Source organism: Lactuca serriola, chromosome 3, assembly GCF_051521515.1.
Source record: "Lactuca serriola cultivar US96UC23 chromosome 3, Lser_US96UC23_V15, whole genome shotgun sequence".
In the NCBI taxonomy this organism is placed as follows: Eukaryota; Viridiplantae; Streptophyta; class Magnoliopsida; order Asterales; family Asteraceae; genus Lactuca; species Lactuca serriola.
This window is the reverse complement of record NC_136410.1, coordinates 96478740-96550828: the sequence shown is the minus strand read 5'-3', so window position 1 is coordinate 96550828 and position 72089 is coordinate 96478740. Positions and strand designations below refer to the sequence as shown.

Here is a 72089-nt window from a genome sequence, read left to right as displayed (position 1 = left end):
GGTTGGCCTTCACGCCGTAAGGGTAGACTAGGTGCCCGGACTTTTTTGTTTTGATGTTCTAACGACATGATAAAAGCTTTGTCACGATGTGAGTGTTGATTTGAGGATGATTGAGTTGAATCGGAACTGAGTTAGTGACCTGGATGGACTTGCTTTCTCACGACATGACCAAGGTCTGGTCACGACGTGAGGATCAATCAATGGAATAGTTGATTGTTTCCTTTGACTGTTGACTTTGACCGTTGACTTTTGACCATGGTTAACGTTTGGTTAATTTAGAGGTTTTAGGGTGTAGACTGAGTGGGTACTTATTTATTGTTGTTTAGGTGTTTTGTAGTATCAGTCTTCACCGTGTGAGAGTTGTTGTGTTTTAGCTGCTACCTGCAAGGTGAGTCTTCTCACTGCATTTACCTGTGTGGAATTTTTTTTCTGTGATGAGCTGATTATTAACTGATAATTGTTGTTATATGTAAATTAAACTAAATTACTGATAACTTCGGAATTGATGAAAATCCCCACAATTGTTGATAACCCCTGAAACGTGTTGTTAATCCATAGGGCGCACTGCTAGCCAATTGGGATTGCTGATAATCCTGAGGGTTGCTAATAACCCATAGTAGTTTATTATGTTGTACTGTATGGATATTTTAGGAAGTACTCACTAATCTTTGTGCTTAAAATTGTAGATTAAATGTGTTTCAGTTACTTCTGGTGATCGCGGGAAGGAGCAGACTTGACTGTACACTCCTACTTGTTGATTGTTTTTATGATTCCGCATTTTTGATAATCTTATTTGGTATGATTGTATTTGATATACTTGTGATTTTATTGACTTGGTTTTTATAACACTTGAGGTTTTCTATACTAAAAAAAATTGTTAAAAATTGGGATGTTACAGTTTAGTCCCAAGTTATCAATATGTAGATCCAAAACCACTTCCAATTTCCTTAGTTCTCCATATACACAACAATCCATGTAATGGGATAAATGTGTTTGTTTTGCATCCATGCCAACATCACATAACAACTCTGCCTTATACATCCCTTTTTGAAAACAACCATTTAGTCATATTATCTTTCTACAAACCTCATTCCACTCCTCTTTCGATTCATCAAAACAAACATAGAACTCACAAAAATAGTCTTTTCCATCTAGAATTGTAGTAACTTCAAGTTTCATAGCGGAACCTGGATGTGATCTCCTTATTTTTGATGTACATGACCAAGTCTTTTAATAGTTTTCAAAAGGAGTTCACTATATTAGTTATAATGTATATTTCTTGGCTCTCTTACATTGAATTAGACTTACATGAATTCCAAATTTATTGATTACTTGTAGACTTAATTTTCCTACACTCATCTATTGTCTATATATGATTTCTTTTGTGTAGTGACTTCCTATCCAAGCATAAGTAACCAATGATCCCAACTTATATTTCCTAGCATAATTGTGATATCCTTTCAAAGTCTTGGACTGGAAGGTTTCATCAAACCCATCCAAGTTTCCCACAACCTGAATGTGCATTCACCCTTGTAACACCTAACCAACAACCTTTTTATCATCTTTTCAAACAAAAGTTGATACTTATTAGCAACAACATAGTTGCACAACATGGTTTTTAATTGAGCTAGATCATGGAATCTGATACCAAATATAGGCTTCTGCTTTTTTCAATGTATTGCCTTGTTAAAAATGGAGTGTACTTGAGTATTGGGTTCATATCCAGCCTCAACCTCATCATTGTTGTTGTTATCTTCTTTATCCCCTTCAAAACATACTTTACTAAGAAACTCATAATCTTTCGTTTTGTTCATATTCATTGTTTCCTCATTCAACTCCATATAGCTAGCAATGTCTTTCTCTTTCACCACCAACAACACATGAATCATGGGCGTCATCATCATCTTCTTTTTCTTCTTCCCCAAACCAATCATCTATTCTTTCATCAATATGGCCCATATAAAAGGATATTTCACCATCGGTACCATATGCATAAAAAATCCTGGTCCGAAGTAGTTTACCTAGTTCAAAGTAATATAGCTTCTTACACTCTTCTTGCATGAAACATTTTAGCCATATAATACACTCATAATATGTCATACCAGCAAAATCATGATCATTGAATGTGTATTTCACACCATGATTATAGGAGACAACATTTTAAAGAAATGCACATTGACACTTAAGCACCATTATAGGATAAAGTCCATCACGTTCGGGATGAAACTTGTCATTCCAAACTGCTGCTTCTTCAACTCGATCGGGGAAGATTTTTAAAACCCTAGAATTTAGCTTTCAATTTGTGGTTAATGAAAAGGCGTACGAAGAAAGTGTTCTTCTCCCTAGGTGTTATATATATATATATATATATATATATATATATATATATATATATATATATATATATTTGCTTATGTGCCGTTAAATAATTATATATGTGTAATTTATAATGTCACCTCATGTAATTAACCAACTATTTCCGCATTAGATCATATAATGGCATATTTGAAAGAGAAATTGAAACCTTAATGATCTAAGAAGCAAACAAAATACAGTTTAAATTGGTCGATCCAAGACTACAACGAAACATGATTGTGTTATGGTATCAAGTTCCCTTATTTAGGTACCATGCTCAAAACACAGGCAGTATGTTGATCCGGACCCATTACCGGTGGCAAACACCGCGATGTACCAATTTTTTCACTGTCGGTATAATATCGACGGTAGACTTCCACCGACGGTGATATTTTATGTTTAGAGGAATATAAGCATTGTTTTGTATATAACTGAAAAAGAAACTATTTGTTTCAATTATAGATATAACGAAAGATATTAGTCGGTCCAATTAAAACATTTTTCCTATATGTAAGTGATTGTAAATGTTGTATAGTTTTTAATTGAAAACTTGCAAAAAATGTGGAATTTATGTAATGGATGATAGTTGAAAGTTCCATGATAAAGTGTACGATCAACAAGCAGTAATGCACACAATAATTGTTTTAAGTAATTCAGTTATACCACACCTAAGCCTATGATATTTTACTATCTAATGAATCAATCCAAATTAAATATGTTTAAAGTTACATTATTCTATAATACCTGTCAATTTAGCATAAATTAATTATATATTAAAAGCCAAATGTTGAGCATAAATTAATTATATATTAAAAGCCAAATGTTGAGCAGGTGTTTCCACAGACAATTCACACCTTTATTATTTTTAAAATTATATTTTTTTACCCTTTTATTTTTTAATACATTGTAAAGTGCTATTTTTTTCTCTGCTTTTTTAAATATCACTTTGATCCTTTCTATTTTGCATTTTGTGAAATATCACTTTCATCCTTCTAGTTTTTAAACTTTTCTATTTATCTCCCGTAGTATATGACACTTTCCACCCCTCAACTTTGTAAAATGTCACTTTGACCTCATCAATTTTTATTACGAATTACTCAATTAAGACACACGTGTATCACAAGTGGTTAATATTAGTCAAATTGTAAGACCTAATATTTAGGAGTTAGTTCTCGTATATAATGAGTCATTGTATCTTTATATTATTATCATGTAATATTTACAAGTGCCTTCTCTACCTTTTATGGTATCCAAAGCAACCTAGGGTTTTTTTTATCCTCTTTCCCATGGCCACCAATCGTCTTTTGCTTGGCATTACTACTAATTCTTCCCGTGTTAACTTTCAAATCCCACGATAAGCATCAAGATCGATCTTGAAAGTTTTTTTCTTTCCCAAACTCCACCTGCTAAAACCATCTCTATCTCTGTCACCCCCGATGAAGGCCCTGCTACGATTGAACCTAATTCGGACTTCCCAGGTTGGAAAAAGAAGGATCTTTTCGTGCTTCAGTGGATCAAATCCACTCTCACAGATCGCTCTCTCGTTATTGTTGATCGGGCCTCCTCCTCTCAAAGGGCTTGGGTCATCATTGAAAAGACTTATTAGACCCAAGTTAGGGCTCAGAGAATGTCCATGCGAATTGATGGGTTTTACACAAAAGAACAATCCTATGTGCACATGCAAAACTCTTAAGTTTTGGATCTAGGTTTCTCTATTGTACATGCAAATCATCCAAAGCTATAAACCCTAGATCTAGCATACAAGATTCGAAATTAACAACTAAAATCAGATTTAGATGATTGCCTTTCTTAATTAGCTAGAATCTTCAATCTTCTGGAGCTTAGTATCACAATTGTAACACCTCTAATGGCTTACAAACACCAAGAGCAAAAGATGATCTTGAAGAGAGAGGAGGAAGGCACAATTTCGGCTCTATGAACTCTAGGGAACAAGTGGTAGCCGATTTATGTAGCCCTAGGGGTCTTTATATACTTGTGCTACCATGGTTTCAGTCAAAACCCAAATTAGATAGCTTAGGCCTTAAGCAATCCAATGAACCTTCAAGAATTAAGGCCTTGGACGAAAATGAGATGGGCTTCCCTTTTATTTTCTTCCACCCTATAATCCATGGGGTTTCACAGCCCATAATTCAATTATCCAATAATTGCAATCCAGTCCCCTAAATTCAATTAATATCTTTTGATCACCAAATTAATTCTAGACCAACATATTAATTAACTAATATGATTTCTCCTTTAATATATTATTATTATAATATATTAATAAATCATATTATCCTCTCTCTCCACTAATCACCCAGTCAAGTTGCTCTAGTGAAGGGAAACTAAAATGACCATGCTACTATCGGGTCAAGTACATGCCAAATATAGTTATGTGCTTAGACACCTAATCTAACACGAATGTCCATGCCTGAAGGTTGATCTTCAGACCGTTTCCAATGGTTCACTCGGATGCAACGATTGAACGTCACGAAGTATGGTTAGTTACTCAAGGTTTCAGTCAAGAAGAAGGTATCGATTATTTTGAGACGTTTAGTGCGGTCATTAAGCCGACTACTAAGTGTTTGGTACTTTCACTTGCAACCTCAAATAGATGGTATGTCTGACAGTTGGATATCAATAATGCTTATCTCAACGGTGATTTATAGGAGGTTGTGTACATGAAACAACCACGCGACTTTGAAGATACTAACACTGCGACTCATGTGTGTCGATTAAATAAAGCATTATACGGCCTCAAATAAGCTCAATGGGGTTGGTTCACTAAGCTAAAGGCATATATCATCACACAAGGGTTCCAAGCATGTTAATCCGACACGTCTTTATTTGTTCACAAATCCACAACTGCTACCATTTATATTCTGGTTTACGTTGATGATCTGAATCTCATGTACAAATGTGACACTCATTCACCAATCTATTAACCAACTACATCATGTGTTTTCTCTTAAAGACCGGGCGACTTGCACTATTTTCTTGGCATACAAATAAAGCGACAGGTTGGTAATTTTTTTATTTTTTTCAACACGGTTACATTCGGTACATTCTTGACCGCACCAATATGACTGTTGTCACTCCTATCCATACTATGGTTGACTCTTACTCTCGTTTGTCTCTTGATGGTGAGTCATTCTCTATTCTTTGATCCATGACTTTATCGACAAGTTGTGGGATATCTTCAATATGTTGCCATTACTTGCCCAAGTATTTCCTAAGTTGTTAATTGGATGTGTCGATACATGCACTTTCCCGCAACTCTTCACTGGCAAGCTATAAAACGGATCCTAGGAGATCTAAATGGGACTATTGGTCATTATTTTCACTTTACTCAAACTACAAAGACTTCATTAATTAATTTTTTAGATGCGGGATCGGTGTCTGAAAAAGACGACAACCGCTCACAATGTGGATTTTCTATTTACCATGGTTAAAATTTGATTAGTTGAACTTCTAGAAAATAGAGAGTCTTAGCCCATTAGTACTAAGGCTAAATATCGTTCACTAGCTTGTATGACTGTTCAACTGATATGGATCAATCATCTTCTTTCAGAATTGCATACCCCAATTACTTTTTCTCTGTTACTCCTGTGTGATAATGTTGGTGCTATTTCATGACCAAGAATCCGGTTATCAGCACCCGCTCTAAACACATTACGCTCGATTTTGTACTTCATTTGAGAATAGGTGAATCACAAAAGTTGCGTATTACACATGTCTCTTCAATTGATCAACTCACGAATGTATTCACAAAACCATTACACAAACATCGGTTTGCTTATATTCGTCATAAGCTTCAAGTTCGATTCGACCATGAGCTTGCTAAGGGTGATAACGAATACGTGTTATATAAGAACTCGTTATATTTGTCTATTATTATCATTTAATATATACCAATTCTTTGTCTATCCTTTTAAATTTGAACATTTTTTAAAATGTCACTTTTACCCCTTCTATTTTCTAAACTTATGTGTTTACCTCTCGTAGTGTATATATATATATATATATATATATATATATATATATATATATATATATATATATATTCTATTTTCTAAACTTATGTATTTACCTCTCGTAGTATATATATATATATATATATATATATATATATATATATATATATATATATATAATTTGATTTTCCTACCATTACCAATCTTCAACTTTATAAAATACCACTTTAACCCCCTAGGCTTTGAACTTTGTAAAATATCACTTTCACCCGCCTTTTTAAACTTTAATGATTACACCATCCATCGAAAATTACTATCCCTCAACTTTGTAAAATATCACTTTCACCATTCGACTTTTTAAAATTTCGTGTTTACCCCCTTTAATATACATAACTTGATTTTCCCTTAATAACTTCCATTCGATAAATAAAAAATTAAAAATTAAAAATTAAAAAAAAAAATCTAATTTATTACATGCTTATTTTTATGTATGTGTTGGTATAAATTTGAACCTGTCAACGTCTCAGCGTAAATTTAGAACTTTCGTTTGTTAATTAAAAAATACTTGTTTTTTTTTCAACGTAAATTTAGAACTTCCATTATTAATTTTTTTTTCTAAAAAAATAACTTGCTTTTTGACAATTTTTTGATGGTTTGTGCTTATTTTTATGTATGTTTTTTATGTATGAGTTAGGTTCAAGTTTATTTATGTTTCGATGTAAATTTTATGTATGTTTTTGTGCTTATTTTTATGTACGTTTTCTATAAATGAGTCAGGTCACATATAATACGTTTTCATTCGACAGTATAAATTGGAGTTAGTCGTTATCTTGTATATTTATCTACCAACAAATACAACGATACCTAAAGTTTATCAATACAATAATCAAAATTCAACTTATAAACCAAATTGACCCCGATACAACGTGTGGCGGGAAGTTGCTAGTTATATATTATAAGGTAATGTGGTTCGATGTTTCCCCTGATACGTGACATCCCTTTACTTTATGAAATAGCATTTTACACCCCCTCTACCTTTTAAATACGTTCTAAAATGATATTTATCTTCCTCTACTTTTTAAAATGTCATTTTGACCCTCTCCACTTTGAACTTTATTAAATATCACTTTCACCCCTCCATTTTTTTTATAAAAAAATATAATATAATATAATAAATTACCCCCATTTGTATATATAATCTGATTTTCCTTAATAACTTATGTTTGTTAACTTGAAAAACTAATTTTTATGTCCTTATTTTTATATATGCGTCGGTATAAATTCGATACGGTCAACGTTTCGATGAAAATTTAGAACTTCATTCATTAATTTTTAAAGAAACCTACTTGCTTTTTTATATACGCGTTGATATAAATTTGAGTTTGTCTACGTTTCAATGTAATTTTTTTTTAATTTTTAATGCTTATTTTTATGTACGCTTCCTACATATGAGTTGTGTCGCATATAATTGATTATTTTAAATTATGTTCTTTAACATAATAAAATCATACTTATATTTATGTATGGGTCGTTATGATTCCAGTTTCTTTATGTTTTCATGCTTACTTTTGTATGCGTTTTCTACGTGTAATTCTATTCACATATAATACGTTTTCATTAGACGATATATATATATATATATATATATATATATATATATATATATATATATATATATATGTTGGAGTTAATCGGTTGATACTCGGTACTTGGTACTGACATGATATGGCCATACTTGGAAGTGGGCCCCACCTCACACACACACACACACACACACATATATATATATATATATATATATATATATATATATATATATAAAGAGAGAGAGAGGTCGGTGTGTGTTGGTAGGTGGTGGTGATGGTGGTGGGAGGCAAAAGGGTGGTGGTTATGGTAGCCGGTAGTGGGTGGCGGGAGTGGGTGTGTGTCACATCCATTTCCTAAAATGGATCGGTAGATGGTATAAAGGAGTCAAAGACATGGTTTTTGAAGAAAACCATATGCCACGACGTGACATGCAGGGTGTCGCGACGTGTCATACCAAAAGAAGAATATGTATTTCGGATGGTCACCACGCCGTGACATGAAGGGTGTCACAACGTACTGATTTGTTGTAGCCCAAACCCATATTTTTTTTAGGATTTTCTCCATATTTATGCACCTTAACTTCAAGTTAGGGAATCCTTTTGAGCCTCCAACATCTCCATTTCGAAAACCCTAGCCCCTTTGAGTGTTCTTGGTGTTTTTGGCCATTTAAAGGCTCATTTCTCATATTTTGGTGTGGATATTGAAGACCATGTTTCTTGAAAACTATTTTAGTGAAGAGCTAAAGTGTAGATCTAGAAAAGGGACTTTATTTCTGGACCATTGTGGGTAAAAAGCTTCCACCTTGACCTTTAGTTTGCTAGATCTTGTAGTTTGATCATATGTGTCCTTTTTGGTCCTTGTGAGCTTATGTTTTGGAGTTGAGTGAACTCCGACACCTCTTGAGCTTATTTTATCACTTCATTATCTTGTTAGACTGGGAAAGTTTGCAACTTGATCTTGTTCTTGAAGTTATACATGTTTTGGAAAGGTTTTATGCTATTAAGGGCTTAGGGTTATAGATCTAGCTTTGGGATGGAGTCCTAATGGATAAAATTGGAAACTTTATCCATTAAGTCTATAAATAGAACTAGATCTGAACTTATGGGCCTTGATCTAAAGGAATTAAGCAATTAATGGAGATTTTGGCATTCTGACAGAAGCCACAACATGGCCTAGGGTTTGCCATGACATGTTGGTGCTCACAATCGTGATTGTTTTGTCACTGCTCTCTCATGACGTGGCACATGGATTTTAATGACATTGCATTGACTTTAGCTAAGTGACCGTTGACTTTTTGGACCTTTGATCGTTGAATTTAAAACAGTTTGACCTTGCGTCGAAATCGGAGGATAGAGTTTTTGATTGAGGATTTGTTTGTCTTGGTGCTATTTAGTTCAAGGGTTTGAGCAACGCAAGGAGCTAGAGTGTTGTGGTGCTTCTCTAGTTCTTCAGTTCAGGTGAGTTTTCTCGGTATGCCACATATCATATTGTATATCCTTTGTATGTTAGGATAGTGGTACTGTTAGAGTACAAGTATGTTAGTGGACTAGGATCACTTCATGTTATGTATGTATAGAATAGGAGACTTAGTGTCATTGTGTGTTAAACCAGTAGGGTTTTACTTGTTGATCGTATGATACTACTAGGAGTTATGTTTGGTTAGAGTAACTTGGGAAGGCCAATTATTAGGAATATGTATGTTTAGCCAGAAAAGGACTTGATTGAAAAGTAGTCAATGACACGGTAACTAGGGAAGGCTAGTTCTCAAGGGAATGTAATATGCTAGTTTATGTTATGTGTTTTTGATATACAATTATGTGGTAATGATAGTTCTAGTTTTGGCCTGAGAACTCTTGGACCAATGCCAAATTGTGATATTCTTGTCTGATTGTTCATTCTTATGTGGATCATTTTTTTTCGACTGTTTATCTGATCCCTGACTATATTTTATATGGTATGAGAGACCTTGGCTGGTACCATTGCAATGAAGTCAGGTTTGGGACGGTTATGTATGTTATGTGTATGTGGATAGGCGACGATATTAAAGACCATGGTTGGTACCATGGAAATGGAGTCAGGGTTAGGCCCATACACTCCCTAGGGTTGGACCCATTATGTATGATGTATGTATGTGGATAGGGATCTGATTGTTCGGTGCTAGAATCGAGGCTTTGCTTGGATGCACTATATGTATGGTGGAAAATGTGGTATACTTGGGAACTCACTAACTTTTATTCTTACAATCGTGGATTAAATATTTTGCAGGTCATTCGTGAGAAGAGCTTGGTGGGACTGTACACACGCATCGAAGATGTTCGTTTTCATAACTCTATAAACTTAACTTTGATATTGTATGGTTTTAATCAAATAAATCTTACTTAATGGTTTTTTAAACAAAGTTTATAATTGGTTATTATATTTTAAAATTGAAAAATCTCTTTGTAAATTTTGGGACGTTACAAGTTGGTATCAGAGCCTTGGTTTGTGGGATTCGGCCACGCCTTACAGTGTGTCTGAACTCAAACTGAGGGCTGGGAGATTTTCTAAATTAGTTTTTGAAAGTAAATGATTTTATTCAAGAAAATGATTTTCTAAAAATATTTCATAACAGTTGGAGGATTTGATGTGTACAGTCAGCCAGAAATCACGAAGTATGTAATTTTCAATATACCCAAATAATCAAGTGTTTGTGCTATGAATTGTCATGCATGCTACAATGTAGGTTGTAGACCAGCTTAGTAATTACATGATAGGATTGCCTGACATATGTGATTCCTTATAGCCTAGAGATTTATTTGTTAGGTGTTGCTTAAAGTCTTGATTGGTAATGTTATTTTCTTGGTGTATGTTTTAGATTTGGATACGATTAGGATTGTATAGCCTTAGAATGATTGATTTAGCCTTATTCCTAATCCTTTTTTAGTTATGGGCTTAGGATATAATCACATATTTTACAGTCTATTTGATCATGTATTGTGTATAACTTCCATACACGACGCAACCAACAGTGTTAGTAGAGATTTCTAGCAATTCGGGTTCGCAAGAAGGAATGGATACTAGTGAGAGAATATAGGAAGTATGGTTTTATGTATGTGGTTGGACCAATGCATGCATGTGAAGAGTTTAGAGGAGTGATGCGAAGCGACTTGGGAGTCTTGGGATAGTCCTCAGAACGGGTATGGATAGGTTTTGTAACGACCCAAATTTCACGTCCAAAATTTTCTTTTTAAATCAATACTTTAGAAAATGATTGTAATTAAAACACTTCATGGTCAAACCATTTCATAACATACATCGTGTCTGAAAACCGAAACATGAAAACGATCCACTATCAAAGTACAAAATCCCAGAATGACTCATGGTGCGGAAAACAAGGTGCGTGTATGATGTACCGCTACCGTGCCAGCTCCTTCCCCCTTGAAGAAGAGGTACCTGAAAACAAAAGTGTAAACCGTGAGCACGAAGCTTAGTGAGTTCCCCCATAATACCTCATACCATACAAACATACAATGAACAGCTAGGAGATACGAGCCTCGCCCACACTCATGAAGATACGGGCCTCGCCCACACTCCGCTAGCTGGGAGATACGGGCCTCGCCCACACTCCGCTATCTGGGAGATACGGGCCTCGCCCACACTCTGATATCTGAGAGATATGGGCCTCGCCCACACTCCACTATCAGAGAGATACGGGGCTTGCCCACAATCAACTGCTTAACCATAACATACAAGTATCACACAGACAACGAGTATAACCAATTCTATCATACTGGCATATATCATAATCAAACTCAACTATGAGATACGGGCTCTGCCCACACTCCGACACTAACATACCATCTATACGGTCCGACCTTGTTGCCTTAGACCCGTTGCTACTAGAAGGAAACTCACCTCGAAAAGTAGGTACCGAAAGTCTGATTGCTAGACGTCTGACTGCTGCACCGGTAATCCTCTGGCTATATATCCATAAACATAGATTAGCCACTCATAAATACCCTTAGGTCAAATGACTGACCCACCCCTGGTCCAAGGTCATCTCCTTGGTCAAATTCAACTTCTAGTTGACTGGACTCGCCGAGTCATGGCACAGACTCGCCGAGTCCTCTTCCTACTAACCCGGTCCTACTCGACAAGTCCCTCTTCCCACTCACTGAGTCACTCTTAACTCACTGCTTGGGACGATTGGACCGACTCGCGATCCGACTCGCCGAGTCCAAGAACAACTCGTCGAGTCCCCACGAGCAGATCTCTTACTCGCTTCCAAATCCTTACCAGAGCATCCTTTATGAGGATTTGGGCTTCTGGGACTATTGCTACACGTTAAATTGCTAATTCTGCGTGCATATACGAAGGGTTGGACCTTCAACACTTAAACCCCTCTTACTCTACAATAGTTCATATGACTCGCCGAGTTTTAAGAACAACTCGTCGAGTTCCAGGCAATCTTTATAGGACTTGCCGAGTTGTTCATACAACTCGCCGAGTCTAAGACCATCTTCATAGAACTCGCCGAGTTCCACTTTGGGACTCGCCAAGTCCCTTCGACCCATTTCCCATACAGGCCAAATCTGAGACATGCAACGCTTCTAAACCATAGATCTATGCTCCTAGGGCATGTTTATCACGTAAAGTTGCAAGCTTTACGTGCATGCATGGCCCTATAAGCTCCAAAAGGAAAATCCAAGCTCTTTATGAGGTCATACACTCAATAGGGACCTCAATCACTTCAACCACAGAGACTTTATACTTCTAAGATGCCCATAAGGTCCAGATCTGAAGTCCTTTCAGAACATAGAGCATAAACACATGGAGTTTGAGGTTTTAGGGCTTAAAAACCACCAATTTGGGACAAAAAGGGGATCTAATGAACTAGTGATCAAGGTAAGAACTTTTCTACCTGAATGAAAGCTTCTCACAATGTAGATTCCGGATCTACCTCCCCTCCTTGTACTCTTCAACCTCCTCCTTCTTCTTTTAAGCTCCAAACCTCCTTCACAAAGCCAACATCACTCACAAGAACAATATGGGGGCTAGGGTTTCACTCTACAGCTCTCTGGAAGTGTTAGGGACAAAGGAGGCCAAGTTAGAGCGTTTAAATAGGGTGCAAACACCCGGGTTAGGGTTTTTGCCCAAACAGGGTCTACTCGCCGAGTCTGGGAACCGACTCGCCGAGTCCAAAGCTCAAACCCCGCGTCTTATCCCGTTCCTACTCGGCGAGTTAGTCCTTCAACTCGCCGATTCCAAGGCAAAAAAATGCATAATTTAAGAAATATTAACTACAATGAATACGTACCAGGAACCAGGTGCTAAAGGTTTGGAAGGTAGTATTAGGCCCATACTACTGAAAGCACATGATCTATACTTGGGTCAGGGAGTGTTTTAGGATTATCGAGGAACTTGTAGGTGGGTATGCATATTGTGAGTTTGCACCGTGCATTGATTTTGATGTGTTTCCGTTATCTTTCATATTCAAGATGGAAACCTTTCGTCTTGGTGATGCGAGCCTGAGTGAGAGGGATGTCTATGACATCATCATTGCAGATACTTCGAGATTCATGAGAGAAGATTTGTTTGGGTTTATCAGCTCACTCAGGGATAAGTTGACTTCAGTGATGGATGAACAACTTAGGGTTCTTCGGGTTGATTTGGAGGCTAGTCGTCTCAAGGATCAAGAGGTTTCTATTAGGGAGTTTGATTCTTGTGGAGCCCCTTATTTCTTTGGGAGTAGAGAGTCGATCATCAGTATGTGTTGAGTTGCCGATGTGGAGAGTGCCTTTCACGCCACCTTCTGTCTAGCATAGGCTAAGGTCAGATTTGTGACATGTATATTGAGTGAGAGAACTAAATGTCGGTGGTACGAGGTTGTCCATGGAGTCGAACCAGATGCAGTTTAGCCCATGTCATGGGAGGATTTTGTCACAAGATTTAAGAGAGAATTTGTGTAAGCAATTGCAGTTCAATAGTTGACACGGGAATATCTGGCGCTTGAGCAGAATAAAGAGACGGTGGCTGAGATCGTCGCCAAGTTTAGAGAGAAAGTGATGTTTTGTCCTTAGTGTGTGGCTACGGAGGAGATGAGGATGACTCGCTACCATGACATTTTTGTTGGATTTTGAGCATAACAACATCCTATGGTGTGCATGCAACCCTACTTGCTTTGGATCTAGCTTTTTCTATTATGAAAATACAACTATGAATACCAACGCAATAACCCTATAACTAGCATACCAATATCAAAATTAACATATCAATAGGGTTAGAATCTTTACCTCTCTTGTTATGTAGCAATAATAAGAACAATCCTTCTTGATCTTAACTTCTGAAAGCCTAGTGCCCCAAGTGTTTCACCTCTAATGGAGTCACAAAAACTCAATGCAAATAGAATGACTTGGGAGAGAAGAAGAATTCGGCTAGGGAAACTCAAAGAAGCATAGATCCGAATTCTCATGTATAAGGGTCTATTTATAGTTGAGGCTATTAGGGTTTTAAGGTGGAAACCCTAATTTCCTTGCTTAGGCCTTAAGCAATCCATGGAGCCCTTCTAGAAAGCCCCTTGGACTAAATCTTTATGGGCTTTCCATAGATTTCGTCCAATCCCTTTCTATTATGAATCCACAACCCAACTAGCAACTATCAGATAATTGCAATATCAGTCCCCTTTATTTAATCAGTCTCTTTTGACCACTAAATTAATTCAAATTAATTTCTGATCAATACTAATTAAATAATATGATTTCCAAATAATATATTATTCTTGAAATATATTAATAAAACCATTTTGAGTACGGATTTATTATTCATATAATAAATTCTACTCTTTCTCCTCTTGTCATCCTATCAAGTTGCATGAGTAAAGGCAACCCAAAAGGACCATGCTCATAATCGGGTCAAGTATATACCAATAATAGTTATGGGCTTAGACATCTAATCCAACAGTCTCCCACTTAGATAAGTCTAATAATTACTATTGCAAGTATGACTTCAGAACCTGATTAGCAATCGTAGCTTTCAAAAGTCACTGTCAACTTTGATCTTATAAGTAACGCGTCCTTTAGATAAGGGATCATATATTCCTTCATTCTCAAGATATCGTATAAACTGAGACATGTATTATAATCATTCTCTCTGTTCATGTGTTGTTTCTCAATTTCCGATTTATGACAACTGACAAATTGAACAGATCAAATCAGTCCAGGCTTGGCCAAGCGCTTTAGGTTGTCATCACTAGATCATTGAGGGGCCAATAGATATCGCTTTTATCCCACTTTGGCTAAAAGGAACGGATAAAATTCGACTCATATTCTTACTCTATTTACTCATCAAATCACACACAACAATACGTTTTATAACACCAAGTAACTGGTGCGTTTACATATTATCAATGTGCAATTGATTTGCAAACTGCAACTCATATCTCTTGGTTTCAAGAATATAAGATATTATCGTCTCACAATCACTCATGATAAAATCCATGAAGTGATTCATGTGAGCGTGGGTTTAATCCAATACTCAAATCTTATTTCAGGAGCACTCATGAATACTGCAACAAACTTGTGCTATGTCTAAACGCTTTAGACAATCTAAAGTCATATTCATGACAGTCTTACATCATTACCTACTTCCAAAGTATGATTGACTATGGATGTTTGAATAATCTTATTATTCGGGAAGTCAAAACAAGCAAAGTGAAACACAAGAATAATCAAATCCAATATGGCCTCAACACTTTGAGCATAAATAAAACACCTTTCATTTAATCACCATATTGATTACACATTATTCATTGTATAATGTTTCGAGTAATCAACTTAATACTTGAATTGAAACAATATTTATCCCATGCTCCAAGCGTGCATACTATGTTTACCTATGGTCCTTACTTTGTGAAATAGATCAATTGAACACACTTCCAATGACACTCATTTCACAATTCCTAATCCTTATTATAAGTGTAAGAATACCAAATTCTTGCCACTATTCGAGTATGTTAGATTCTAACATTTTACGCAATGACCCTTTTGTAATGTCATAGTAGCAAAGTTACAAAGACTTTGATAATGAAATTACAAAGTGCTCTATTGGAGATTGTTACAAGACAATTCCATGAAAGTGAAGTCTCAAATTCAAAGTACATTCCTTTGAACATCCTTCTTGCATAAAAGTTTCTGATCTACATAGATTCTTAATATCCAACTCCCATTATGAAAACATTTCTATATTTGTCATATGACAACTCCTTCTCAAACCTTAGCAATCCTTAGCAAACCTTAGCAAACCTTAGATCGTCCTTGTCAGTTGTTTAATTATTTTAATCATATCCGATTTTGGTCCTTTTTCCCTCTTAATGCCCTAGGCATTTGGAAAACTAGAACGGTCGAATATTACAACATATTCAATCGATCCTATACCCAAAGCATATGGGATATAATACATAATTTCCTACATAAAGACATGATACTTTACTAGTATCTTGCTATAATATTGCCATATATATAATTCCCTTATGTTGAACCTTTTCAACATAACATTTATATATGTCCTTTGACTAAATTTAATTAGAATTTCTTGATCTAAGCTTTTAGATTTGAAAAGAAGTATAATATTCTCTCCCTTAATTATAGCAAAACAACTTTTCAACCTCTACAACTTTGCGAATTGAAACTTTTGTTTTCTATAATCAATATTGCTAACTTGCAACACTTAACATAATAATCATGCTCCCACTAACATGATAATTATATCCTTACCAACATGACACTCATGCTCCCACTAGCTTTGACATGTATTCAGAAATCCGTTGGACTTTCTAGAAATCAATACTTATTGACTTTCTTACCAAAGTTCAGATTTCTAATACGAGATGCTTCGATAAGCTTTATCTAATCTCATACACCTTTTATTAGAAAGCTCATATGTGTGTCTAAACAATTTCAGAACTTACAAAAATAAGTCTTAAATGCTCAAACTATTTGCCACTTCTCACAATTCCAACTATGAAGAAAGATGTCGTAATCATCATCAAATTTGAGAATGAAATAATCACAATTTCTATCTCCTTAAAATCTTCTTAGCGAAAGCATTTCCTCACAATCATTTTCATGAAGCGGAGAGAAACCTTGCCACTTAGATTTTATGGTGTATGTGTTCCTATCCATGTAAATTCGTCATTTCCAACCACTATCATAAGATAAGGTCTATGATAAATTTAAACTCATATGGACCAAACTTGTTCAATCTTAATTTCTTGCCATCTGGCAGCACAAGGGTCTACCATGTGTTCCAAGTAGTTGAGCAGCTCAGCCATATAGATCAATCAACTTTCATTGATTAAGGTGCTTTGCCTTTATGCATTCAATTGAGAACTCATAGACTCACATGCATAGTCAACTTAAATTGAATGGCACAGAAACAAGAATATGTCAACACGATAGGTTATAAACCTCAAGTCGTGTGCTAGTGATAGACAATAAGTTTATTCTTGATTAGTTCCTGAAGCTATTCAAGACCATTAAGACTCCCACTGACCTCTTGACATATAAGATTCTCTTGTCAAGAAACATTCCTTGACAAACAAATATTCAAGAGTTAGTATGGATTCTTATCAAGACAAACACTTCACATAATTGGTCCTAGTTGGTCTCTGTCTTATCCAAGACATCACAACTTACCAATTTCAAATGTGCAGGAATAAGAAGACATTTTCTACTCGACATTTGATGAGTGTGTTATAAACCTGCTTAATATGTGTCCCTGAAGTCACAATCTTGGAGTTTGACTCTATGACTCGATTTTGGAATGAAGTATGATTCACCTTTTGATTTAACCATTCCAAAAATTTACGAGTCCTCTTCTTAGCCATACTAGTGCACTAAGGTGTCCTTAGAGGATCAATCGTGATATGGTTTCATAATCATTAAGACGGTCATAAAACATGATACTCAAGTACTCTCCTTTTTTTTTCAGATTGGAGAAACTTTTATCTTTCTGCCTAATTGATTCTTCTTATTTGTTCTGCTAAACATTGAAACTTTTCCAATGATTCAGATTTACACTCAATCTTGTAAGCATAATCACATCTACTAATCTTTTAGTAAATCATGACGAACATTTTTATCGCTCTTTGTGGTGAACTTGAACAACGGACAACTTTGTGCACCAGATTCCCTAGTCCTTCACTTGACTCACATCTATATGTGAACAAGGAATTAGTCTAAATTTGCCAAAGATGAAGGTTCTCATTCATCACATAATACAAGTCACATGATTCCAAGTTTCTGACCAATTGAACCTTGGGTGATGATAATATTTCCTTATTTGGTAAATTTTTTACACTACCACAAACGAAAAAATAAAATCCATTATCAATATTGCTAAAAATATATAAACATCAATTTTCACAAATGCCATTGCAATGAAACATAAATAAGACAAGAATCAAAATTTATTTTATTTATAAAACGTGGAAAAACTTGTCCTTACAACGCAATTACAAATGAAAACTATGTTACTAAATATATTCCTAAGCAATCTATCATAACTCCTAAGTAGCAGCTCAAAAATCTGATCATCACACCATGCGACCGAAATCCATTTCTTCGCGATCAAACTCAACATACTCTTTTCCTTTAAGCTTCCTTTCTCTTCTTCGATCCTACAAACCATCAAAATGTAATCTTATCACATCATGTATTAAGAATCTACAAATAGGAACTTAATGGAGTTAGATAGTGGATTTTACCTGAACCAGAGTCATACATCTTGACTATCCCATCTCTTAGATCTCTTAGGTAGTTAGGGCAGCTTCATAAATAATGTCTCTTCTCTTGGCAATAGAAACATATGGACTTTTTAGGGATGACACAAGGGACAATCTCAGACTTTTCCTTTCTCTTATGATCAAACTTTTTTATCATGGCTGATTTCCTTCCCTTATGAGAAGAAATCCTTTCTGGACTTCCATTGTCATTGCCTATGTCCATGGAGGTTTGGGAAGTAGATCTACCAATCAACTTTGCTTTACTAGTGTGCCAAATCATTGCAGATTCAACAGAAATAAGCAAATAGGTAAGATCCATGAGGGTCACATCGAGGTCTGTCATATAGTAATCTTTTATGAACTCACTATATGACTCAGGAAGTGATTGAAGAACCAAGTCAACAACTAACTTCCTTTCAACATCAACACCTAACATTCCCAACCTATCAATGTGTGACTTCATCTCCAAGACGTGTGCACACACAAACCTTTCATCTTTGTGTTTGCTTGCCAATAGGGCTTGAGTGACCTTGAACTTTTCAAGTGTTCGAACATGTGGGTCAGGGAGAATTATTGTAGGAAGTGGAGGAAGTGAAGCATGATTTCCATTTCCAGGATCCAATCGTGGAACATCATCTTCATGAGGAAAGCTTTTTCCAAAGGATTCAGGAAGACCATAGTTGTTAGAACTAGACATCTACAAGGAAGAAATTCAAGTAATTTGATTTAAGTCCTTAATATAACACCCAAAATGAAATATTAAGGTTAGGACCCAACATGATATTCTACAATTCGGAAGAGGGATGTCGTAACCCAATTGCAGAATATTTGAAGGTAGGTAAATGACGATTTACCAAGTTCCACCACGAAAAACGAAATGAAAAATTAGGTTTTAAATGAATTGAAATTCCTAGATCTATTGAGATACATTGAACTTTTCAATGGAATGTTTAATCTCGATTATGCCCTTCAAGTTTGTGACTGGGATGCCGAGGATCACAAACAAGGTGTGAATAACCATGGAAATTAGCTTGGTACTCTCAAAGACGTTTATCTCCTAATCAATGTGTCGGTTAACCACACACGCTCCATTGATCTATGATAATATACGAGCTACCCATTTCCATCCTTCCTTAGTCCCATATTAGTGTGCCGGTTAACCACACACGCTCCTTGAATCATCAAACCCTGATAACTCACTGCTCCTTTGATTCTCATAATACATAATGCAACAATCTGCTACCGATTACTCATACCAAATGTACAAAACGATCTGAATCACGCCCTAAGGAACGAAAGGGTTCACCTCCCACCAGGGCTCATCCACCGAACTACCATCCGGACAATAAACTTTCAACACCCTGTTCTTCGACACAAGAACAAAAATGATCATGCTCGCTCAGAAGTCCTCAAACATCTAAAAATCGTAATCCTTCACTTTCCCCCATATATCTCTTTTTAACATTTAGCACCTGGTCTACTCTCGGCCTTACAGTTGGACCTCCAAAGGTTACCCACTACATGCCCAACACGTCTCGCCTCCTTCCTTCCCACAACACTATCTCGGTTCATTGTGACACACAAGTCACAAAGTTATTTTCGCCCCAAACGAATACTACAATCCCAATTTGAAATCGACACAACCCTGACATCTGTCATCTAATGCACATAGTTCCATGCATCTCGCGGTACCTCCCGTACCCGAGTACTGACCTACACAGGTCTAAGACATCAGATGACAAACAATACCCCTCAACATGGAACCCACCTCAGAATCCAGAATCTCATCTTACCTACCCATTGCACCACCATAGCCAAATTCAAACTCGAGAGTTTGGTCTGACCCAGAATTGGAACCACCCGTCCCAATGAAGCACTCAACTCATGACTCATGACCCGCAACCCGCGCGTATAGCACTTCTCCACTTCCCTTTGGTTGCGACAACCACAACTCAATTCAGAATATAACAATTCCCGAAAAATATGGAAACCCCAGTCTCGCCCCTGGTTCGACCACCAGGCTCCCAAAAACTCAAATATTAGGGCTACCCAAGCCTAAAACTCTTATGCGTCATGCTCTGATCAGAGAGTACTCCATCACAACACTCCCTCGCTGACTAGTGGGTACTACGGCTCCCCGCAGTATCACAACACCCTCTCGTTGACCAGTGAGTACTACGGATCCCCGCAACATCACAACAACCTCTCGTTGACTAGTGAGTATTACGACTTCCCGCAGCATCACAACAACCTCTTGCTGACTAGTAAGTAATACGACTCCCCGCAGTATCACAACAACCTCTCGCTGACTAGTGAGTACTACGGCTTCCCGCAACATCACAACAACCTCTCGCTGACTTGCCTCAGCCACTAACACATCCTTGCATAATTTCTTTCACCACTGATCTTCCTGTCGCACAACCCGAAATTTCAGAATATCCCACTTCTCAATTTGAAACATGGAGAAATGGTCAATGACTCAGAAAATGTTGATGACAATCCGAAACTCCCTCCTATAATGCTCAGAACTCATGCAAGCATACTGATAACGACACGGAAGTTGGTTGCCTAATCAACTTCTGCCTTTCCCAACTGCAAATACCAGCCCATACATTGCACCAGAAATTCTCAATCGCCGAACTAACCTTACGGGTCAACCCCCTCGAATTCACCATTATAACCTTGAAGAATTCCTAACCACCACAAGGTCTTCAACCAATAGCCACCTGCCATGGAGATACTTATCCTTTCTTGAATACGCACAACATGCATTACCTTGCTCTACACCTTGCCTCGACCACCAATAACACTAGTCTCGTGAATCCGTTCCGTAGGTCTTTATATCCAATTCTCCAACCGATCTTGAACAATACTCTGATCCCTTCAATAAAATACCCGATTCGCCCCCACTTAGGGTTCCACCTAACACCTATTGGCGCATTAACAGTCTATCCCACAGACTATTTCTACTAGTAACATCGCACCTACCCTTGGAAGGTGTTGTGCAACGCTCGATGATCTCCCTGCTAGAAATCAAGCAACTCCAAATACCCCGAATCTCAGATGAAATCCTCGGAAACGTCTCATCATAACTGCCTCTAGTCATTCGGAATTTCATACCATCCCATTACCAGACATCTCAACTGTCCAATACTAACCCTGACTCTCAGTCTGGAAATAATGAAGTATCATACCCCTCATCCTCGACTCCTCAACCAACGTTCCATCATGTGAGTTATCATAAGAGCGGATACCTCATTACCACACTCGATACCCATCATAGACAATAAGAGCCACCGCCCCCGATATACTCCCCTTGATTATCCAACATTGAAGCTAATACATGCCCTACTATACTCAAATAGAGTGCATCCTTGTCCTTGACTATATCAGTACCCACTGACAACCTGCTCATGTTATATTGTTACCTCATGGCAGACATACTGCCTAAATACTTTGGCAGAAGATCGCCATCAATGCTAACCCTCAGGGTTTACCCCCAAGCTCAGAAACCGAAATCTCAACACCTTTTATGTTTCCCCATAGGAAACGGAAATAGCACCACTTAGGTCACAGAAGGTGACATCTCCACTATCGACTGATTGCTCAACTCAGGCCGCATTCCTCCATAAACGCCATCTCTACTCATCCTTGAGTCTTGCGACTTCATCTGACATCTCACCAAAATACCTTGGAATCATCTTGACTTCCTTCACAAGGAATGCTTCGCGGAAACTCGTTCAACATGGCCCTCTGACCTCATACTCTATCGCATCCGATCTCCACCTAATCAATCGCGACGGAATAACTGGAAAAACACAAGCATTATCTGCTACTAATCATGGTACTGGAACCACTATATCACTTCTCAATCTGCTACCAAGCATGGTACTCGAACCATGACATCACATTTCAATCTGCTACTTATCATGGTACTCGAACCATGACATCACTTCTCAATCTGCTACTTAGCATGGTACTCGAACCATGACATCCCTTATCAATCTGTTACTTAGCATGGTACTCGAACCATGACATCACTTCTCAATCTGCTACTTAGAACCTCCGGAATACCCCTTGTTTCGAGTACGGTCCTTTGCATTCGGTAGTACGGGCCCATACTACTTGCCACATCTACCCATACTCTCTACACGAACCATCCAAAAGTTTCTAAGTAGCTGCTCATCCTTCTCGGCCACCAATCCTGTCATGCGTACTCATTCCTCAGCAAAATGATCTACTCTGGCAGCGTACTCATCTGACTAAGGTTACTCCCTAGGCTCTTCCTAGGTTCTCACACTTCTCCGCCATCAGCTACTAAGAAACTCCTACGATGCCAGTCATCTACCTCCTGAATATCGTCACATTCACTTGGTAGTTGACTCCCATCATCGGGAGTTCCACAAAGCACGAGGCAAGCAACATTTGGGCATCGAATAAACACGTAAAACCCACTCTATGTTACAACTCTATTGCTCTACTCATACTCAATAGGTGTCACCAAACTCCGGCAATTCTACCCCACGCAGGCATCTAACTACTCTCTCAGTAGGCTCCTCCAATGCTCATCTAGGTGTCTCTCCTAGATTACTCATCTACTCGAAACTCTATCTCTGTAATATTCCTGCTGGATACTCTTACTCATCACATACTCAGAAGCACATCACAGATAACAACAACTCCTAGGCTAAGGCATCACAAACCAGGCCACTCTAGTCCTAAAATATGAAATACCTAGCCTATCCTCTAGCATGCAAAATATCATAAAATATCTCATAGCACAAGAATAGGGTATTTTGGGAATCACCGTTCGGGCTCTGGCTGATTGTACACACTGCTCCTTCTCGTTTTCTCTTAGAAACTCTTGCTCGATTTAGAAAAATCATTTCTTTCAAAAATTTTCTCAAATCCTCAGTTTGAGTCCAGATTTACCCGAAAGTGCATCTGAATCCCTCAAACCAAGGCTCAGATACCAACTTGTAACGACGTGAATTTTCAAAACAAATTTTTCATTTTTAATCATATAATATTCATAACACATTTCAGAAAACATCATTTATTTAGTTACATAACATAACTCCGAGTTTAATCAGTTAATAATCCAGGATCCTCGAAACATAATTCTTTCTCTAGTGTGTACAATCAAGTCGGTGTCGTCCCGCGATCCGGAGAAAACCTGAAACACATAACACATAACACGGTAAGCATGAAGCTTAGTGAGTTCCCCAAAATTCCACGCACATATAATTAGCCACTCGAGGCTATAGCTCCACTAGAACTTCTAGTCAATGCGTCTCAGTGGACCTTCTGGCTCCACAACTTTGGTTGACCTTCCGACCCTACCCTAATGACCTTCTGGTCCTGCTCTGTTGACCTTCCGGTCCTACTCTGTTGACCTTCCGGTCCAACCAAGTAACTAATGACATAACACATACATATCTCATAGATAAGAACATATCTCACATAAACAAACTGCGTAATATCACATAAACAAAATGCATAATATCACATAGCTCGTGTAAGCACATAAGACCTTCCAGTCATACATAACTACCATTCTAGTTAAGGTAAAGTGAGAAGACTCACCTGATGGCTAGTAGGTAATAGACAGCACTTGCAAATCCTGGACTAGCCTCCGCCTACACATTAGACAAGCATCTCGATCATTATTCGCCCTATTACTCATTTACTCCTTAAGTCCTCTTTTCCCCTTTTTACCCTCAGGATGGGTAAAAGTCTGTTTTAACCTTCCTTGGTCCCTCCTGCCCCTTATTGACTCACCCAGGAAGTCAACAGAAAGCCAGACCGAGTCAACAGCCAAGATTGACCTCACTTGTCGAGTGCACACATGTGACTCGCCGAGTCCACTCGTATTCTCCACGTTCTTCCTAGGGTTCACTCTGCTCACTGAGTTGACTCCCAACTCGATGAGTTAACATTGGGTTCAGGCTACTAGGTCACACCCGCTATGACTCGTCTAGTCATCCCATGGAATCGGCGACTTGGCTCCATCGGATTTCTCATTCAGCCACCTGAGGTTAGATCTGTGATTCTAGCTTATAGATCCAACCTCCTAGCATCCAAAAGTCACGTAAAGTTCCAACCTTTATGCTCATGCATCACATATCTAGCTCTATTTGACAAAATGACCCTCTTAATGATATTTTAGGCTCAATACTTCTTATATGACTGCATAAAGTTGGGATCATGGGACTCTCTGGACCTCTCATGGTCCAAATCTGATGTCTAGGCCTCAAAGGGACTTCAGATACTTCATAACTCAACTTAAAAGAGGGTTAAGAAACCCTAAATTTATGAGATCTACTAACCATACGAAAATATGTATAGATTTATACCTTAAACAACAGCCTTGAATGGAATAGCAGCAGATCTGAGCCTCTCAAGTCGATCTTGCTTGAACAACCTCCTTCTTCCTTGCAAGAATGCACCAAGATGATGAAATTAGCCCCCTCCTTCTCTCTATGCTCTTTGGATCAAATAGGGTATCTCAAGGGAAAGTGTGGCCGCAAATGAAGGCCATAAGAGCCTTTAAATAGGTCACAAACCCAGACAATTAGGGTTTTCCTCCGCAGCACTAACTCGACGAGTCAGATACCCGATCCGTCGAGTCCATCCACTTAACATGTCACCAACTCGTGACCCTACTCGACGAGTTGAGGCACCAACTCGTCGAGTCATCCAAGCAAACTCATACTTGCATATAGAAATGTTTTACCTCGGAAATCAAGATGTTACATGTTGTGATGTTGTAAATGTGTGTTGGAACTCTTTGGATTTTTCCATCATGGGTTGTTGCCATAGGTTGGAGCTCTTGAGTTCTGTTGAAGAATTAGGATTCCTTTATGCTTGGTAATGACAGGTGTGGTTGTTAGGAACAATGTAGAGGAGTTATTAGATTGGCTTGGAAATTCGAATGGTTATGAAGTTGTTAGATTTTAGCTAATTCCGAATGAGGGAGAATCTCTTTGTCATATGGAAATATTTTCGAGTGTAGGTCATCCTAGAACTTTATATTCTATGTTCATAGGATAGTTGGTTTTGGTTGTTGTCTGGGTTGAAGCTTATGTAAGGAATGTTTTTCATCAGTCAAATGTGACCAGGGAAGCAAATAATGAGGATTCAAGGCTATTTCGCTTAAAGGTTTGAAGCATTGGTAGCTGTGCAAATTTTGGGTTATTGTCTAAGTTCATGTCGAGGTTTCTGTGATGGCATGTATGCATTTTCTTGTATGATGAAGGGTTTAGGGTTCGAAGCACGACCCAAACACCTGATGGGGTCTAGTAGACTACAGTTCCTGTCTCGTGTTAGCTTTTCTTTCCGTCTTTTTAGGTTGTTTAAAAGACCATGGGAAGTCCATGGCAATTACAAGGGTGTTGTAAGACTACAATTTGGCTCGTAACACTCACCTGGTTGAAATAGGATGAAAGTGATTGTAAGACTATGGTTGGATCATAGCATTCACATTTGGAAGACCATGTTAGATCATGGCAGGAAAGACTACAGATGGGTTGTAGCAACGGAAGTAATTGTAAGACTATGGTTGGATCATAGCATTCACATATGGAAGGTGTAACGACCAAAATTTCAAAACAATTAAAACTTTTCAAAAACCACGCATTTTAATAACGTTGTTACAAAAAGTTTTCAATACATTATTTAACAGAGTATTTTTCCCAGGTTCAAATCATAAAACACCAACGTGGGGAACGGTACGATCACGCCTTTGCCTTGCCACAGACTCCTGAGAACCTGAAAACATAAAACCACAACTATAAGCCCGAAAGCTTAGTGAGATACCCCTAAAAATACCAACCACAAATACGCCCTTCCAGGCCACGACCTTCCGGTCCAAAACATATCGCCTTCCGGCCCATAACATATTGCCTACCGGCCCATAACACATCGCCTTCCGGCCCATAACATAACAGCATACATAACATAACAGAACATAGAACAACCATGCATACCGGGTCACATTCCAGACCAAGCAAATATACACATAACATATAACCATATAACAGTTCGCAGTCAACAATTGATCAGCAGATCACATAACATATCATTACCCTAACCAAGATACCGGCCTAACCGGTCACTAGCATAACATCACCCTAAGAATCAGTCAACATACTAATTACACACATACGCCTTTCCAGGCCATGACCTTCCGGTCCACATCGCAATGCCTTCCGGCCCACAACATGTAATGCCTTCCGGCCCACAACATATAATGCCTTCCGGCCCATAACGTAATGTCTTCCGGCCCATATTCCGCAATATCATAACAACAAACACTACCTGGATTTCCATCCGATAAAGGGTCGGCCTTGGTGCCGTAGACCCTGTCGATATAGTGAGGATAACTCACCTCGAAACTGCCGACTGAACAGATAACTCAAGATGCTCCGATCACTGATACGATCTCCACCTCTAGACAGCCACCAATGCACTGAACTCAAACAATAATCAACAATTACCAAAATGCCCCTGGAAACCACTGGTCAACCCTTGGTCTAAGACAAGGTTAAAGTCAACCCCTGACTGACCCTACTCGCCGAGTCAACCCGATGACTCGCCGAGTTCCCATACTCAGAACTTCACTCAATCTGCGACCTAACTCGCCGAGTCACCCCGAGACTCACCGAGTCCCACAACTTTTGAGTCCTCTCGCACACAACTCACCGAGTCACCCCTTGACTCACCGATTCTCGACTCAACCAGAGAAATCGGAACTCTTCGACAAGACTCGCCGAGTCTATGGCTATCTTCAACCTACTCGTCAAGTTGTTCATACAACTCGCCGAGTTCCAGGTCATCTTCATCCGACTCGCCGAGTCCCAGCTCATCTTCAAGCAACCCGTCGAGTACACCCATGTGACTCGCCGAGTACCACCAGTCTGAATCTATACAGAAGCACTCCAGGCCATGCAATTGCTCCAAAACATAGATCTAGCCTCCTACAACTCATCCATCACGTAAAGTGGCAAACTTTACGTGAATCCATAGAGATCTAGGCCATTTGCACCTTGGGCTAGGGTTTGGGACATGTAAGCTTCACTAAACACTCCAACACAGGGACTTTCATGCTCTCTGATTCTTCTCCATTCCAGATCTGAGGTAGCAACCTCAGATCTAACCTCTAGACTTCCAATTACATCCATAGGCAAGTTCCCACAAACCCCAAAATGAAGAAACAACATAACAACAATCCAAGAACGAGATATTACCTCCAATGGACGCCCCAACTGCAATGTAATTCGAATCCAAGAAAAGCCCCTTGCTCCAAGCCTTCAATCTCTCAAAATCCCTTCAATAATCATCTCCTTCAAGCTCCCAAAGGAGATATGATCACTCACACACGAAGGCTAAGGGTTTCTGGACTTGGTAATGAATAAAGAGGCTGAGAGTGGGCTGTTATGTTCTTTATATAGGGCTCAACCCCGGGAATTAGGGTTTTCTCCACTCAGCGCCTACTCGCCGAGTCCTCCTTACTGACTCGCCGAGTCGGCTACTTAACACGCGACCCAGTCGCGACTCTACTCGTCGAGTCCATCCATGGACTCGCCGAGTCACTCTTCCACAACTTACTCTTTTAGCACTTCAACTCTACTCTTGATATTTCGGGATGTTACAATTCTCCCCCACTTATATTAGGGTTCGCCCTCGAAGCCTACAACAACTCAATTCCAAGGATACTCCCACAACGCTCCACCTGGCCTTAACCGGACCAGGTCCCTCAAGGCATACTTATCGAACTCGAACACACTTTCCCCTCCTTCACGGTGCCCTGACCACCGTCTCGAACCGGGCACCGACTGTACCCTCTGATAATCACACTCAACAACCGAGAATTACCTATGACGCATCACTGCCCTAAATCCCAACAATCACTCGACCCATAAGGGCTAGAAAACCATGAACCATCGGATCCCCGATCCGAATCCCACTCTATCCATTCCGTGACGACGGAAAGACCCATTCTCAATCTCAGAGCAACTCCCACGAGTTCTCCCCTTGCAACCGCATACACATGCTGAACTAGCTCTAACACCCTCAGGTTGGGAAAACCTGATACACTGATAATACCCTCAAACATCCCCCAGGATGAACCACTAATATACAACCCATACCCTGATCAGAATCACACTAAGAGTTCAAGACTCTCTCTCTCCCTGCATCCCTTCCAAGCCTCTTGGCTCTACACTTGCGGATTTCCCTCCGCGACCTCAGCAGACATTCCAAACCGGATGAGCTTCTAATCCACTGCCGCAAACACGCTGCTCAATAACCATACTCGAATTGCTCTAATCATAACTCTGCTCTGCTGCTTTCACTTCCGTGAACTTGCACTCCCTCTCAGAGTTACACACCTCTTACCTCTCTCTCTCTTCCTTTACCAAGGAATCCACCCGGCCACAATGTCACTCCGACAAATGCCACGGTGCTCGCCCGACGCTACACCACCCTTAGCGTGTCCGCTATCCATCCAACACACTTACTCTGACTCTCCTCGCAGGGACTCTCAAGCCCATGCACTACCTCAACTAAACAAGATCGCTACCCGGGGCCAGACCTTCCAATGCAATCACACTGCAACATACACAATCCGCAATCTCAAACTGATCCAACAATACCAGCAGAGTCTCCAGCATGACTGGACCGACTCACATAACACATATTAGCCACTCGAGGCTATATCTCTGTGGGTCCGTACACCCAAACTCTGTGAACCCTCAGGTTCTAACTCTAGGAACCTTCCGGTTCCAACTCTATAAACATGCACAACATAAATCCCATAGAATTAATGCAGTACAACACATCACGTACATAAAGCATACCAATACTCTGATCACATAACCCCGGTTACCTACTCAAATTTGATCCCGGCCTGCTTCCAAGCCTCCACAATCAAATGCCCTAGGTTTGTATCCCGCCCCGCATGCCCGACACTTGCTCCTATCAGCCTATACTCTGGGCTGACAGAACACTGCTGAATCCCAACAGCTAAGCACCCTCAAATACTCCTCGATCTCCCGGAGAATTCTCCAATTCTCCCCCACTTAAAGCACTGACTAACAACCACCGGTCGCCATTAACGACCTTCCAGAACAACCCCGCACAAAGAGAACACTTACACACTAACTGCTTCCCACAAGCATTAGCAACCCTCAGCAAAACACATCTCCTCACTAATCAATCCGCTCAAAAAGAATCCGATCTCCAAATTTCCCTTCCACGAATGTAGATGCTACCCTCCATTCAACCCAATGCCGCATCTCCACTAATAACCCTCACGAACGATAACCAACGAAATCCCCAAAACAATAACCCATAACCAAAACCACAACCCGCAAAATGACGAATACTGCATCGAAAACCACACAAAGATACCAGCACAAAACATCAAACTATAACCATACCAAACCCTCAGGGAACAACGGATACCAAGACGAAAACCCGAAACACGAATCCATAACCATGCCAAACTCGCAAAACGACGAATACCGCATCAAATCCACACAAAGATACCAGCACAAACAATACACCGCAATAATCGCAAGATAACAAGACATCAAGAAAGAAACATACCCGCAGCTGCATCCGGCACTGCTCTGACCTCCTCTGCCGCGAGCTGATAAGCGCGACCCTGAGCCCCTAGGGGCTCCGCTCCACCCTGACCTTCACCTGAAATCCTCAAAGTGGCCAGTGTTGGAGTCTGCACCGGTTCTGCAGAAAGCTGTGGACAGTTGCCCCGTAAATGTCCAACCTGACGACAATGATAACAAATCCTCAAATCCCGAACTGGCACTGACTGCCGACAATCCCGCGCATAGTGCCCCTCCTTTCCGCACTTGCGGCATGCACCACCGGACCAAAAAACTCCGGTGTGACCCCTCCCACACTTCCCACAAGTGTGGCCGCTCCAATCCCCCACTCTAACATCAACGGTCCTGGACCGTTTCGGCGCCGGCTGCGACTGCATCGGAGCCTGACTCAGCTCACGCAACTGCAGCTCAACCTCTAACTCACGCCGCCTGGCGGCCTCCTGCAACTCCAACAAGGTCTCGCACCTCCGCGCAGACACGAACTGTCTGATATCCCCCTTGAGCATACTCAGATATCGGGACATCTGGGCCTGCTCCGAAGCGAACTCAGGGCAAAACATCGCCCTCTCAGTGAACATCCTGGTGATCTCAGTCACCGACTCCGAATCCTGCTTCAGCTCAAGGAACTCCTGAGCCAATCTCTCCCTCTCAACCTGCGGAACATAACGAGTGATGAACATCCCTCGGAACTGATCCCATGATACCGCAGCCCTCTGCGCATCTGAATATGACCCCGTGGTCAATCTCCACCAATTCTTCGCCCCGAGCCTCAACAGATTCAGAGCACACCTCACCCTCTGATCAGTAGGGCATAAACACATGAAGAAACACCCCTCCATGTCTGATAACCATCTCATAGCAACAATCGGGTCCTGAACTCCATCGAATGTGGGAGGCTTCGTATAATAGAAGTCCCGATACTGAAAACCCCGACTAGCTCCTCCCCCTGCCGCTGCTACAGCCATTGTAGCCGCCGCGGCAGCCGTCTCTGCGAGAGCCGCATAGCGCTCATCAAAATACTCAACCATGGCGGTCTTGATCGACCCAAACAGTTCCGGCAACTCAGCCCGGAACAATGCAGCAACCTCATCATGCAGGATCTCGCGAATCCTCGCATCCAACTCGCTCGTGCTCATCTAATCGATAACCTCAGACGACACTGATCCACCCGGAACTCTCTCTCCAGCTCCCGATCCTGATCCGGATCCACTCTCATCATGCCTCGGAATCTCCATACTAGAAAACACCATACCAAATCTCAGACTCATCCTACAAACCTGGGATCCAACTCTCTCAACCCAACCCTAGAGATCATGGTTTCCCTGATACGCGTATGGGTCCTGTGCTTTCAGTAGTACGGGCCCATACTACCTTCCACACCTACCCATATTTGTATGAAGTACTACCACAATACCCTAGAGAACATGCATAACAACTATCAACCCTCACCACTAGAGGAACACTGAGAATCTCCCAAATGGGACCCTAGGCTACAAGCATCACAAATCAGGCAACATTATCATGAAATCCTGAAGATCCCTAGCCTAACTCTAGCATGCTGTTCTATCAAAGCTCAATAAACAAGTGTCATGAATGGTAAATTTGGGGTTACTTACTGGCTCCGGGTGAACGTACCTCCGCGTCCCCCTTTTACTTAATTTGAAAACCATTTTAATTTCTCTTTTAAAACCTTCCTCGATTTGAGACTGGAGTTACACGAGTGTTCCTCCAATTCACTCAAACCAAGGCTCTGATACCAACTTGTAACGACCAAAATTTCAAAACAATTAAAACTTTTCAAAAACCACCCATTTTAATAACGTTGTTACAAAAAGTTTTCAATACATTATTTAACAGAGTATTTTTCCCAGGTTCAAATCATAAAACACCAACGCGGGGAACGGTACGATCACGCCTTTGCCTTGCCACAGACTCCTGAGAACCTGAAAACATAAAACCACAACTATAATCCCGAAAGCTTAGTGAGATACCCCCAAAAATACCAACCACAAATACGCCCTTCCAGGCCACGACCTTCCGGTCCAAAACATATCGCCTTCCGGCCCATAACATATTGCCTACCGGCCCATAACACATCGCCTTCCGGCCCATAACATAACAGCATACATAACATAACAGAACATAGAACAACCATGCATACCGGGTCACATTCCAGACCAAGCAACTATACACATAACATATAACCATATAACAGTTCGCAGTCAACAATTGATCAGCAGATCACATAACATATCATTACCCTAACCAAGATACCGGCCTAACCGGTCACTAGCATAACATCACCCTAAGAATCAGTCAACATACTAATTACACACATACGCCTTTCCAGGCCATGACCTTCCGGTCCACATCGCAATGCCTTCCGGCCCACAACATGTAATGCCTTCCGGCCCACAACATATAATGCCTTCCGGCCCATAACGTAATGTCTTCCGGCCCATATTCCGCAATATCATAACAACAAACACTACCCGAATTTCCATCCGATAAAGGGTAGACCTTGGTGCCGTAGACCCTGTCAATATAGTGAGGATAACTCACCTCGAAACTGCCGACTGAACAGATAACTCAAGATGCTCCGATCACTGATACGATCTCCACCTCTGGACAACCACCAATGCACTGAACTCAAACAATAATCAACAATTACCAAAATGCCCTTGGAAACCACTGGTCAACCCTTGGTCTAAGACAAGGTCAAAGTCAACCCCTGACTGACCCTACTCGCCGAGTCAACCCGATGACTCGCCGAGTTCCCATACTCAGAACTTCACTCAATCCGCGACCTAACTCGCCGAGTCACCCCGAGACTCACTGAGTCCCACAACTTCTAAGTCCTCTCGCACACAACTCACCGAGTCACCCCTTGACTCACCGATTCTCGACTCAACCAGAGAATATCGGAACTCTTCGACAAGACTCGCCGAGTCCAAGAACAGACTCGCCGAGTCTATGGCTATCTTCAACCTACTCGCCGAGTTGTTCATACAACTCGCCGAGTTCCAGGTCATCTTCATCCGACTCGCCGAGTCCCAGCTCATCTTCAAGCAACCCGTCGAGTACACCCATGTGACTCGCCGAGTACCACCGGTCTGAATCTATACAGAAGCACTCCAGGCCATGCAATTGCTCCAAAACATAGATCTAGCCTCCTACAACTCATCCATCACGTAAAGTGGCAAACTTTACGTGAATCCATAGAGATCTAGGCCATTTGCACATTGGGCTAGGGTTTGGGACATGTAAGCTTCACTAAACACTCCAACACAGGGACTTTCATGCTCTCTGATTCTTCTCCATTCCAGATCTGAGGTAGCAACCTCAGATCTAACCTCTAGACTTCCAATTACATCCATAGGCAAGTTCCCACAAACCCCAAAATGAAGAAACAGCATAACAACAGTCCAAGAACGAGATATTACCTCCAATGGAAGCCCCAACTGCAATGTAATTGGAATCCAAGCAAAGCCCCTTGCTCCAAGCCTTCAACCTCTCAAAATCCCTTCAATAATCATCTCCTTCAAGCTCCCAAAGGAGATATGATCACTCACACACGAAGGCTAAGGGTTTCTAGACTTGGGAATGAATAAAGAGGCTGAGAGTGGGCTGTTATGTTCTTTATATAGGGCTCAACCCCGGGAATTAGGGTTTTCTCCACTCAGCGCCTACTCGCCGAGTCCTCCTTACTGACTCGCCGAGTCGGCTACTTAACACGCGACCCAGTCGCGACTCTACTCGCCGAGTCCATCCATGGACTCGCCGAGTCACTCTTCCACAACTTACTCTTTTAGCCCTTCAACTCTACTCTTGATATTTCGGGATGTTACAGAAGGACATGGTTAGATCATGGTAGGAAAGATTGCAGTTGGGCTATAGCAACGGAAGTGATTGTAAGACTATGGTTGGATCATAGCATTCACATATGGAAGACCATGGTTGGATCATAGCATGAAATACTGCAGTTGGGTTGTAGCGGTTAGATTAACTGTAAGACTATGGTTGGGTCATAGCATTCACATGGGTTGAATCAGATCTGTCATTGTTTGTTTAGTCGTTCCTATGTTTCGACTTAAGGGTTGTTAGGGTCGTGTTAATGTATAGGCTAGGTTACCCTTTTCACTTTCGGCTTTTGTTTGGAGTTCATTGTGCATCCATGAGTATGGGTGTCGGTTTTAGCAGTTAGTTATGAAATTCATTCTTCAGTCTATCTGTTAGATGGAGCAAGGTTGGTAAGGATTTCGGTTAGAACGGACCTGCAAATTTCCCTATTAGAAAGGTTGACATATAGGATGGGTTTGTTCTCCACATTGTCAGGCACAACCTCGGAGCCTTCGAGATTAGGGTAAGACTTAGTTTCTCTCAAGGTTGGTTAGATATAATGTTCGGGGTATCGTATAATTGTCGAATCAAATATGTGAGTCTTGCTCAGCATGCTTGAGGTTTGTTTGGCTCTATCTGTCTAGAAGTCAGACATGGTTTCAGAGTCCTCAACTTATGGTTAAGGAAGTTAGTAAAAGAAGTACCTAAAGGAGATGGTTAAATTTCTTAAACCTAGTAAAAAAATACTTCATTAATTATTTTGTAAGATATACAAAATATGGTCCCAAAAATTTTGAATTTTAAATTAATGAATAAACAACATTTAACAAAACATCCAATCCTGTTCATAAATCATAGTATCCATATCAAATCATCATAGTAAACATCCCAGGCTAAACATCATGGTGTGTGCAATGCAGTCATCCCGAGCTCTTCCCTTTTCAACTGGAAGTACCTGAAACCAAAACTGAAAATCGTAAGCACGAAGCTTAGTGAGTTTCTTAAGCTACCCCATACCATAGAATACCACATATTGGGCCCCCGCCTGTCCTCGGGCCCCGCCCGGCATCAGGCCCCGTCTGGCATCGAGCCCCGATCGGTATACAAATCTATTCATCCCAGGCCTCGCCTGTCACTTGGCCTCGCCCGATATACACATACAATCAATATCACATAATCATGTTATCACATAAAGAAATCATACACAGTACTATATGTTCCAGTCTTAAGGCCTCACCTATCATGGGCCCCACCCCTACTCTGCTAATGATGAGATATGGAACTCTGTCCACACTCAGCTAGTGATGAGATACGGGACCCCGCCCACACTCACCTCCTTAACCAGGAACATACAAGTATCACACAGACATCAAGTATACCAAAACATGCACATAGACATCGGGTACCACCCGACATCGAACCGCAGTCCGGAAACACACATATAACATTCATCAGGCACCGCCCGACATTGGACCTTAGTCCAGAAAACATACAATCATAAATACGGGCCGACATTGGTGCCTTCGACTCGTTCAAACAGGAGGAAACTCACCTCAAACGCTAAAGCTCACTGCAAGAAATCCCTAGCTGCAGCCCTGTCGACTCCCCGAGTTATCCATATCAAATATCACCCGATTAACAATTAGGTTCCATACCATGATCCATAATCATTACTTGGGGTGAAATGACAGTTTCACCCCTAGCCCAACAAGACTCACAACCAAGGCCCAAGCCCAAAACCATAAAAATCCATAAAAGCCCATCAATGGCTCAATTTTCCAAATTGGGCCCAACCCCTTACATGGAACAACCCTTTAGAAATCATTCCATACTTCATAACCCTCTAGGGGTCAACCTTGGTTAAAGTCAAGTCAAGGTCAAAGTCAACACCCAAGGCAAAGTCAAAGTCAACACATCGAGTTGACTCAACTCGTCGAGTTATCCTTCAACTCGTCGAGTTGCTTTCTTTTTCATCAGGATCGGGACAATCCCAACCCAACTCGCTGAGTTCCCCCATGAACTCGTCAAGTTCTTCCATCTGCCAAACTCAATTAATGCTTTAAGTCATTATTCTTTAAATCCAAGCCCCATATCCCAGATCTAGACTGGGAATGCACCTAGAAGAAACTTTACCAATTAAAACCCACTCTAATAGAAGTAAGCTCAAACCCTAAACCTAAAAGGCTTAAATCTTGATCTAAAGATCACCAAATCTTTGACATAGAGCATATAAACATAGATTTGGACCTTAGAGACTAAGGGTCATATAACGTCTTCAACATTATCCACATGCATGGTCATTTGAAGCTTAAATGGAAAAAAAGCAAGAGCTTATAGGTTGCATGGAGTTTCTAGGACCATAAAGTTGGCATCTTTATGCCATAAAAGCCCCTCAAGACCCTAAATCTGAAGGGTTTGCCCATATGGGACGTCCAACTCCCAATAACCATTCCATTTGGACCAAAACAAGCAAAAGAGCCCTGAGAATAAGATATATGCATTCATAAAGCAAGGTTAAGCCGTTTACTATAAATGTGTCGAGATTGCAACAAGGAATCAAAATCTAACAGCTCCTTCTTGTATCACCAAACTCTCCTTTCTTCCAATGGCTTCAAACACCCACAAAGTACTCAAATTAGCTCACAAACACTCAAAAAATGCATTAGGGTTTCGAGGTTAGGGTTTAGGGCAGTGGAGGCTGGAAATGAGGCCAACTCATGGGGTTAAAGTTGTTTAAATAGGGTGCAAAATCCCGAATTTAGGGTTTCCCAAACCCCGTCCAACTCATCGAGTTGGTTTTTTAAATTCTTGTGTGCCAAATTATTCCAACATGTCGAGTTTTCCCCCTTGAACTCGACGAGTTGGCCTCTTAAATGAAGATTATCTTTCCTTAATTAGCTTTCTAGATTTCGGGTGTTAAATAAATAACCTTCTACTTATTCTTCCTACCAATTATCATACCATTTTTAAATGATGATAAGCGTAATAAAAATTTGTTAATTTTAGGAAAAACTTCATAAATGGTTCATGTGTTTTCCATAAATTTGGTATATAGTCCCTAAGTTCAAAAAACATCATAGAACATTCTTGTGGTTTCAAAAATTTTAACAAACAGTCTCTCACCCACATAAAGACTTATATACCCTTTTGAATATATTTTTGATTTTCTTGATTTAAATCTATTTAAAAAAAATAAAAGAAAATAAATAAAACCCCACCTTGTGCCTCCCCCCCCCCCTCCCCTCTCTCTCTCTCTCTCTCTCTCTCTCTCTCTCTCTCTCTCTCTCTCTCTCTCTCTCTCTCTCTCTCTCTCTCTCTCTCTCTCTCTCTCTCTCTCTCTCTCTCTCTCTCTCTCTCTCTCTCTCTCTCTCGAACAGACAATCAAAAACACACACTCCCCTTCCACCTGTTTTCCTCCCTGTAACCAAAACCCACCAACAACCACCTTCCTTTCTCTTCCTCTAAGCATATCAATTTTGTTTTCAAAATGCTTGATATTGTAGAAGGTAGCTTGAAGGGAACAAATGAGGTCGATGGTGGCGGCGGATCCATCAGAGCAAAAGAAAGTTGAGGGCTAGGGTTCAACTTCACTGACATCCTTATTCTTTTAAATCGGCTTCTACTTCTTTCGATCTATGTCATCCACGAACCTGGACACAAGTATTATCGTATTTGGGGCAAAAATCCATTGAATTTCGATCTATCACGACTTCTGCTTCTTTACATACCCAAATTTATTGTCCCTAAAATCAGTAAGGTGAGAATCATCTTATGTGGCATTGATTTCAGGTACGATTTTGATTATAAGGTTCGGTTCTGAGCTTTGATTTCAAATATTATTTTGGTATGGTTTTGAGCTTTAGTTTCAGCTTTGATAGCTTGATTTCATATTTGGCTATGAGCATTGATTTCATTTACTAAGAAGGGAGCATGATCAGCGAGTAGAGTGGGGTTCAACCAAGATCTACCCTTTTCTTTCCCCTTCACACAGTTCCAAGAAAAATGAGAAAAGATGAATTGGATGTATCAGATGATGATGAATTGGGTGTATTGAGAGCATCATCGGGGTTTTGGAAGACCTGTTGATTCCTCCTCGAATTCCCAGAAAATGGTTGTTCTTTATGGGAATTTATGATTCATATGTTAGTGTTGTGAGGATGGTGATGAAGAAGAAGGTAGGATCTTGGATTGGATTGGATTGGATGATGACGACGACCCGTATGAGAAATGATCTGGGAAAGAGTTTGATCATGGTAGTTTATAGGTTTTTATGTATGTATATTAACTTGGAAAGAAACAGATGAATGGAGAGAGAGAGAGATATGGTCAATTCATGTATTTAATAATAATAATAATATACTATTAAAAAGAAATAATGAAAAATGAAAAATAAATATATAAAGGATAAAAAAGTCATTTTAATTTTCTAAACGGAGTAAGCCACTGTTAGGCAAGCTTATTTAGACTTTTTTACTTATAACTTATTTAGTTAAATAAAGAGTTTTAATAAGTAAGGGATAGGTTATTTATTATTTTTTGACTTATTAGAGGTTACCAACAGATATAAATTATTTTTTATCCAAACATTTTTTTTTGTTTATACTGTAATAAGTCAAAAAAAAACTTATTTTTTAAGCTTTGTCAAACACCCTCTAAATCTACATCAAAACAAGTTAAAATAACTGTTTGGTAAAAAGTTTTGAAACCACATGGATAATTTATGAGGTTTTTTTAACTTTATATGCCAGATTTCTAGAAAGCATATGGACCATTTATAAAGTTTTCTCTTAATTTTATTAAATATATGATAAGTATCACTGTATTAGAAAAATGGTACAAGAAAAAAAAATAAAAGGATATTAGATTTCTCCTTTATAAAACTTGTCCAATATTGAAGTTTGTATGTAAGTGGGCAAATGTACAATAAATTATCCGAACTAAAAAGACAAGTTCCTCACAGTTTATATCCTCATAAAGCACATAAAATACTTAAAAGGACTAAATGAGCAAATGTTCAAAACATTAGAGGGCTAATGTGTCATTTTCCATTGAAAAAATTATGTATTTTGATTTATGTTTGTAAGATATCATAAAATGATGGAATGCATGCTTGTATTTTGGTCCTCGTCTGATGGAGATTGGTATTGTGAATTGGGCAAGAAAGATAAAAGGGAATTTTCAACCCAAACATATTACAACTCTATTATTGGGAATGAAGCTACATATCAAGTCAAACTCATTTGCAACATGGATTGTAATAAACAGATGAAAAACAAGTTAGAATATAAGGAATCAAAGTATATGAATTTAAGTAAAGGTTGGGTTAACTCATAACATTTTTATAGTTTTCACAAAGCTGCGATGAATCTCTGGATTTTGGCTTGTGCTTTCTCTTTCTCATCTGGGCCATCAAGATCACCGATGTTGTCATGATATTCCTATTTCATTAAACACACAATTATTAAAAACTAATTTTTCTTTTCATAATTTATAATTTACTAATATTATATTAATATACCTGTAGAACATTCTTGACGTCTGTTTTAGTCAACTTTTGTTGCTTAAGTAGTGATTCAATTCTTGCCTTTATCCGAGGATGCCTACAAATATTAATTATATTCGAAATCAACAAATGTTTTATCAAGAAAACCTTCAAAAAAAAAAATCCAAGATACTTACTCGGATGTCCAAAGATGACCCAAAATAACTGCAATTAACTGTCCACAAAGAAAAGAGATTAGCATGAGATTTTATTATCTCTAATTTTTTTATTTTTATTAAGTGAAATATTGTATAGATTATAAAAGAAGTCATTACCTGAAGAGAATAGAGTCCAGATTCTAGCTTCCGATTGTATTTTTCATCTTCATCCATCTGCAAGATTATAAAATAATAATAATTATTAGTTCCATGATTGCCAAAAGATGCAAGAAAATAAATAGGAGAATATAAAAAAGTAAACCTCAAGATCATCAAGTTCAAGATCATTCAGCCTTTCGGATTCTTCTTTCACTCTGTTTGAATATCTATAGAAAATAAAAACAAATGATTTGAGTATATACATGATACTAATGTATTTTTGTAAAAGAAAAATGGGAGAAAATGAAATACCTAATATAAAGCTCCATTAGCCTGTCTATCTTTTCATACTCATTTTCCACAAATTTACTGAGTAATCTTTCCCTTCTTGAACCCCTCAAAACTCCACCTGTTAATGCATATATCATCCAAATCAAAGGCCAAGATTTTGATAATTCATGTTGAACAAAAGAATTGTACCACAGAGATTAAAGTAAAAATGACAGAAAATTAAATCTTGAAAAACAGTGACTCAAAGGTATAAATAAAGTAATAAACATAAAAGATCAAAGTTCACTTGCCTTCTTACCAAAAAGTGAAGCAACCAATGATATAAGCCGTTCCTCCAATTCTTCTTTAGATCTCTTCTTGTTTTTGGTTGTTGGAATCTCAAGTAAAATCAACTCAAGGTTATGATCTATAAAATCTAAACATGAAAGAGTATACTAGAAATGCACAAGGAAGGAGAGAATTTAAGCACTTATAGATTATTAGATAAAACGTTCACTACAAGAATAACCGACAATAGCAGCGACGCCTTTAGCGGCGACGGAGACTTTTAGCGGCGACAAAAAACAAACGCATTTTTGTCGCCGCTAAAAGCCTCGGTCGCCGCTAAGGCTTATTTTGGCGATCCGTGTCATTTCAATTTCATCCATCGATTTAAGAGATGATCCTATGGCTAGGATGACATAAGAAATCCCGTGGTGTGTCGCCGCTAAAGAGTGCGCGTCGCCGCTAAAAGCTTATCTTGGTGATCCGCGTCATTTTAATCTCATCCATTGATTTAAGAGATGATCCAACGACGTAGAAAACCTCGCATTGTTTTCCCTCCCATGTGTCGCCGCTAAAGGCCGTCGACAATAAAACCCCCCGATCTGCTCCATTTTTCTGTGTTCTCCCTTCTTTCTCACCATTATCGTCGACCTCATCGGAATTTGACAAAGAACGTCGCAATTTCACTCATCTTTGCTCCATTTTTCTCCTTTTCCTTTCCTTTTCACTTCTCCTTACTAAATTTCTAGCATTAATGTGTATTTATATGTTTATTTTGTGTTTGTAGATATGGATGTGTATTTGTATGTATATGTGTATTTTGAATGTATTTTATGTATGTATATGTGTTTTTGTATGTACAATCCTATGTATATATGTATGTGTGTTATGTATGTGTATGTATTTTCGTATGTATATGTGTATTATGTATGTGCATGTATTTTCGTATGTATATGTGAATTTTGTATGTGTATTATATATGTATATGTGTATTTGTATGAATAGAAATACATATTAATAGCAGTGACGCCTTTAGTGGCGACGGAGAGCATTAGCGGCGACGTATGGAGCATCAGCGGCGATCAATGGAGCATCAACGACGAGCCAACAGCGACGACCCTTTAGCGGCGACATATTGGACCTTTAGTGGCGATGCCTGTCGCTGGTAACACTTTTATTTCTTGTAGTGGTTGTAATAAGGCAATCTTTTCTTATAATTATTTGCAGATGATTGTGAAGAACACAATAGAAATTATAACAAAATATGGAGGTTGCTAGTTGCAGAATGATAAAGCTTTGAAACAAAATCAAAACAACGTTGATATGATACTAGGAAGGGAGATGAACTTGCCTTAACCATGAATGCAGGGAAAGCGGTTTTAATCCCCATAACATCAACAAACCGTTCACAAGCAGGTGGATAATTCGTCATTGCAAAATCAAGAGCTCTGATGGCTGATCCATAACACAATTTCTTCTGGTTCATGATAATAATCATCAATTCAACCCCTTCAGCTTTCAAAAACCTCTCCTTGTTCTCTAATGGCATCAGCAAACAACACAAGCAATCAAAGAGATTCTCAACCATCTCCTCCTCATCTAAACTCTTTGGATCCCTCAACTTATACATTGCCACAGCCTGCAACACCACATCCACACCATTCATTTGACCTAACCTCTTCTGATTTGCCACACTGCTTTGAAGCAAAATCGCCAGTATCTCGGAAGCATATATCTTATTGCTATCACATAATTCCTCTTTATTACTTCAAAACGAGTTACAAAGGTTAATCTAGACTATTACATCATCTTTAGTGCTTAGCCCAGAAACACGGACGTTACAATTTGGTAATTCTCACACACCCTTTACATATACTTATACTTGTATATGTCACATTAACATTACCGAAAGTAACTTGATTTTTTCTTCTAAAATTTAAATTTTAACTTCATTAGTTGTAAAATTATGAATGAAGCGGGAAAGGAAGGTAATGCCTATAAATGTTCCTCGCTTCACCAGATTCCTGTAGGTAAGGCTTTGGAACGAACACAAAAGGCCTTTATTGATAAGTATGTAGAAAAAAACCCCCGAGGCCTCATACCGAAAAGGAATTGTATGAATGAATGGTGATCATCAATGTTCGAAAACTTAAAATTTTTGTTTAGTTATTATTGGTACTAATGTTAATGTTAATGTTAATTATAGATTGAGTACTTCTACAATGGTAATTTCGAAGGTGGACTTAAGTTGTTAAGTACTGCTAGAACAGAAGATTATTTTGAAGCAAATTATGTTTGGGATGGTTTACATCTCCAAAAGACATCCAGCATGCAAAGAAGGTCTTGTATATACTAAATACATGTTTTTTCATATAAATGTTTCTTTTTATTGCAATATAATTCATAATACATGTAGTATAAAAGTTGAATAGCATGATGACTAGATTGAATATAAGTTGAATGAAGTGAGTGATGACATGGAGTAGAGTTGAAAGAAGTATTTCATTGATCATTGAATGTTTCCATAAACAAAATAATTTATTGTGATTAGGATGGTATAATGGGGTGTGAGTTGCTGTATAGATTTTTGATGGATGATGTGGCAATTCATTCAACTCTATAGAGTTCAATGGATTATGGATACCCTTAGACATAACCCTCATCACAAGAGCAAATATTTGTTGATATTTAAAATGTTTTCTTAATTTCTACAAGGTCTTCATTAGGAACACACTTTAATTAAGTTTACTATGCGTATTAAAACTTTGATTTTTGGCTATTTGTTGTTATATGTATGTTATGGTGGACAAAAGGAACTTGTTATATATTGGACCAAAATTATTGTTTATTTCTAATGTGTAATTGTAGGTTTGGACATACTAGATACTTGTTTTGATAAGTTGATGGTATATGGTCCTAATTTTTTGATTGTTCAAGAAAAGTTAGGCAATTGTTGCAAAATATAATTGTTCAACATAAATCTTCGGAAGATCAAGTCATGACTTTAAAATGTGAAGACCATACCCTTGTAGAGGTCATTGTTCAATTTGCTGAGCATAATCTTGTATTGGATTTTTTTTTGCGTGTTTGTAAATGGTATCAGGAGTACATTGGTTTTTATAAATTTGTAAGACAACCTCTTGTTTTGTAGGCACATAACATTTTATGGTAAATGTGAATGTAAACACGATACTTTTTTGGGTTTTTTGTTGATGAATGTAAATAGGTAGTAATTAATTTGTAACTTAATGCAACTAAATATGTTATTGTAGTAAAAATGCATGTGTTTAAATTTTTTGATGTTGTTTATACACTTATTTTTACAATTATCATGGTTACTTTATTGTTTGACTTCAAGCTAGGATTTTTGTTATTTTATTTAAAAACAACTTATTGACTTATCACTTTTTGAAAAGTCAATTAGTCAAAAAACATGTTTGTCAATATGAAAAGGACTTTTAAAATAACATTTCATTAACTATTCAAATATGAGATTTCAACAAGTTAGGATTTCTAACATTTCAAAACTCCTTATCACTTTTTGGGTTGTAAAAGTCAAATACTCATTAAAAAGACAACCACTTAATCTAAAACAACGTATTGACTTATTAGCTTTCCCACCACAAAAGTTAATCCAAACACTTTTTAAAAAACTCTTTCGCTCACCAACATAAGTCAATAAGTGTTTTTGCCTAAAATTCGTTTATTTGGGGTTCAAAATGAAATCCCAATGATACATATTACATATTTACTCAACATTTATATTCATCTAAACTAAATAACTATATGGAATCACTTAAACTGAAACGTTGACGCCTTTTATGTATTTAACACCTTATGTCTTTACGTCTCACTTAATACCCAAAGGTAAATGTACATATAACATAAAAAACCCATTATCAAATATGACATTTGGCCCTCATTTTCAGCTGTTGCACAACTTGTCACGGGTTTTTTCATGATACAAATTTCAATATAGGATTTAATCACTTGAAATGAAACTTCAACACCTTATGACCACTGTTTTTGGTCGTTGCATGACTTGTCACTTTTTTTAATATAAAACTAATGTCTAAAGTCTGATTTGCAATGGTGACTCATTATCGGTAAAATGTCATGAAAACAATCATGTGAATTACTTTATAACCTCTTGTGGTGAGAAATATGAAAACCAAGATTATCCAATTTTCAAAACCTGATGCCATATGCCAATTTTATACTAGTGTGAGTTTTTTAATATAAAAGTTCAAGTAAAAAGCTCATCTATTATGATGCTTTGAGCATCCATTAGGATCGAACATTGATCAGTTTTGGGCCGGTTTTGGGTTATAACCCGAACCAATGAGTTCGATTTTTGGGTTTTGAAACCCCCTGACTTTATTTTTTGGATGGATTCAATTTTGGGTTTTGTGGGTGAGTTTTTGGTTTTAACACATTTTGTATCAATTCTAAATAAAATGAAACAAATTTAGCCAAATTCAATACCATACCTACCAAACACAAAATATTAAAATCAGCCAGCTAGTTTAAAAAATTAAGAAAGATTAAGAGCCAACTAGTTTACAGAATTTTAGAAAGGTTATAAGTTAATACTAATTGATGGGTTATGGGTTTAAATCTGTGGGTTTGGGTCGGTTTCTGTTCGGTTTTAAAACTATTAGGTTGGTTTGTTTTTAGTGGATCGATTTTTAATGTGGAAACCGAACCCAAACCAAAATTTTCGGTTTTGAAAAATCTAAACCCAAAATGAAGGTTTGGGTTTGGTTCTGTTTTTCAGTTTCAATTTATCGGTTTTGCTCGGCCCTAGCATCCGCAATAGGAGATTTCCATAAAAAAAATTTAAAGCTTTTTCGAACTACCAAACTCTAAAAAAAAGCTATGATTTTTTAATCAAATTATAAATATACAACTATACAAATCAAGATGCTCCAAAGTCATATTCCCATTGATTAGTCTGAAAATTTCTTTGTGCGAAGACACATTTAGCTATACTATATGATCTTATTTACCACCTACTGCCTATAATATATGTAACCTACTATTGATTCTCACTCTTAAATTTGCGTGTGCGAAGAGACACATATAGCTACTATATAATCTTATTTATCACCTACTACCCATTGTATATGTAACCTACCATTGATTTTCACTTTGGAAAGTGTTTCTTCGTGTATACAGCTATTCTCATCGTCGGGGTCAACTCCTCCGTCCTTCCATATTCTACTTTCCCTTCATCAGTTTTTTTTGCCTCTCTAGTTCGTCTATGTGGGCCGCTGCAATCAGGGTTTCAATCGTGTCTCCCCAGTAATCACTTTTATCGCAGTTTCGATAGTAATCGGGACATCAGATTCAGGTTGGTGCCTTGTTGTTGCTCTTTTCTTTTTTTTTTTTAATGTATTTTAGTCCATAGTTCTGATATTGATACTGGTATTTGTTTGTTAATGATTCGATGTTGCTACTTAAAATGAAACACCAATTTGATTTCAAAGTGGTATTAGCTTGTTGTATTGGATAGGTTGCTCTTCTATTATCTTAGTTATTCTTGTGAACATTGACTACATGATATTTCTGAATTACGGAGTTTACAGCTAAGATATAGTTAAATAGCGCTTGGAGTTGCATGTTATCTAAGGAAAATAGCTATTTATTTCTGCTTTCCTATAAGACGATTTGCATAATATTCATTATCCAGACTAGTTACGGTTTTGTTTGTTTGCTGATCACTTTGAGTATTGATCATAATTATAACTAGTATTTGATATATGACTAAGTTGAGGTGAAGGAATGTTGTAGTTTGAAAAACCGATAAATCTGGTTTCCTGAAAAACTGCATACTAGTACTGAATGTGCTCTGTTCAATTTAATTTATAGTTTTTTCTTTCTCTATTTATATATCGATGTTTACATTTTACATATGGAACACTGGAAACAACCCTATGTTTTCAACTTTCTAGAGTTTCCTGCCATTTGTAGTGACGCAATATTCTGGCTTATGTTGCAGGGTCCTTAATCTTGAAAGGGTTACAATTTCAGGCCAAGTTTCTGCCAAAGGAGAAGAGTTGGAGGATATGATGCCTGGTAGTTTAATTTCGGCATCGGCATTATCCATAAGTACTTTGTTAATATCATTTTCAGATAAAGGACTTAAAGATTTTGTATTTTTTTTTCCATATATGTCCTGTAGTAATAAATTCACTGCATCCCAAGTAACATCTGTATCCCAATTAACATTTCTCTTGAAGTCATATATAATCGATTTGAATGCTATGTTTCAGATGATTATGGTGTGCCCTCAAATGACAGGTAATCCATATGACCATCGCCGTGGAAATAAAGAAAAAAGTTAGATGGGTAACATATGTATTGGTGGGTCCTTTGCCTAATTATTTAATTTTTTTGTTTTCCCATTTTAGGCGACATGAAGAAGAATCAAGCAGGGAAAGATGTATTGATTCTGAGATTTGGATCCCCCCTGAACCAGAATACCAAAAGGATGATATTGAGGGTATTAATGTTGCTGATGATGTTGGTGGCATGAAATGGGGAAAGCCAAGTATTTCAAGCAGCCTTGGAGAAGAATGGAGTTGGAGCTTCAGGTTTAAAGATGAAATGATAGGGAAACTGACTAAGTCTATGAAAGCCAATTTTAAGGAACATGTAGAGCATCCTCTTATGTCTATGGGAATTTCTTGTTCCGGAAATGATGGTGATACATGGGTGGATACAGTTACAAATTTATCATGGGAAGCTGTCTCATATCTGAAACCAGATGCTTTTTTGGGAAAAGCAGTGGATCCCAATTTATATATCAAAGTCAAATGTATTGCAACAGGTTCTCCAAAGCAAAGGTTGTCCTATTAGTTCCCTTAACTTTTGCTATGCATTAATCAATTGGTTATATATATATGATTTTATGATAGTTCTCAATCAAGAAACAGTTAACTCTGACATCACAAAGACTTACCGTTAATTGTTGAAAATTATATAAATGCTGTCCGGTTAAAATTTAGCTAATCAATTCACTTTGTAATTAGGGTTATATTACTCTGTTGGTCAAAAATCAACTATGTTAGGAAAATCCACAAAGTTTGGTTCTGGTTGAAGAATCAATAAACCTATGCACAAACAATTGCATATTAACCATCTACAAACAACCAAATCCTATATAGGATTCTATCTTATATATATAAGCACAAGAGATTTGATTGAATAAAAGAGCATCTAAAAAGCTCTTATGTTTGTCGTATTCTTTTGGGTACGTACTTGTTCAACCTCACAAGAAGTATTGCTATTTGGTTTTTTTTTTTTTTTAAATTTGGGTTACTTTTTGCAGTAAAGTTTTCCGGGGCTTAGTCTTCAAAAAGCATGCAGCTCACGAACAAATGCCAACAAAGTATAGAAATCCAAAGTTGCTATTGATTAGAGGTGTTTCTTCATCGACGGAAGAACAGGTAAACTCGAAGAAAAAGTTTAATTAGATTCTGTAACCTCTTATTCGTATATGTGCTATTGCAGGTTAGTACTAAGGATATAAAGAATCCATAAATGATGTCATAAGTTCAAGTCTACGCATCATTGTGATTTACCTCCCCATGTTGGCTATGGTGGGGTGTTTACCCCTTTGTACTTGTTTTTATTATTGTCTCTAATGCTGTGATGTGCTATATGATGCATGAGCAGGAGAAAGGTATGGAGATGATAGAGAAGCTCAATCCGAACGTGGTCCTAGTTGAGGAAACCATTTCTCATGATATTCAAGAATATATTCTTGGAAAAGGGATGACACTAGTCCTGGGAATGAAACAACACCGTCTGGAGACGGTTGCTCGTTGTACCGCCTCACCAATATTATCCTTTAATAATCTGCTGAATGTCCAAGAGTTGGGGAAGTGCGAATCGTTTTATTTTGAAAAGATTACAGAAAAACATGCTACTCTCCGTGATAATGGACAAAGGCCTGTGAAGACAATAATGTTTGTCAAGGGTTGTCCTACGCACACAGGATTGACAGTGAGTTTATATTTTCTTAGTCATCCGTATATATAGAAGCACCAATTTAATATATATATATATATATATATATATATATATATATATATATATATATATCAGTTGTAAATATCTTCCGTTGTGACGCTGACAGATTTTGCTCAAGGGACGTCAAGGTGATGAACTTAAAAGGATTAAACGTGTTGTTCAATTTGCGGTTTACATGACATATCATTTGATCCGTAAGAGCCTATACATTGAAAAGGCAGCTGCAACTGGCCCCACTGGAGAGACGATATTCTTAAACTGCAATAAAGACCTTGTCGAACATAAGTATGAAATTGTTGCAGTGTTAGGTTTAGCAAGGTATTCTGTCTTGATATCAAGAAGAAATTTGAAAAGAGAGACTGCCTGTTTATCCGATATCAATTTCTACCGAAATTTTGATATGCCCATTGGGAAGTTTATGATGGATGACTTATTCAGTCAGGTTACTTCTTCAATCTTCACATTTTTTATGCTTTAGTGCTTTTGAAAATGATAGTGTTTTTTTATTTCACCTCAGTATTCTATCTTCTATGTGAAATATATATGGTGGGTGATTTATTCAATCAGGGTACTTACTCCAATATGTTTATTATTTCATTTCATCGCATTACCGCATTGTGCTGTGGTTGAAAATTCTACCAAGTAATAGAATTGTCTCGCAATTGTAAAGAAATTGTCTCGGCTATAATTAACTTGATTTTTGAAGGTACAATGTCTGTTGGTCAAGGATTGACCTGGTAATTAGGAAAAATAAAAGTGTGGGCAGTCATGACCGTTAGAAAATGAACTGACCCTAGTATTTCTCTTTTCTGTTAAATCTAGTAGTATAAGTAGAGTAGTTTAGTGATCACAATTCATCAGTCGAAATTTCATTGTATAGCACCTTAATCATTAGGCTGCTAGTAGTCTTCATTCAATAAAGGAAATCATTCGACTGTCTTTTTTCCAGTTTTACCCCTGTTACCCTTGTTCTTGTTTATTGTTATATTGCTTGATCTCCAACATTTGATATCAGAGCGTCAACAGATCCTGATCATTATGTATGCCCAAGTATCCTCGTTTCAGCAATTTGACAGCTCCATCATCATCCAATCAATCAAAGGACAGCCTCTTCACTCTATAGTGTCTTATGTTGACATCACTCAACTACACTACATGGTCAATAAAGATGGACGCAATCATGAATGCCCATGGGTTATGGGATGCCATTGAGCCACCAACCGGTGTGGTTGTGGATGAGAAGAAGAGCAAGCAGACTCAAGCTTTCATCTTCCAGTAAGAAATACTTGCACAGGCTGCTAAGAAGAAGGCAGCTAAGGAAGTTTGGGACTCTCTAAAGTCACGGTATGTGGGTGTAGAGAGGGTCCAAAAGGCAAGGCTGAGGGTACTGACGAGTGAGTTTGAAGCACTTGAAGGAAACAGAATCTATTGATGAATATGCTGGGAAGATCTCAGCAATGATCTCTAAATTTGGGAGTGTAGGGGCAATATTGGAAGATGAAGAATTGATAAGAAAGCTGTTTGATATAGTCCCAGAGAAGTTTATAAATCTGGTGGCAGCAATGGAGCAAAGTTGTGACATGGAATCAATGCCATTTGAAGAAACAATTGGGCATTTAAAGGCTTATGAAGACAAGCTCTGGCTCCGGAAGGCAAGCACACAGGTAGATAATGCCCTGCTACTTGCCAAGGCAGAAGGTTCATCAACCCACCAGAGTTCAAGCAAGCCAAACTCATAAGGTGGCCGAGGAAGAGGAGGAAATAACAACCGGGGAGGAAGAGGCAGCTCACGAGGGCGAGGTTCATCCCGTGGCAGAGGTGGGCGCTGGGGTGGTGACTCACGACAGGAGACGAACAACACAAACAAAAAGCCACGAGACAAGAGCAACATCAGATGCTATGAATGCCAAGAGCTTGGTCATTATGCATCGGAGTGCAAGAGAAAGAAGTAGCAGGACCAAGAAGTAAACTTGGTTGCTGATGAAGAAGAACCAACCCTATTGCTAGCTGTTTGTGGTGAAGAGAATAGCGAAGTAGTCCTATTGAATGAAGAAAAGGTCTACCCAAACCAATTCAAAGAAAACAATGAAGAGAACATATGGTATCTAGACAATGGAGCTAGTAACCATATGACTGGATGCAAGGCCTTGTTTGCTGAACTTGACGAGAAAGTAACGGGGCAGGTTCGATTTGGTGACGAGTCCAGGGTTCCGATCAAAGGAAAAGGTGCTCTCCTATTTGATTGCAAGAATGGTGATCAATTAGTCATCCCAAATGTGTATTATATTCCTGCCCTACATAGTAATATAATAAGTCTGGGACAAATGACCGAAGAGGGGTATGATATAGGGATGAAGAAAGAGTTCTTGAGAATGTATGATGAAGCAGGAAGCTTAGTTATGAAGGTGCAGAGATCCAAGAACAGACTTTATAAAATTAAGCTTACATCTGGGAAGCCTGTGTGCTTAGCCATGAGTATAGACAATGACTCATGGTTATGGCACACACGCATGGGACACACTAACTTCAGAACACTCGAGGAGATGACATGTAAGAAGATGGTATTAGGCATGCCCTAGGTGACTCATCCATCACAGGTGTGTGAAGGATGTATGCTGGCCAAACAACCAAGACAAGCTTTTCCAAAGGAAGCCACGTGGAAAGCTAAAGAGCCACTATAGCTAGTGCATGCAGACTTATGCGGACCCATCACCCCAACAACTAAAGGAGGGAATCAATATTTCCTCTTAATTGTGGATGACTACTCACGGTATATGTGGGTATACCTGATCAAAACAAAAGATGAAGCGTTGAGCATGTTTCAGAAGTTCAAATTGCAAGTTGAGAAAGAAAGCAGCCACAAAGTCAAGATGATAAGAACTGACCGTGGAGGTGAGTTCAATTCGAATCAATTCCAGTTCTTTTGTGAGCAGGCGGGAATCAAGCGACAGTTGACAACACCACACACCCCACAGCAAAATGGGGTTGTGGAATGTCGAAATAGGACGATTTTAGAGATGACTAGGGCACTACTCAAGGCTATGGGGATACCTGATCAATTTTGGGGAGAGGGCGTGAGACATTCAGTGTATTTGTTTGAACAGAACAAGCACAAAAGCGCTCAAAGATGTAACCCCATACGAATCACTGAAAGCTTCTAAACCCTCGATCGGATACTTGAAGATCTTCGGTTGCGTGGGATTTGTGAAGAAATTGTGAGTCCTGAGCAAACTAACTGATCGAAGAGAGCCAATGGTGTACCTGGGAACAGAAGAAGGAACAAAAGGGTACCGTATGTTTAACCCTAGCAGTCGACGGATAGTGATAACTCAAGTCGTGATCTTTGACGAAGTAAGGCCTTGGGCTTGGAATAATGAAACAACGGGGGAGCCACTTTCAACGCCTTACTGGACCAATGTTATTGTCCATGAAGGAGCCCAATCCCAGTCGGCCCAAGATCCTGATCAGTCAATTAACACTAACGAAGACCCTTTGATGCCGTTAAACGATCTCTCGAAGACACTGGATTGGATGACTCATGAGTTGAAGACTCGACACAGTCGTATGTACCTGGTACCAACCTGACACCTCCCAGTCGAGTATCGGCGATCCAATCAAGAAGCGGGTCCGTAGCCTCGTATGATAACACAGTAATAAGAGGTTTTCGCTCAATCAATGACATCTATGAAAACACGACAAGGCTGGGGGAAGAAGAAATACGGGATCTATACGAAATAAATCATGAGCTACTACTGGTCGATGATGAACCCACAACCTACGAAGAAGCATCAAGTGAAGAAGGGTGGAAACGAGCCATGGAAACGGAAGTGAAGTCAATCGAGAAAAACAATACCTGGACTTTAACCAGGCTACCCCCAAATCGCAAGGCGATAGGGGTAAAGTGGGTATTTAAGGCGACTTTGGTCGCCAAGGGTTACGTTCAACAAAGGGGTGTCGACTTTGACGTTCAACAAAGGGGTGTCGACTTTGACGTTCAACAAAGGTATGTCGACTTTGACGACGCATTTGCACCGGTGGCTAGGCTGGAGACGATAAGACTGATCCTCTCGGTAGCGACGAAGGAAAATTGGCGTGTACATCACCTGGATGTCTAGTCAGCATTCCTACACGGTGATCTTAAGGAGGAAGTCTATGTAAGTCAACCCATTGGATTCACAGTCAAAGGCAAGGAAGACCGGGTATATCGCCTTCACAAGGCCCTATATGGGTTGCGACAGGCACCAAGGGCATGGAATACAAAACTTGACCAGTCACTCAAGTCACTCGGATTCACCAGATGTGTTCAAGAACAGGCTGTCTACAAGGTACACAAACCCAACTTGACTCTCATAGTTGGAGTATATGTAGATGATCTCATAGTCACTGGGTCAAGTGAGAAGGGAATCCAAGTATTCAAAGATAGAATGAAGTGTTTGTTTGATATGAGTGATCTGGGATTGTTATCATATTACCTGGGAATTGAAGTAGTACAGGGTAAAGATGGTATAATACTCACACAGAAGGGGTATGCTGAAAAGATCCTAAAGGTTTCAGGCATGGAAGAGTGCAATAGTTCTCAGTACCCAATGGAGCCAAAACTCCATCTAACCAAAGATGAAAAAGGTGAACCCGTGAATGCAACAATGTACAAGAGACTTGTTGGGAGCTTAAGATACCTGGTTCATACAAGACCAGATCTCAATTATAGTGTTGGAGTGGTGAGCAAATTTATGCAAAACCCCAAACAAAGTCACCATGCTGCTATAAAACACATTCTGAGATATGTGAAGGGAACAACTCAGTATGGGCTAAAGTATCAGAGGGGAGGTGATGGAAGACTCGTGGGGTACACTGACAGCAGTTACAACAGTGATAGAGAAGACAGAAGAGGAACCACAGTAGTAGTCTACTACTCAGGAAATATCATAACATGGGCATCGCAGAAACAGAAAACAGTGGCATTTAGCTCATGTGAAGCCGAGTATATGGCTGCAACTGCAGCAGCATGTCAAGGACTGTGGTTAAGAAATTTGTTCAGTGAGCTGATGGGAAAGAAAGCACAGAAGGTGAAGCTGCTAATCGACAACCAATCCACCATTGCACTCATAAGAAATTTGGTGTCTCACGGTAGAAGCAAGCACATAGACACAAGGTTCCACTTTATTCGTATGTGTGTTGAAAGGGAACAGATTCAAGTGGAACATGTGAGTGGAGATCAATAGAAGGCTGATGTTCTAACAAAGGCAATGCCAAGGATAAAGTTTGCTGAGATGTAACTGGCATAGAAGATCTGAAGAAGAAAGGTCAACCTCGAGGGGGAGAAATGTTGGTCAAGGATTGACCTGGTAATTAGGAAAAATAAAAGTGTGGGCAGTCATGACCGTTAGAAAATGAACTGACCCTAGTATTTCTCTTTTCTGTTAAATCTAGTAGTATAAATAGAGTAGTTCAGTGATCACAATTCATCAGTCGAAATTTCTTTGTATAGCACCTTAATCATTAGGTTGCAAGTAGTCTTCATTCAATAAAGGAAATCATTCGGCTGTCTTTATTCCAGTTTTACCCCTGTTACCCTTGTTCTTGTTTATTGTTATATTGCTTGATCTCCAACAATGTCCTAGTAAGAAAAAAATTAGGTAACGTGCTGTAACCGGTTAGATTGATTTTTTGAAGTACAATGGCATAATAGCAAGATTTAAAAGTGTTGTAATAAAAAGATGTGAATATAGGATACAGTATGTTGCTATTTTTCTTGCATTTAACCCAATACGTCAAAAATAACTTTGTTGTTTGTTATGCAGAATCTTTTGTGTGGAACATGTAATGAACTGCCAGAAGCTCATATTTCCTACTATGCTCATGACAACAAGAAAATCACAGTTCAAGTCCAACGTCTTCCCTCCGATAAGCACTTGCCTGGTGAAAACGAAGGAAAACTTTGGATGTGGAGTTCGTGTCAAAAATGTAAGGGTAGTTTAAACTCTACTAAAAGAGTATTGGTTCCTATTGCTGTTCGGGGTGTATCCTTTGGAAAGATCATAGACCATGCCTTGTCAAATCGCTATCTATGGTGTATACCATTTAGCTGTGGACATTTCTATTATGGTGACTATTTTCACTTCTTCGGGTATGCCACCTCACCTGTCAATAAGTCATGCACTGTTTGATGTGTACTAGGAATTCGAGTTCATAATTACTTTCTAGATGAAAAGACTAATATAATCATTTTTTTTGGAGCATGCAGATTAGGCTCCATGATTGTAAGGTTTAAATACTCAACAGTGTCTACTTACTTTGTGTCTCTCCCGCCTAGGAAAGTTGAATTTAGCCATTCAATTGAAGGAGATTTTCTGCAAAAAGAAGTTGAGGATGTATGTATATTCAGGAAAAATAGCATTTGTATATTATTATATTATTGTGGGTAACATACAAAATAACACTTGTACACTTATAACTTTATCGATGTAGCTATTTAACCATTTCCAGTAGTAATCAGACCATTATGCTTATCTTGAATTTTAAAAAAGAAACCATTTTTTCCTGGTTCCATTTCAGGGACAAGCTGAGAAAAGCACAACCTACTTTCACCGTTTTATCCACTGAGCTAATATCTTATGTCGATTTAGCCGCTGAACAATTGTCCTAAATGATAGCAAAAACAATAAATGTTTACCGGCTAAATCCATAAAAGACTCAGAGTATGTTGTGACTTATTTCAATAAAATGGAAAAAAACACGTTGCACTTTTATGTATTTGTATATTATTTACCGAGTAAATAATTTGATAAAATGTTACTTTTTGGAAGGTGATCCGAGAAGGGCATTCAATGTTTTCCGAGGTTGAGAACTCTCTGAACGAGATGGAAAACAAGTCGGTTGGGTCGAAGTTGAACCTTGAAGGATCATGTAATGTCAAAGAGATGTTAAAGAAAGAGCAAGATCAATTTCAAGTCAGTTACTTTCTCATGATTCATAGATTTAAATGATATTTCAGTACTCTATTACTTGATTTGGTTCCTATTTTTCTTTTTCTTTTGTAGATGATAAATCTTGCTTATAGATATAATGGATGGAGAAACCAAATGAGAACATATTTTAATATCCTTCCATTTTCTAAAAGATAAATCTGAATACGATTCTATACATGAAGTTGAAATCTATACAGAAAAGAGATGGCAAGATATACAAATTTTTAATCCTTAAAGAAAGGTCATCAATTAGGGTTTGTAATAAATGATTGGTTTTAGATATGTTCCATTGAACTATGTAGAGTTCAATGTATTGTATGAAAAAAATGATAAAGTTGTATGAAAAAGAATGATGATATGACAATCTATTAAACATTGTACTGTGAATGCCCTAAGTGAAATCTTCATGATGACATATGTTGCATAGTTTATATTATTATCCTCGTCTTTTCTAATCATCCATCTAACACAATAGGTTGACATGACTACAAGCATGAGTGTGAATAAATGGTTATACAAGCCTCTCTACTTGAATCATATACACTGGAAGCTTTCACTACATGCGTACATCTGGGATGAGCGTGTTCGTTGGCTTCAAAATGTGGTGGAAACTCAAACCAGTGTGAAAAAACAATCATGTTTTAAGGAGAAAAAAGTTACCGAGTGTGGTAGTGATGGCGTGCTTTCATTAAAAGCAGCAGATCCTCAGGCGTGGATGTGGAGGTCTTTCTCAGAAATAAAAGGTATTTATTTGGAGGATCTTCAGAGAGGATACTTGCCAAGGTATGAAACTTCCAGTTATAAGAAAGGATCCATCATATACAAAAGGATTACTGAAGAGGGGTCAAGACTTCATTTTCCATTTGGTACTGACAATAACTATATAGTATCGGATTATGAGGATGAGTTGTCTAGTATCATTGCTTGTGCGTTAGCTTTTCTAAAAGATCGGAGCAACTCATCAGATGACCCCAATGAGGATGCGACAACGTATCAAAGTTTACACAAGATGTCCTCTTTGAGTTCCCGAAATTGGTGCTGCTTCAGCTTCATGGATTCTGATGGTCCTCCAGAAAATTCTATTTTTGATGGTTTAGAATGGCCGGATTCTTCAAGTTATCTTCACCCAGTGATCTCTATGGGAAGATTAGCTGACAAACCTAAATATTCAGTAGCTTGTCTATTTCACAAAGACTTTGCTCAACTTCGTAGTGATTGTGGTTTATCGGAGCTCGATTACATTTCTTCACTAAGTCGTTGTAAGCCCTGGGATGCCAAAGGAGGAAAGAGCAAATCTTTCTTTGCTAAAACACTGGATGACCGCTTCATTATCAAGGAAATTAACAAGACTGAGTTTTGCTCATTGCAAGAAATTGCTTTGGCCTATCTTGCGCACCTGAAAAAAGGACATCTATCATGCTTTGCAAAATTTCTTGGGTTTTATCAGGTTTTTTTCTCAATATTTTGCTTTTGCTTTTTTTAATGTTTTTCCCCTTCTGATATAAATGGTTGTAGGTAACAAAATTTACAAGTCGGGAAAAATATGATCTAATGGTGATGGAGAACATTACTTATAGACGAAACATTACTAGACAGTATGACATCAAAGGAGCTCTCTATGATCGTTTCAATCCTGCTACTGATGGTGTGGGAGTTGTTCTGTTAGACCAAAATTTAGCAGATGACATGCAACATTCTCCTTTGTACGTTGATAGCAGATCATTGTGGGAATTGCACCTTGCCATACAGAACGATACTTCCTTCCTCCATGTGAGTACTTCCTTCTTTTGTTTTTATTCTCATCTGTAGACAATCCAGACCGGCTTATATATTGTATTTCTTTTTTAATATTTAGTTCATCAATGTGATGGATTATTCCTTGTTGGTTGGAGTGGACGCTGAAAATAAGGAGATTGTATGTGGCATAATCGATTATGTCAGACAATATACGGCTGACAAGAAACTGGAGAACTGGTTCAAGTCCCACTTTAAGGTACCTAAAAACCATTTGCCTACTATAGCCCCACCAGAAGACTACAAGAAAAGATTCACAAACTTCATCAAACACTCTTTTAATGATCCAGTCTCCGGAAGACTACTTGAGTACAAGAAAGTTCATCAAACACTTTGTAACAGTAAGCGCCCCAAATAAGTAGTAATCATGAGTTAATGTGTGTGTATATATATATATATATATATATATATATATATATATATATATATATATATATACCCCCCCCCCCCCCCCCAAAAAAAAAAAAAAAAAAAAAAGACCTTAAACAATCAGTTCATTTCAAACTAAACAAAGTGCCATTTTTGTAACTCTTTTGTAATTTTGAAACCTATTAAGGTATAGTTATAAAACAATGGTTTGAACTCCTCAACTGAAATCAGTAGAGCGCTTGAATTTGTAGATGGCAATGGTGAAAATGATAGAATCAAATCCTTAATCTTGTGTTATCTTAAACATTTGATCGAATCTTCCCATGAATATCGGAACTAATTGAATTGACAAATGCCTTAGGTGGTAACTGTTCGATTGCTAAATTGAAGTTGAAAGGTACTGCTAGTTGTGGTGAGCCATCAAATATTGGTGAAGAAAAGATGAGAGAGAAGACTTTAGATTCTTTGGATGAACAAGCCATGCAAGTTGTGAATCCAATGCCGGTTACAACGATGTCAATGACAACTATACCCGATGGTGAAGAGCAATCAGATATTGGTGAAAGAAAAGAGGGAGAAAACTCAAGGGGCAAATTTGCAATCAACATGCATAAACATGGTGGTGGATGTCGAAAATTTGATTAACGAGCGGCTGTTTTTGTTATACATTTTGTGAAAAAATGTAATTCATTTAATGTTCTTAATGTATTGTTATACATTTTGTGAATAATGTCGATTTGTTTTGCATATCGAAGTGACGAAGGCTTTAGAACAAAGAATGAGCAAGTATCACTATGGGTAATTAAGGAAAGGCTCAAGTCAAATTGTCAAATCTTTGCAAACAAGCTCGATATATATGTCCTCAATCACGAGGAAAAATTAAATAGAAAATTTTCACCAATGATTCGTACTTAATGTTTATATAAAAATTAATGATTTGAACTTACTGTCTGTTCACATATGAATATGAATAGAAATGTGCAAGTACAGGTTCTTTAAAAGTTATGACGTACTGTTTGTTTGGTAAATGATGATACATCTTCATGTTGATCTTTTTTATACCGTTGGTGATGAAATTGACAAAAGGTTGGTATGTTATCCACCCATAACACTGACTTCAGTATTTCAGACCTGAACAATTTTTTTTTTTGAACCCGCAAACATATATATAAATAAATAAAGAAACCGCCTCTAGCAAGTAACTAGAGAAGTACAAGAAATGAAACTTAAATACTCAACAACGGAACTGAGCACCATTCATTCCAATTCAAGGACTTACCAAAAGTTCGCGGACAATTGATCCAAGTGAAAACAGGGGATTTTATCATGCCTGCTTCCTTTGCTTGTGATGTTTGCCGGTTATTAAATAGTCGATCATTTCTCGCCTTCCAAATGCTCCACAAGGTTCCATAGCAGATAACCAGAAGAATGCACCTTTTCTTGGGACAATTTCCCCATCCAGCGGCGAAGTCAAGAACTTCCACAATTGTGTGAAATGGCGTGTGATTTATACCACACCATTTTAGGATCCATTCCCACACCTCTCTTGCATACGGACATTTAATAGTATGTGATCCCCACATTCCTCCTCATGATTACAGTACGTGCAAGCTATGGAGTCCAACCAAACTCCCCTTTTTTGAAGCGCCACAGCCGATGGAAATCTGCCTAGTTTTGCACTCCACACAAAACATGAAACTTTTGGTGGAACCTCTTTTAACCATTCCATTTTCGAAATGTTGGAGGGTATACATTGGTCAATTCAGTTCCTCAAACAATGTACCGAGTAGAGCCCATCAAACACAATTCTACACCTCCACTCCATGATCACCCCTAACAACAGAATTCCAAGTTTCACCAATTCCTTTTTTGCCCCTACTATGTTTTTCCATATACATGCAATTCTATTATCTGCATAATGATCATCAGGTTTGGACCGGAGGTTATGTATACCTGACACTACTCTACACCAAAGCAGAGATGGGTCTGATCTTAATCGCCACCACTATTTTACCATCAATGCTATGTTTAGAGCCCTAATTGATCCCACTCCTAAACCCCCAAAGGAAGACCCGAACAATTAACCTCAATTAATATAAATAGAGGTCTTTTCCCCCGTTTTGTAAAAGAATCATATATATCTGTTCTTTTTCAATCTAAAGAGGCCAAGTATTGATATCATCAATTTTACGCAAGAAAGCTAAAGAACAAAACAAGGCAAGGAATTAACGTGGTTCGGTCGAAGTGATCTACGTCCACACGCAGGAACCGGAAAACTCTTATATTACTCGATTGTTTCAAAAATGATTACATAGGAATCCCTAGTTACAAATACTATTATATAACCATAAAAAATGTAAATATTAGGCCAATCCCATATAGATTAACAATAAAATGATTGTTTAAAGAATGATTAAATAGGAATCTATAGTTGCGAATACTATTATATAACCGTAAAACCCTAGCAAATATAGTCGTGTGCCATGTTTGGAACTGAAGACCAATATGTTACCCTTCTACGAAATTGGCAAGTGCCAAACATAAAGCATATAACATTATTTAAAGTATTGAAACAACTTGCAAATAACCTTTGTTTTTTTACTTTTGTTCAACATTTGAGGCTTCTAAATTATATGAGATTTATTAGTTAATCGTCTAAGGCCGAAGCTATTTGTGCTCCACATGTGACATCATATAGACTTCCAATGCCCCAGAGGACATAGAATGTCGACTGTGAAATTTTCACTATGCATCACACAGAAACACTAAGAGTAGAAAGATTTATGGATTCGAGTTGCAAAGCTATAGAGGAATCCAAAGCTCAAAATATGATGCTGATAAATTTAAGGTTCAAGTATGTTGTGAAACTGTTGCTATGTGACATTAATGTGTTGCTTGTTTTCTCAAAGCGAAAATGCCTGAAGTTTGCGGACCACCTCTACAACCCTGTGTAGCAGAAGAGGTGAACCAAACGGCTGCAACATGTAATAAAAAGTCTGTTTGGTTTTTAAAGTCTGCAGACTGCTGCAATAAGTTAAAGTAAGGTGTGAAGTGGTTTGAAGCAGATGGTCTAGTGATATGCCACGCAGCACACGCGCAAGAGTTTTTAAGTTAGAAGTCTTCTAAAAAACAAACATATGCGAATGGCTAAGTGCTGCGCGGTGAAACAATAAGTGGTCAGAAGTGGTTTTTTAGAAAAAAAAAAAAAAAAACAGCACCTAACTGACTAATTAAAATGCACAAGGACGAAATGGAGAAAGCGGCAAACCACTACCAGTTGATTGATCCTTCAATACGAGAGGAGTATATAGAGCAAGCATAAATAAAATGAAATGTTGCAAAAATGTTTGATTTAGGTAGCAAATGATGTTTTCTTTTTTCAGTTTTGAACATACAGTTGAAACAATGATATACAGATTTTCTGCATGTCTAGTTGAAAACAATATATGTCAATGTTAAATGTATGGTTACAACAGTAAGTTATTTTTTAGAAGTCTTTTAGTTTGTTTATGTAAACATACAATTGAAATCAATATATGTGAAAATATCTTATTATTTTCATATGGTACTTATATTAACAACTACGTTATAACTCGTGTAATACACGGTTGACAAACACTAGTACAAAACTGGTCTTTGGCCACACAAAAAACCTGTCATTATAGACATTTTATGACTTTATTTTTTCATTCAATGTATCACAAAAGGTCGCATCACTAAAGGTAAGTTATGGTGACGTTTAATTGTGATGACTATGACCCATAAAAACTTTTACTATAGGTAAAAACCGTCACCATTGGGTACCAATTTTTTTAGTTTTTTCAATTGTTTTTTGATAACCGTCACCATAAACTACTTTCCCTCACAAGTTGTTTTGTTTTCATGATTATTGGTGACTTTCAGTGGCATGTAATATATTAAAACATGACCATAAACTAGTATTTTCACATGTTTTTTCATTTATCATGACTATTGTTGACTTTTAGCGACACGTAATATATTAACCCATGACCATAAACTAATTTTTACTCATGTTTTTTCGTTTTCCATAGCTATTATTAACTTATAGTGAGAGATAATAAATTAAACAGTGACTATTATTGACATTCAGTCACACTTTTTTGTTTTTCATGACTATTATTGAACAACTTAAAATCATTTATATGACAAATATTCTTCAATTAACATCATGTACATTATTTTGATAAACAACTTAATTTAATAGACATACTATACAAATTGTCTAATACATTAAAAATGTCTAATACAATTACATACAAAATATAATAAATGTTTAACAACTTAGTTTGAAACAACAAAACTAAAAACGATTTGTTGGATTACCAAGTGTTAAATTATCTAATAAAACCCTCCAATTGCTATTTAAGTTGTGTTTGTCTTCGTTGTATTTCTATTATCCCCACATGCCTTTGAACTTGTTCATGTGATTCCTATTTTTACTTTAATCAACACAAACTCTTCAATTTGTGCTTATCTTCAACTTTCTAATTGTGCCCCTGCTCCAAATTCAAATTATAAGTCAAACATGTATATAAGTCATACTATGGTTAGGAAGCAAAGTTAATACCAATAATAACACTCTACTTACGTTTCATTAAACAAAGAAGCAACATACTTACAAATAGTTTCAAAATTTTAGTCTTAAAGTATGTGGCTACTATGGGTAAAAAACTATAACTGTTGTGCTATTATGGGAATAGGATAAAAGTACATTACCTATTATGGCCACCCAAGTATTTAAGAAAATAAATCATGCCATAGTTGTAGTTTATCCCTCTTGTGTTTCCTAATATCCTTAATATACCTTGTGTTTCCTAACTCCCTTTTCCTTCTCTTTCTGGATTTAGCAAGCTTGTGGATACCATTTAAATACATTACAAATATAATGTATTTAAATGGTTTTCCAATATGTAGTTTAGTGATTCATTGTAGATTTTGAAGTCGTTGACAGTTTCTCGGGACCATTTAAAACCTTTTGATAACAATACTATAGTTACTCAGGAAAAAAAAGAACCATATTCACATCATAAATCCAAACTCATACGTCAAAACTATCACATCATCCATGTGAATATTAACATGCAGAGGCGAAGAGAAAATAGAAGGACTGTCGGGTGCTCAACCTAACTTTATATAAACAATGAGATTACCCATGTCTAACTTTAATTCCTACCGCCTCCAACCTATTTATCTTATTATTATTATTATTATTATTATTATTATTATTATTATTATTTAAACAGCAAATATACTCTACTTCTAAGCTACTCCTAAATTCCATATATGTCCACTGCGTGACTTGAACCATCAACCTCAATGAGTGAGGCAACACCGAATACTGTTGGGCTAGAAACTCTTTTATTATTTTAATTACCTATTGATTATATATTCATTTGTTCATAAATAGCTTTTAACTTAAATCTTACCGTCTCCATCCTATTTATCTTATTTTAATTTGCTATTGATTATATATCATTTCTTCATAAATAGTTTTTGTTAATCGACGATTCATCAATCACCAAGATAGTGTGTAGCTATTTTTACTCGCCGATAAGGTTAATTTTCAATTAAGAAATTGTTTCTGCCTATACTGTTGTATCAACACAATTTCAATTATCTAATGAAGAAGTAAATTTTGGTTCTTATAATATCTTATTTTATGTTACTTATAATTAATAATTTAATTATATTTGATAATTTGGTTTATTATAATTATAAGGTAAACTATTAGCAAGAAAATGATGGCGATTCTTTTTCAAGCGAATAGAAGATGAATATGGGCAAATTGAAAACTTTAAAAGATTGATTATTATAATGATCGACATAGCTTCTATCTCTATAAATTATTCTTTTTCAGGCGAATAGAAGATGAATATGAGTGAATTGAAAACTTTTAAAGATTGATTATTATAATGATAGACATAACTGCTATCTCGACAAATTTTTCTTTTAAAATTTAAAACTATAGTACTTTTTTTGGATATAACATTATATTTTAATATATTATTACGCTGTGAAGCTGTAAGCCTCCGTTATTTTTAAATCCTAGCTCCGCCACTGATGTCAAGATATGCAACGTCTCCAAGGAAGAGACTCTTTTAACCTTGGACTAAGCCACACTCTTTGATCTTTCATGATTCAAATACAGCTAGTATAGGAATGAGATTTCTAAGTAAATGGATTGGCACAAACTAATTATTACATAGAATTACAACATTAAATATGTTTTTATCGAAATGTTGAAAGCAAGTTCATATTTTCTTCTTTTGATATTCTTAATGGCATGTTTAAGCATCTAGGAAATAAGAAGACTTTTTCTAACCTAATTATATAAACCCAAACACAATACAACTCTATTGGGAATGAAGCTACATATCAACTCAACGCATTTGGAATGAATTGTAATAAACACATGAAAAACAAGTTAGAATATAAGGAATCAAAGTACATGAATTTAAGTCAATGTTGGGTTAACTCATAACATATTACAACTTATATAGTTCACAAAGATGCGATGAATCTTTGGATTTTGGCTTGTGCTTTCTCTTTCTCATCTGGGCCATCAAGATCACCGATGTTGTCATGATATTCCTATTTCATTAAACAAACAATTATTTAAAAACTAATTTTTATATTCATAATTATTTTTTACTAATAATTTGTAAAAAGTATATTATATTTACCTGTAGTACATTCTTGACGTCTGTTTTAGTCAACTTTTGTTGCTTAAGTAGTAATTCAATTCTTGCCTTTATCCGAGGATGCCTACAAATATTAATTATAATTGAAATCAACAAATGTTTTATCAAGAAAACCTTCAAAAAAAAAAAATAATAATAATAATAATAATAATAATAATACTTACTCGGATGTCCAAAGATGACCCAAAATAACTGCAATTAACTGTAATGTGCAACCACAAACAAAAGAAATTTTATTATCTCTAATTTTTATAATTTGAGTAAATTACATGAATGGTCCCTATGGTTTGGGGTAATTTACACGTTTTGTCCGTATCTTATTTTTTTAACTCGGAAGGTCCCTATTGTTTGTTTTTGTTGCGCGCTTGGTCTCTGTCTTACCGAAAAAGACTATTTTGCACTTGATTTTTTAATTTATTTAAATAAACACACCCCAACCCTACTTCCACCTCACCATACCTTACCTACCCCACCTTATTTAAATAAATGAAAAAATCAAGGGCAAAATAGTCTTTTTAGGTAAGATAAATACCATGCGCGCAACAAAAACAAACTGTAGGGACCTTACGAGTTAAAAAAATAAGTTAGGGACCAAACGTGCAAATTGCCCCAAAGCATAGGGGGCATTTGTGTAATTTACTGTTTTAATTTTTATAAAGTGAAATATTGTATAGATTATAAAAGAAGTCATTACCTGAAGAGAATAGAGTCCAGATTCTAGCTTCCGATTGTATTTTTCATCTTCATCCATCTGCAAGATTATAAAATAATAATAATTATTAGTTCCATGATTGCCAAAAGATGCAAGAAAATAAATAGGAGTATATAAAAAAGTAAACCTCAAGATCATCAAGTTCAAGATCATTCAGCCTTTCGGATTCTTCTTTCACTCTGTTTGAATATCTATAGAAAATAAAAACAAATGATTTGAGTATATACATGATACTAATGTATTTTTGTAAAAGAAAAATGGGAGAAAATGAAATACCTAATATAAAGCTCCATTAGCCTGTCTATCTTTTCATACTCATTTTCCACAAATTTACTGAGTAATCTTTCCCTTCTTGAACCCCTCAAAACTCCACCTGTTAATGCATATATCATCCAAATCAAAGGCCAAGATTTTGATAATTCATGTTGAACAAAAGAATTCACTACTAATTAGCAATTAAAAGAATTGTTATATGTAATATTGTCACATGAGCTAAATTGTACCATAGAGATTAACTTAAAAATGACAGAAAATTAAAATCTTGAAAAACAGTGACTCGAAGGTATAAATAAACATACAAGATCAAAGTTCACTTGCCTTCTTACCAAAAAGTGATGCAACCAATGATATAAGGCGTTCCTCCAATTCTTCTTTAGATCTCTTCTTGTTTTTGGTTGTTGGAATCTGAAGTAAAATCAACTCAAGGTTATGATCTATAAAATCTAAACATGAAAGAGTATAAATTATGCCTTAATAACAATCAGCTAATGCATTAAGCACAAAGCCCTATATATACCAGAAATGCACAAGGAAGGAGAGAATTTAAGCACTTATTGATTATTAGATAAAACGTTGTAATAAGGCAATCTTTTCTTATGATTATTTGCAGATGATTGTGAAGAACACAATAGAAATTGTAACAAAATATGGAGGTTGCTAGTTGCAGAATGATAAAGCTTTGAAACAAAATCAAAACAATGTTGATATGATACTAGGGAGGGAGGTGAACTTGCCTTACCCATGAATGCAGGGAAAGCGGTTTTAAGCCCCATAACATCAACAAACCGTTCACAAGCAGGTGGATAATTCGTCATTGCAAAATCAAGAGCTCTGATGGCTGATCCATAACACAATTTCTTCTGGTTCATGATAATAATCATCAATTCAACCCCTTCAGCTTTCAAAAACCTCTCCTTGTTCTCCAATGGCATCAACAAACAACATAAGCAATCAAAGAGATTCTCAACCATCTCCTCCTCGTCTAAACTCTTTGGATCCCTCGATTTATACATTGCCACAGCCTGCAACACCACATCCACACCATTCATTTGACCTAGCCTCTTCTGATTTGCCACACTGCTTTGAAGCAAAATCGCCAGTATCTCGGAAGCATATTGCTTATTGCTATCAAACTCTCGAACCTTTATCTTGCCAATAATCCACCGCAACAGCTTAGTTCGTTCACACACCATCTCAGCCACCGCAGGCTTAACTTCAATCAAATTCTCAATCGTCGAAAGCGTACTGTAAACCGCTGCCACCTCATCCGGATCCGTCTCGGATAATCGCAACAGATTCTGTAACAACGATTCAAGCACGTTGTTCTCGATTAAACAATCAACAAGAATCCGAGCAGGTTCATCGTTTTCGTCCAACACGTCTTCATCAGTAAGGTCTTGGAGAAGACCAACAACGTCAATAGCAATATCGGTATTATCGTGAGTTAGAAGATCAAGAATGGCTGGAATCGTGTTGAGGTTAACTAGGTCAGGATAGAGTTCCGGAGCTCCAGCAAGGATTTTGAGCTTCTCGATCTCTTCGTGAAGTTCGATTTCGGAATCAGCGAACTTCTCTGGCTGGTCAGGGTACTTGAGGCGGGCGGCAATGTTGTCACGAAGGCGGCGTTCGAAGGAGAGGACGAGTTTCTTTAGGGTTTTAACGTCGAGAACTTCAACAGAGTTTTGTGACTTCTCGATTTCTTCTAAAAGGGAAAAGTCGACGCCACCGTTTGCGACGGCTGGGGAATCATCGACGTCCTCATTGATGTCTCGCTTTCTCTTGGCTGTGTAGTGATTACGTTCATCGGTGGCCTCCATTGTGTGTTCCAGGTCGCCGGAAAATTTCCTAAACCCTTAACCTTTTCTTTTTCAGGGATATTTATACAGTGCGTATAATGGACTTATGGAACTCTTATTTTCTTACCTCTTGGCCCAATTTTATCTTTTCAATGAAATTATTTCAAAATTTGTGTATAAACTACAAAGTGGTTAATATATATACTAAGTATATTTTTTTAAGGTTTGAAACAAATTATTTTTAATGTGTTTAAGTTGTCAACAATTTAAAAAAAAAAAAAAAAAAAAAAAAAAAAAAGTTGTTATAAAATCCCATGACTGTTTATTTTTTTATTCTACTTTTTATACTATACCAGATAAAATATATTATTTTTTTATTTTTGGTTTATATTTTAAATTTTGTTATGAATTTAATCCAATTAGTAAATTTTATCGTATGCGATGTATAATTAGGAATCTTAAATAAAATTAAACTGATGTATAAAAAATAATAATCTTTTATAAAATCTAATTATTATTAAATAAAAACATATTACTAACTTATTTCATGCTCATTTAAAATACATGTTATATGTATTTTAAAAACAGTCAAAAAAATCTTTTCTATTTAATGAGCAAATTAAACGACCTTTGCTTGTCGGCCCAATAATAGAAATTCAATTCCTTGAAAAATTAGACAACCTGTTCTCTTTCAAATACAATTTGAATTTTGATTGAAATTTAAAGGGCCTCTAAATTTGCATATGGAATTGGGCCAATATTGTCTTTGAAAATGCATATAATATGTATATATATCGTTTTTAGTAATTATAAAAATTATCCATGTATTTCATATTTTTTTTTTGGTTTTGCTCAATAAAACATTTTTATTTGAAGGATTTTCTTTTTATTTGGGTCTTGATACTAATATTATTTTTTTTTTCTTCTGTTATACTTTTATAAATGTCGTTTGTGTAGTTTCTATTAATGGCTCTTTGGATAATTGTCACAAACATGCGTAGGTCATAAATGAATAAACGATCAAATATGTTTGATTCACATTTCACAGTGCCCTTCAATAGCCACCCCCATCGTCACCTTCACCCATAGTTTCATTCCTCAATAAGATCCACCATTAATTTTCCTCTGTTAATTTATTTCACATCCTCCGTACGACACGGTAATATAAATGACTATATATGTTGGAGTCCCCCATCTTTCCTGTTAGTGTATCTCATATTGGTACGACACGGTCTTATAAGTGACTATATGTGTTGGATCACCCTTCTCTCTACAAGGCCTCTTTTGGAGAGACAATATTGGGTTCTACATATATTTACATGGTATTATAGTCGACGTCCCGCATCTTTGTGGCTCAGCACATCCTTATTTATTGGGTTCTACATATATTCACACCCTCGTCTAATGCTTCATATGCTTCCCCTCGAACAATTACTCCCTTCTCTAATATACTTAAGTTTTTGTGGCACAAGGCGGTAAAAGCAATAATAAGAAAGGCATATTTTTTATAGAAGCAAAACAACTATTTTTGTTGAAGAAGGAGATTGTGCTTGTATGATTAGAGGTTAAAGAAGGATTTGAAGGAACAATGTTCATCATGTTTTTTTTAATATGGGTGATGTTTATATGAACTTAAAAGTAAAATATGAATCAATATGGATGGATCCCACTTTCATATGTTATAAGCCATCTATACATATCTACATTTCCCTTACTTTCATTCTTATGGGATTTGGGTATGGTTGTTGGTTGTTGAACATGAATCAATATCAATGAAAATAAGGGTGGTGCAGGGGATGTGTGTGTGTGAGAGAGAGAGAGAGAAAGAGAGAGAGAGAGAGAGAGAGAGAGAGAGAGTGTGTGTGTGTGTGTGTGTGTGTGTGTGTGTCTGTGTGTCTGTGTGTGTGTGTGTGCTTATATGTAAGGGTGTAATTGAGTTGAGACGAGTCGAACACCGCCAATTCTGAAACTCGACTCGACTAAAAAACTTGAGTTCGAACCGGACTCAAGCCTTAATTTCAAGCCCGAGCTCAAGCTCGATAAATTAACCAAGTCTTTAGAGCTCGACTCGGCTCAACTCGATCAGCTATTGAAAAAAAATCATATTAAATTACAGTAGAAATACAATGAAGCTCATGAGCTCGACTCGACTTGACTGTATAATATGTAAATATGAAGAAAATAAATGGTAAACGTGTAAATATAACAATACTCGATTAAGATAACGAGTTTCACGAACCGAGTATTTATACTCGAGCTCTGCTTGATAATGTACTCGAGTAGCTTAAGCTCAAGCTCGACTCGATTTGAACTGATTCGATTTCGAGTATTTTTCGATTCGGTCCCGGGTATTTCACGAGTTAACTCGGTTCGGTTACACCCCTATTTATGTGGATGTTAAAGGAAAAAATAACAGAAGAGTAAATTATGTAATGGTCTATTTAAACGACCCAAGATTATGAGGTAAAATTTCCATTTTTAATTCAACCTAAACATTAGTTATCTTTAAGTCGACATTCAATATTTGTTTATCCAAATATTCAAAAGTATTTTTATAAGAAAACAGTTATCATAGTATAATCCCAAAATCATCATGATGCGGAAACATGGGGGGATGCGCTGCGATCAAGTCGGGCCCTTCCTTTTCAAACCGGAACTACCTGAAACCATAACCATAAAATTGTAAACACAAAGATTATTGAGTTCCTCAAAATACCACATACCATACATAATAATCACATACTGGTCCCCCGCCCTTCGTCGGGCCTCGCCAAACATCAGATCATGTCCGGCATCAAGCCCCACCCGGTATATAGATTTGTCAATCCCCAGGCCCCGCCTGACATCGGTCCCCGCCCGATATACATCTAAGCACATAAACATATAATCATACGAACACATGCGATAATCACAAAGACAATAGCATACCATACAATTATCGAGCCCCGTCCGACATCGGGCCTCGCCCGATAAGCATAAAACACATACTTATAACTAGCATACAATATACTCATCAAGCCCCGCCTGACATCCGATCGTGCTCAATAAACATACCATTACATAACACATGCATACATATAACATCCTAACATATAACCCAATGCCGACCCGCTAAACACAGTGAAGAGACTCACCTAAATCCGTTAATATCCAAATAACTGCTCGAACCGCTGAACCGGATAACCTCGCACCAACTAATAAAAATACAATCTTAATCAATAATTAACCCAATAACCCAAAATCTGAGGCCCACTCCATAAACCAACTTCCTAAAGGGTAAAAGACTATTTTACCCTTTTCTTTTTTGTTCCATAACCAAGGTCCAGCCCAAATGCACAAAAGCCCAAAATGGCAACCCAAATCCCAAATCAAAAGCAACAAAAGCCCATTATAGCTTAATAACCCGATTGTGCCCCAAAACCATCATGTACCCACTTCCAAGAAAACCATATGTCCATCCATGGCCCAAAGTCAGAAGTCCAATGGGCTAACAAGCCCTAAACCTCAAAAAGACCTAAAAGACAAATTGAGGAGTACGCCCCGCGTACTCACCCTCGAAGCATAGAGTATAAGCGGTTGATGCACGAAATCTTCATTACACTGAGCATACGCCCAACGTACTCATTAGGGACCAAAAATCCAATATTAATGTAACATCCTTAAATATAGACCAAAAATTCGATTTTTAAATTAATAAAATTGTTATCCAAAATATCATCATGGTAAATCAAATGTATCATCAAAAAATCAGAGTAATCAAAAACATGCGAAATAATATAGTGTGTGCACTACAATTACCCCGAGCTCTTCCTTTTTGCACTGGAAGTACCTGAAACATAAACTGAAAACCATAAGCACAAAGCTTAGTGAATTTCCCCCACATACCACGTACCACACATGTCAAACATATAATGGGCCCCGTGCATTGAGTGTAACGATCCTCGCCCTAACTCATATAACGGGACCCGCCCACTGAGTGTCACAAGCCTCGCCCTAACTCACATAACAGGCCCCGCCCATTGAGTGTAACTAGCATCGCCCTAACTCACATAACTGGCCCCGCTTAACACACAATCATATAAGCATAACCATATAGTATCATACATAATAAACATCGGTTCCCGCCTCGTAAGCATACAAGCACAAATCCATGCAAGAGTCACAAAGACATCTAGCATCCTAACATAACATATCTTGGACCAACATTGGTTCCTTAGACTCGCTAAAACCCAGTGAAGAAAATCACCTCAAATTGCTTAATCACATTGATAAATCTCTGACTGCTGGTCCGACAAATCCCCGAGCTATCAATACCAACAACATTCCATTAATAACTGGATTCCAATCCATAACCATCAGTCTAAATTTGGGTAAAAAACCATTTTACCCTTTACCTAGCTTGGTCCAAGACCAAGGTCCAACCCAGCTACACTAAGAGGCCCAATACCAAAATGGTCACCCCAAGGCCCAATTATGACCCAATTTTCCTAATTAGGCACAATTCCTTTTTGTGGGCCTTTTTCCATGTGCACCCAACATGAAACGTTAGCCCAAATAAAATATGATGGTTCAACAAAGCTCTAAACACCTAAGTCCAAACATGGCCCAAGACCGAGAGCCCAAAAATCCGAAGCCCAATTTGTTGAGTACACGGGGCCCTTACTTTTTTTATGATTCTCCTTTAATAACTTTTTAGTATGATAGATGGTTAGTTTTTTGTTTATAATGTTCTTTTTTTCCTTTTCCTTCGATAACAAGGAATGTTCTTTTTCATTCAAATCATACCATATTAATACGTGAAAGAGGGAAAATGAATCAAACTTATTTTCTCATTAATGCGTAATCTGAATATATACAACAATTATAATATTTACAATAGTAATCCTCCAACTATTCTATATCTACATATAAGCCCT

The 72089-nt window shown here is 37.7% G+C and overlaps 3 protein-coding genes across 5 annotated transcripts; 1 reads left to right on the top strand and 2 right to left on the bottom strand.

The window, feature by feature from the left end:
* Positions 1 to 39427: 39427 nt before the first annotated feature.
* On the bottom strand, positions 39428 to 42305 carry LOC145095541 (uncharacterized). Its single transcript, XM_079033398.1, has 9 exons — positions 42301 to 42305; positions 41848 to 42238; positions 40531 to 40609; positions 40254 to 40350; positions 40105 to 40168; positions 39960 to 40016; positions 39822 to 39859; positions 39661 to 39742; positions 39428 to 39580 (listed from the first exon to the last, which is right to left on the bottom strand). Exons 1-9 carry the CDS (start codon positions 42303 to 42305, stop codon positions 39491 to 39493), a joined length of 903 nt encoding a protein of 300 aa, XP_078889524.1. The 3' UTR covers positions 39428 to 39490.
* A 3307-nt stretch (positions 42306 to 45612) lies between these two features.
* LOC145092895 (putative 1-phosphatidylinositol-3-phosphate 5-kinase FAB1D) lies at positions 45613 to 58496 on the top strand. Of its 3 annotated transcripts, none has more exons than XM_079030888.1 (14): positions 45613 to 45849; positions 46498 to 46574; positions 46772 to 46799; positions 46910 to 47344; positions 47830 to 47947; positions 48177 to 48506; positions 48640 to 48975; positions 54335 to 54660; positions 54778 to 54904; positions 55340 to 55483; positions 55977 to 56948; positions 57017 to 57271; positions 57357 to 57636; positions 58026 to 58496. In XM_079030888.1, the coding sequence occupies exons 2-14, from the start codon at positions 46565 to 46567 to the stop codon at positions 58307 to 58309; spliced, it is 3645 nt and encodes a 1214-aa protein (XP_078887014.1). In that variant the 5' UTR covers positions 45613 to 45849; positions 46498 to 46564; the 3' UTR covers positions 58310 to 58496. The 3 variants fall into 3 exon arrangements, with proteins under 3 accessions (XP_078887014.1, XP_078887013.1, XP_078887015.1); XM_079030887.1 differs by having other exon boundaries at positions 46498 to 46607; XM_079030889.1 differs by having other exon boundaries at positions 45614 to 45849; positions 46681 to 46799.
* A 5588-nt stretch (positions 58497 to 64084) lies between these two features.
* On the bottom strand, positions 64085 to 67241 carry LOC145092894 (ARM repeat superfamily protein). The gene is made up of 8 exons (XM_079030886.1): positions 66112 to 67241; positions 65704 to 65782; positions 65375 to 65471; positions 65226 to 65289; positions 65081 to 65137; positions 64551 to 64588; positions 64369 to 64450; positions 64085 to 64276 (listed from the first exon to the last, which is right to left on the bottom strand). The coding sequence occupies exons 1-8, from the start codon at positions 67192 to 67194 to the stop codon at positions 64187 to 64189; spliced, it is 1590 nt and encodes a 529-aa protein (XP_078887012.1). The 5' UTR covers positions 67195 to 67241; the 3' UTR covers positions 64085 to 64186.
* Between the last annotated feature and the right edge of the window lie 4848 nt (positions 67242 to 72089).

Bases quoted from the DNA above. Each gene is read 5' to 3' on its own strand.
- LOC145092895 (XM_079030887.1), top strand. From the start codon at position 46,565: ATGATGCCTGGTAGTTTAATTTCGGCATCGGCATTATCCATAA. The intron at 48,976-54,334 runs GTTACTTCTTCA...TTTGTTATGCAG, and splicing joins TGGATGACTTATTCAGTCAG to AATCTTTTGTGTGGAACATG. The intron at 57,272-57,356 runs GTGAGTACTTCC...TTTAATATTTAG, and splicing joins ACGATACTTCCTTCCTCCAT to TTCATCAATGTGATGGATTA.
- LOC145095541 (XM_079033398.1), bottom strand. The intron at 40,017-40,104 runs GTTTACTTTTTT...ATAATCTTGCAG, and splicing joins TTGAACTTGATGATCTTGAG to ATGGATGAAGATGAAAAATA. The intron at 39,581-39,660 runs GTATATTAATAT...TTAATGAAATAG, and splicing joins ACGTCAAGAATGTTCTACAG to GAATATCATGACAACATCGG.
- LOC145092894 (XM_079030886.1), bottom strand. From the start codon at position 67,194: ATGGAGGCCACCGATGAACGTAATCACTACACAGCCAAGAGAAAGCGA. The intron at 64,589-65,080 runs GTAATGACTTCT...TGCACATTACAG, and splicing joins CTGGACTCTATTCTCTTCAG to TTAATTGCAGTTATTTTGGG. The intron at 64,277-64,368 runs GTAAATATAATA...TTAATGAAATAG, and splicing joins ACGTCAAGAATGTACTACAG to GAATATCATGACAACATCGG.